A 57,058-nucleotide genomic window follows, 5' to 3' on the forward strand; every position below is an offset into this window, starting at 1 on the left:
TTGAACAATAACAAACCATCTATAGCAGTTCAAATATTCCAAAATATGTCAGAGGAAAAAGACGCTTTAAAAGACTTCATTAAAAAGTTTTAAAAATGCGTATAAATCAGTTGGTGTCCATTTAGCTCTGTTTCTTACTGTAAGAGAGAGCAGTGGAGGAATTTATAATATGCATCGTCAGCATCATGCAAACTGCCAAGTAATCACTGCCAGCTCATCAAGAAGGTAAATGTTAATTGATTATCTTTTTAATATGGAGTTTAATCCAATAATCACGACAGCTCTAAAGTTAAGAAATGATTTCTAGCAGTAATCTGCTATTTGTGAAAATTGTCGTACAGCATTTCCTCCTGTGTTTGTCTCTGTAGTGTCTGATGGGATGGACACTGTCCCTGTCACTGTTGAGAGTGTTCCACCACTGTGCAGCAGTGTCTTCCCTGCTTTGCACACCTTCAAAGCTAGTTATCAAGCCCTGCATAAGGTGAATCAGCTTTATATTTATGTATAAGTATGTATATGCATATTAGACTTGTTTTCATTGTTAACATATTACTGTGTATCATTTGTTTTATTAGAATGCGTCAGATATTCAGTGTAGGTCTGAAACCTTAAAGCTTTGTTGTGATGAACATGCAGTAAATGGCTGTTGTATTTGGTAGGTATGTTTCTTGCGGTTTAGTTTTTAAACCGCACAAGAGTGGATCAGGTGCCGCTTCCTCAAGACAAATGGCAGCATGCAATTAGTTGACTGTCACATAAATCTTCACTCTATCTTTCTATCTGTGAGTGTGTGTGTGTGTGTGAGAGAGAGAAAAAGAGAACGTGCTTGAGTGTGTGTGTGTGTGTGTGTGTGTGTGTGTGTGTGTAACTGCACTGCAATTTAACTTGAAAGATGAGCGGTTTGAACGGTATCTTTGAAAATTCCCTAGAAATAAGCAAAAGTTGGCCTTATCCAGCCCATTTCTTTTGCTCTTTTATTATCAGCTCTTACATCTCATAGATGTTCAGAAAGTGCCAACAGTGTGTGCAACTTTGGCCCTCTATATCTCCACACTAAAGTACAACAGATCTTTCGAATTTTGGTATTTATTACTCATATCATGGTGCCCCTTTACCAATTAGGTTTAGGTCCCAAAGTAATAAAGGTTTCTGATTTATGAGCCATTTAAAATGAAAACAGTCACATTTCAAAGGCACGTTGCTCATGTCTGACATAATTTATACTGTTGGGAAAGAGCACATTTCAATTAACAGATGTACCAAGTGCAAAGCTGGTATCTGCTTTTTGTATCCCTCTTTTATTATCAGATCTCGCAGATATTCAGTAAGTACCCTCAGTACAACCCTGAAGTAAGGCCTTCTGTTAGGACATCATAGGGGTATCTTCTTAGATCAGGCCTGGGATTCATAAAGTGTTTCGGAAAGCCTGCTGATCTAGGAGCTATTTATGGGACTGGGTTCACAGATAAAACGGAGGAAGACCCTGATCCTAGATTAGTGCTCCTACTGTGAGATTCTTTATGAATATGGATCCTGAAGCACCGTTTATCCCTCCTGCCCTTGCGTTGCCCCTAAGATCAGTGAAGTAGCATATGACTCATATCTCTTCAAAGCACTCCTAACGGCCACTTATAAATCAGCGTATCGCGGAGTTGATCAACAGAGGCAAACTGCCAAAGTCACTTTGGCCTATAGTGTCTGCACGGGCCCTGGCGGAGCCTACCTGCTCTTGGCTCTTATCTGTCCATCAGCCCCATCAGGCTGACAGCTAATCCCTCAGAGCTCTTCAGCGGCCCGCATGAACCCTTGTCACGGCCATGACCCGTGAAAACGTCTCAGGGTGAATAGCAAGGCCGGCGCTCTCCGTCAAAAGCCCAAGGATTCACACGCCATGCGGATCGTCTGAATCGGAGCACGCCTTGGTTCGGTCTCCTCTTGGCCTGCTCATGTGGAAAATTGCTGAAAGAGAGAGAGAGAGAGGAGAAAGAGGGAGAGTGAGAGAAAGAGGGGGGAGAGTCATAGAAAGACCTTCCCCTGAAGTAAATAGATTAAGTCAGTTTTACATGGAAAGTCATTTTAAAGATTTTTCAAAATTTCTGCATAATTGAGTCATTAAGATGTAAACAAAGTCATTCAGAATGCTTTGATATGAAACACTCTTTTCTAGAGAAACTTGCCAAGTCAGAATTGTGGTGACAGAAAACAGACATCTGAAGCAAACAATATCCCTAAAAGCTACCACACAGAAAGATATTGCAGATGTGTGCAACATTGTTTTACGATTGTTTTGAGAAAAGATTTTGGCCTAACAGTTTTTTTTACTAAAATGACAGATCACTGCATTCAGCTAAACTGTAAAGTTTTATGCATTTTCTTCATCAAAGAACATCTGGATGCAGTTTGGGTGGGTTGAGAGAAGTTTTGAGGATGTCTTAATGAAAAAGATTTGGGTGACTATTGACTTCTAGTGTTAGCAACATTAGCCTCATAGCTCCAGCGCTAAACTAAAGAAGCAAACTTTGGACACTAAACATGTCTTTGCTGATCGACTACATCTGGGGTAAAGTTTGGTAAGATTGCTTGATGTCTGAAGTTTCCTTCATTAGTTTTGCACACTGGAGCTAAGAGGCTAATGTAGCTAATAGGTAATGGAAGCTTATAGCCACTTTTTAACACTGTCAGATAGTGTCAGAAATTCATCTCTGAAATTACTTAAAACTTTAGTTTTCTACTAGATCTGTGAGGTTAATGCTAAAACATGATGGAAGCCAATCTTAGCTGATCAACATATCCATGCAGCAGCATTTTAAACTGTAGCCATGCAAAGGAAGACTGACTGAGGCCCATATATTGTGAATTATAGTCATCCAAGAGAGATGACACCTGTGAGATGACACCCTTGTCAAAAGTAATTGCGTAATGTCTAGAGAGGCGCATTAGGCCTCAGGACGTGCTTGGCAGCGAATCTGCCAGCCCCTGCGTCTCTCCGTCGGTGGTAGATTGTGTAGTTGCACTCTCGCAGTGCCGCATTCTTGCGAACAAAAGCAAGCCTCCGCAGAAACGCTCCAGGAACGGAGGTGCAGCTTTGTTGCCCACCGGGTGCTTATGGAAGGTTGGGGAGGCCTAAATGCTCCTTTTATTAGTTTCATTAGCAAAAGGGTCTGTCCCATGAAAAACAACTGCATAAACAGTTCACAGTTTGGGACCTGAAATCATATTTTGGTAATAAAATTGTTAAACCCATGATGCACACAAATCCAGGCAAAAAAATGTCCAGTGTATAATTTAGAACCAGAACCAATTAAGAAGACATGATGCATAATTGGAGCAAAACTAATTAGGCATGTAATCAAAATAACTTCATAAGATACATATGTTATAAACTGTGCTGGGGAAAACAAGACTGTTCTTTAAAAGAAACTTAATAATTGAATGCCAGAGGTGGTACAGCTAAAAGTAGTTTATGACAGAAGACAAAATTACAGGCAAAATTTGAGTTGGCTGACATTGCTGTTTTTACTATACATTTGCCATTGTCCATTATAATAGGTAGGTTAATCTATCATTATGATGTTATATTGAACGACATCTGTGAAGTTATAACACTACTGACAGTAACACCAGTGACAAAATTACTTAAATCAGAGAAAATTACAACAATTGATCCATTTTGTTATTTGATTTCAATTAACAAGTAACACCACTGACATGATGTTTTGTGAATTTATCAGAAATATAAAAAAGAGATTTCACTAACTGTGGACTTTTGATCAGTCTTTCTTTCTTTGAGATATCCAAACAATACACTATTTAAAAAGACCTTCCTGTTTTGTTTTGTTCTAATGAAGTGTTATGTTTCTGTAACACCGCTGACACTGACAAAATCTTAGGACTTCAGATGCGGAAATATCTTTATATATTTTAAATAATTTTAACATAGGACAGACAATTTTAATGCATTTTTGCAATTTAAACTGAAACCCAAACATCACATTTTTTGTTTCATATAAAAATTAATACTTCAGTATATGTAAAGTCGCTGTTGTGACATGCCGTTTTGTTTAGGCACAACATGACTAAAAACACTAAAATAAAATAGAATAAAGAATAGACAGACATCAACTTTCAGAGGTTTAGTTCTGCTTTGAGCTTATTTTCATGACTTCCAATTTTGCAGGAAACCATTTATCACTGCAATGGTGGAATGACCCAGATAACAGTATGTCAGACAGTGTCACCGTGTCAGAAACCACACGGCCAAGTCTGTTTGAGATTGCTTACTACTTGATGTATGTATATTCGAGGAATGTGACAGATGATTTAGGCCTGTGGTTTGCACAATGCTAAACTATTAGGTTCTAATGCTTGTCAGCTACATAAGCATTGTAGCTTCAGTGCAGCACTAAAGAAGCAACCACCGAACATGACTTAGATGGTCTCTTCATCTCAAGAACTGAAGCCCACTTCCAATACCAAGTCTCATGCCCTCAAAACGGAGTCCCTGGAGGACGCCGGAATGTTTTCGTGAACCAACAAATTTAACACGAGACACTTCAGCTTGTATACATGACAGAGAAGTCATGACCCAGCAGGAAGGAGAGGAGTGCTGTTTCGGGGCACCGCCACCCGGGCCCCTGATCTGGCCCAAGGGAGAGAGAGCGTCTCCTGCTGGGCCTGACAGTCTGCGCGAGAGCCTGTGGGACTGCAGGACGTCCCAACGAGCTGTAGATTGATGTGGGGGGGACACGGGGCCACCGCCTGTTAATGTATCTGTCGAGGCTAAATGCCTCTTTCGGAAAGTGATTTTTACGCTGTTGGCAGGGCGCCGGGGCGTTCGTCCTGTCACTAGGAATGTGGATGGCTCTTGAGCGAGATAAATCTTATCAATGAGGCGCTGGTCAGCTCAAGCCGGCCTGACGTTTTGAGTTTCTGTCACAGAGGGGCTGCTCAGCTTGTTCATACTAGTAGCAATGTAACAATGTTTCAGGCAAAACTTAACACAAAGGTATCAATCGGCCAAGACATATTTAGCATCTGAAGTTTGCTTCTTCAGTTTCGCACTGGAGCTGCGAGGCTAATGTGGCTAACAAGTAGTAGAAACAAATGAACAAAAGGCACTAATTAGTGTTGTGCAAACTGGAATGTCTAAATCATCACAGACTTGGGTCAAACAAGTCAAGTTGTTAATCTAAAATAGACTTTCTTGGGTGGTTTCTGACACTACATGTTTTTGAATGGAAAGAAACTAAAGCAGGAAAAAAGGAAGGAAGGAAGGAAGAAAGAAAGGAGGGAAGGAAGCAAAAAAGAAATGAAAAAGAAAAGAAAGTATGAAAGGAGAAAGAAAAGGAAAGAAGAAAAAGAATGAATTGTGGGAGAAACAGAAAGAAATTGAGAATTTAAAGAAGAAAGAAAGAAAAATACAATAAAGGAATAAAAGAATGACTTTCTGGTGATGAAAAATGAAGAGCAATCAGCCTATGGCATGAGGTTTAGAAAACTTCAGATAAGTTAAAATTTATTAAATAACGAAAACAATTCAAATCAACTGCTTTCAGTGCGAAGATGGAGGAATAAAAACACGAGGAATGAACAGCGAAGTGAGGAGCTAAAAAAAACACAAAAAGACAGCCAATCAGCTCCAAGGCCATTATGACATTATCAATGGCAGTTCAGCTCTGTGGCAGTTCGGACCAGCGATTTGTTTATAGGAGATGAACTGAAGCTGATAAGCACAAGAACACGCTACCTACAGTCCAACGTGGTGGTAGATCCACAATGTTGTGGGCTGCTTTGCTGCCTCAGGTACTGGAGGCCTCAACCAGACTGAAGGAATGATGAAATCAGAAGATTGCAAAGGCATTTTAGAGTGAAATGTGCTGCCTAGTGTGAGGAAGCTATGTACCAGCAGACAGCTGCAAGAAGCTTGTAGATGGCTACCAAAACAACTGGATGATGTCACTGCTGCTAAAGAGTGTGCAGCAAAATCTTAGGAAAGGGTGCCATTAACACTGTCCATGTCATATTTTGTTTCTTTTCTTTAAAATCACTTTCTACAAGGAGAATACTTTTAGATTACTTACCCACTAAATTTAAAAAATATATACCATATTTCAAAGAAACACCATCACTGCTTGTTAAGTAACTATTTTAAAATCAGCACACATCATGTAAACACTTACTCTAAAGAACAACTCAAAAAATGGCTTCTTTACAAACACTGAAGTTCCTGCTAAAGCCTGAGTGGACAGATAAATCACTGTGATTAGCCAGTTATTAATCTAAGTGTCAGTAAACTACTAGAGATGACTGGAATGAATAGTGGACATGTTCTCGAGGAATAAGCTTAGCTTTGGCATTGTACTGGACTTCTGCGGCAAGTTACATACCTATCATCACCTGAAAATCACATGCACTCTTAAAAAAGATGGTTCTTCAAGGGTTCTTTAGTAAAGGCAATGGTTCTATTTAGACCCATAAGTTCTATACAGAACCATTTCAAGCTCAAATGATTCTTTGCATGGTGAAATGGTTCTTCAGATTGATGGAGAATGTGTTGTACATGGTTCTATATTGCACTAAAAAGGGTTCTTCTGTTGTTACAAGCTTGGCATCATACCAATAGCAGAACCAATGTTGGGGCTATACAGAACAATACCGCATTAAGAACCCGCATTAAGAACCTAAATTCTCATATACTATAGGTCATGTTCTAAAGTAATCTTAAACAGACTTGCTGATGTAGTTTCTGACACTGATGACATACATGATAGTTGAATTGTTAACTTGTGATGCTAAGTTAACACAAGACTGTTCTTATTAATCAGTTTTGTTTCATACATAAGAATGGAAAGAAAAGGGTGTCATTCATCATTTCAGAGGTTTATTTTTGCACTGTATGCGGGTTCTTAATACGGTAAAACCGTACAGCTGCTAACGGGAGTGTTTTAAATTTTGCATGAATATGTATGAATTATTTGGATAAGGTCGTGAGGAGCTTGCAGAATCTGTCTTTAATCCCCCAGTGTCCCATGTGGTGTTGGTGACAGGGGCTCTTCCAGTACAAGAGAGAATTGAGGCTGGATAATTAATCTTGCTCAGGGCTTACTGTCCTTACCTGTGTTTCCTTACTACTGTTTTGTGTCAAAGTGAATGACAAAATGGAGCATTAGAGAAAAAAATTAAATCACAAGCTCCTAAATTCACCACCAGATACAGTCCATTCTTCCTCACAACAGTACCCTTTTCAGTGTTATTAAATCATAATAGTTCTCCTTTAGTTTATTAGCTAGCTGATGTGATATTAAATAGCTACTATATTTTTTGTTCTTACTATTTTATTTTTATTTAGTTGTTTTAAAACAGTACAGCAGCTCTTTATTTATCATAAAGCTATTACATATACCACCTTCTTGTATCTACACTCATTGTCCATTTTATCAGCTCCACTTACCATATAAGAGCACTTTGTAGTTCTACAGTTACAGACTGTAGCGAGATGACTTTGTTAGCTACCTTTTACCCTGTTCTTTAATGGTCAGGACCCCCACAGGACCACCACAGAGCAGGTATTATTTGGGTGGTGGATCATTCACAGCAGTGCCGCTGGAGTTTTAAACACTGTGTCCACTCACTGTCCACTCTATTAGACACTCCTACCTTGTCAGTCCACCTTGTAGATGTAAAGTCAGAGACGATAGCTCATCTGTTGCTGCACAGTTTGTGTTGGTCATCCTCTAGTCCTTCATCTGTGGTCACAGGACGCTGCCCACAGGACATTGCAGGCTGGATATTTTTGGTTGGTGGACTATTCTCAGTCCAGCAGTGACAATGAGGTGTTTAAAAACTGATCTGATCCACTCGTACCAGCGCAACACACACTAACACACCACCACGACGTCAGTGTCACTGCAGTGCTGAGAATGATCCACCACCCAAATAATACCTGCTTTGTGGTGGTCCTGTGGGGGTCCTGACCATTGAAGAACAGGACAAAAGGGGGCGAACAAAGTATACAGAGAAACAGATGGACTACAGTGTGTAACTGTAAAACTACAAACTGCACCTATATAGTAAGTGGAGCTGATAAAATGGACAATGAGCATAGAAACAAGCGATATTTAATTGATATGTGCAACAGACTGAAAACCACAAGTGATTTACAACAAGCATAGCCAAATTTCTTAGCAATGCTAACAATCGCAACAACAGTGCCGCGTGTGTACCTCTCTGCCACTAATGGACATAAAAAATACTTTTAGGCCAAAATCTACTCTCAAAACTATTGAAGAACAATGTCTTGGGCTTCAGGCAGTGCATTCATTACCATTTCATGTAAAATCTTTCTGCTAGGAAGCTTTTTAACGCATTAACCTCATCAGACATCTGGTTCCTATCACTACCACTGTGAACAATGCTGACTTTTTCTAGTGTTGTAGAAAAACAGCATTCTTCTAATTCAAAAATAAAACTTCACCAAATACAAAACAGAAAACAATTAAACACCATGAAAAGAAAGAGAAAAGGTTCAATATTTTAATAAAGATTAAGGCCCCACAAATACAAGCGTTAACCTGAGTTGCTCCAGGCTGCAACAGACCAACCCCACAAAAACCCACAGTTATATCTCCAATATGTCATGGTCACCTTGAACACCCTGATTTCCAAACCCTAGATCGATTCTGTACATCGCTTTACACATCATTATTCACGTCATTATTAACGTCATCCTTTTTCTTATCAAAATTTCTTCCTATATTTCCAAGCCAAGAAGTGATGTATTAAATAATAATAGGCCAAGGCCACACTCAGACCTAGGTCTTTGAGCTTTATGAACTTTATCTATTAATTTAAACTTATGTGGTTTCAGTTAAGTCTCTGCTGTGTATGTGCTTTTCCTTTTCAAAGAGATTTTTAATATTTTTCATGGTACAAACAGAATCTCACTGTGTGTGTGCATTTCCGGGCCACAGACTTTGATGAGGCCTTTTCGGCACACGCCAAAACACCTCGTTGCCCCATACTCAAGGTCACTCACAGACACACACAGCGAGAGCTGCCCATACACAGATAGAGCCATACAGTACAATATGAGTAATGATGAGTAAAATCTATTACTTGAACAAACTGAACAAAAAAACTTTCACATTATCAAAAAATGTCTCTCTCTACAACGTGGCATTACACATCAAACCACTCTGAATGACTCTGTTTACATCTTCATTACGCAGAAAAGCAGAAAAAGCAGTGAAATTCACCCTTAAGTAGTGATGCTCTCTACTCTTTCCACCCTTAGATGTTTGCCTTTAGAGCTCCTTTCCTTTCTCCTCTGACCAAGTCTTGTACCAGCCTGTAGGTTTACGACTCTGATTAATTTGGCTCCTAGTGAAGAAAATCTTTATTCATAACACACAGCAAGACATTACAAGCCTTCCTTACTGAGAGTAGGCCCCCCTGTAATTACTCCAATAGCTCATTTTTGTGGAGCTACATATACAGTCACTGGCCACTTTATTAGAAACCCCCACCTTGTAGCTCTTGCTGGTGTACAGAGTTAGACACAATGGTCTCATTGGATCATTTTCTATGCGCAGTTTGTGTCTGTCATCCTCTCGCCCTTCATCAGTGACCACGTCACTGCTTTTGGCTGGACATTTTTGGCCTAGCCCTGTAAAAACCCCAGCAACACTATCCTGTTACCATGTCAGTGTCACTGCTATTTTGAGAACGCTCCACCACCCAAACAATATTTGGTCAACGTCCTGTGGTCAGACGCTGACCAGTGATGAATGACTGGCCGTGATATGGCAAAATGTAATATCACAATACTTCATGATGCACAATGTGTCATGATATTTATTTTTTCTGACATCTGATAAGTTAGAACAGACAAAGTAGCGGCGCATTTTAAAAATACCATCAAAAACTATGAACCCAATTACTTGTATTCAACATTGCCAAATAAAACAGAACTAATTAGGGTCTTTTTAATTAAACATCCAGTTGGGAAGTGATTTTAAGTACTCACAATATCCACAACATGCTCAGAAAACCATCGTGACATATCGTGATGTAATTTATTATGATGACGATAAATACTGTCATATTGCCCAGCCCTAGGCTGCAGGCTGTGCGGACCTGCACCTCATAAAGTGGCCAGTGAGCGGAAGGTGTTTCTAATAAAGTGGACAGTGACTGTTCCCTCGCTCCTCGCGGACTGTGCCTGTAGCGTTGCTATAAAGAACAGAGTGGCACATTTAGATCCAGGCCCCTCACCAGCGTCTTCCGCACTCAACTAACTGCTCTCATGGTAGTCACGCTTTAGCCCGGAGCTTTCATAAGGAACACGAGGCGCTTTATCAATATTTCATTCTCGTCATTTTGCAGCGAGGCCGTGTTAATACTTAGGCGAGCGCGCGCAGCTGCGCTCCGCGAGACGGGAGTGAAATTTTAATGCGCGTGCTTAAATATCAGCGCTAATGAAGGCGGAGACGGGCGCGCGCGCCGGCAAGAGCGTGACGGACGGGCGGGCGCGCGCGGTCTGCGGCAGCCGCCGAATCATTTATTAACGAGAACGTAGCAGGAGGAGATTTACTAACCAATTACATTCACTCATATCCCCGTGTCTGAAGGGGAATTCCACCCGCTTTTCCAAATTTCTGCATAGTAGCTGAGGTGTAAAGAGAGGTGTTTGATGTGAAATGGGTCGCCATGTCTACAACACAAATACAGTCATTACATTTACTAACCAAAACCACCGGTGAACCGACACGTGTCCTCTGAGTTTTTACATGTAATACTGATGATGGTAATTATGGTAAATCTGACAAAATAATTTTTCTAAGGACTACTTTGCCTCACAACGCCTTGCACGAACCCCTCCGCCATGAATAGAGTCTAAAAATATCGTGACGCCAGCAAGAAAGACCCGAAACATGGCGCTTTAAAGGCTGATGCTCTTTCATTCAACAGGCAGTATTGAAGAACCGCCGCTCAGGCTGGAACGGTCGAGATAGCAGGCAGGTCACTTGTACCCAAACATTTCTGCTCTGTGAAAGAGAGTAAACTCACATAAACCTCCCCACAGCCCAACACAGAACAGCACAAATAGCACGTGCACATCTTTGACTGAACCACAGCAACTTATCACAAGGAATGTCTCTCCCACTGCAGCCATGTTGGGCTATTTCATGTAAAAAACGTTCTGTGAGGGAGCTTTTAGAGCAGATTGGCAACCAAAATGTTAGAAAGAGCCATTTGTCCTTCCCAGATAGCATGCGGGGCCACCTCTGGCAGAGATATGGCACTGCTGGCCCATGGTCGGCACTGGCTAACTACATGTGAGCCAAAAGTGGCCCACATATTAAAATGCTCGGATGGCCCACATGCCTCAAAACAGATCTGGGCCACTTCTGGCAAACATTGCCATTGCTGACATGAGCTACATGATAATCATTTATATTTTAAACAGGGATTAACAGGACTGTGAGGGAGCATAGTTTACGTTCAGATCTTGGCTATATATGGCACAGTACACTGTAAAAAACCCAACCTAAAATGTTTTAGCTTTTGTGACATTTTATTTCTTATTTCAACAAAGAGAAATGCTGGGTTAAAATGCTAATTTTAGGTAATTCAACACAATCTGCCTACTAGGAACACTACTACATATCAGTTTGCAGTTTAATTCAGATTTAGTTTACAATGATTTGTGGCTACTTAAAATTATTTATTTTAAATTAAGCACATCTTTTTTACAGTGTAGTAAACATGTAGGACATGTAGGCTTGTAAAAGGAAGTAGCTGGGTAGTGCAATGGGATAAACACTTGTTCCTTCCTCAAAAAATCATGAGTTCAAATCTCATTAACACCATAGCCATCTGCAGCTGGTAGTCCAAGAGTGGGAAACACCCCCTTTTTCTGAGCCTCATGGCACTGTGCAGCATTCCCACCCAAGAGGGCAGTTGTTGTAATGACCTGGTTTTTGTACTAATGGTTTTAAGTGGTGGGTCAGTTCTGGCACTGGTGGTTTTTGGGTGGCTGAGATGTGGCCCTGTAATGGCAGTAAACAGGCTGGGTTCTGGCAACCGCATCTGGCCCACTTCTGTGCCGTCATTCCATGTGGTATGTGGGCCGCATCTAAATGCCGGATGTGGTCCGGGTTTGTTCTGTGTCCAGGAAGTGAATGTATTCTTTTATCTTAGAAATGTTTAAGCATTTACAAACTATGATTTTGCTCAAATGCTCCATCTTACCCCTTTCATTTTGGACTTGCTCTGGAGCGCCTTCTAGCGTTTGAGAAACTCAGAAGACATTACAGAGTGGTAAGTTCTCTGCCAGTACCTCTGACTTTTAAACTATCATTTTAGGTTTTACAGTAGCGGACTTTCCCTTCATTGAGAGTTGACTTAATTAACTTATTTTTGCTGTTTCACAGAAGTCAGTATATTGTTTTGTCCCATTTGCTAATATTTGTGACAGCGACTGGTTAGCTTCACAGCAGCAATTGTAGCAACACTTTGCTAATGCACACCCCAGCTAATATTAATTACAATACTTGCTGTGTGGTTGTTCACTCTAACATTATATCATGGTATTTGTCCGTACAATTTGTCCGGGTTTTAAAGGCCAGACCTAAAAATAAGTTTGCCAGCCCAGTAACTTTCGCCTAGCCTTGACAATGCTCGTCCAATTTGGGGGGCGGAGCTTCTGAAGGGAGTGGTGTAGTTGTTTTGCTATTGAGTTCAAATATAAACAATCATTCTCTAGAACCGAATACTGCGCCTTTAAGTGGTTAGGAATACACTGCATGATGTCTGAGACATTGTTTTATGATAGTTTTGAGCTTTTGGCCTAAAGAATGTGGATTTATTACTATTAGTCCCAAACGAAAACATTTTTGTCTGATTTTCCACTATTTTACCATCATAAAAGACTCAGAAGACATGGGTTCACTGGTGGCTTTGGATAGTAAATAAAATGGCTATATATACATGGAAGACATTGTGACCTCTGGTTCCTATGACCACTACTGTCTGGAACTCTTATATTGCAGATAAAACTCTGGCTACTTTGATTTGATTCATAATTGCATTGGAATAGCAACTTTTACTACTCACCAAAAGCAAGAAAATGGAAATTAATACAATATGGATTTTGACATTGACAGTACCACTGTGCCATGTGGTTAAACATTAGTTCCAACCCTAATCTAGCAATCCCAAAGGCCTTAATTAGCAGTACTGGATGAGTTACAAGTGGAGCTATGGGCCAGTCAATGTCCATGCAAAGTGTTCCTGATGTGCACCCTAGCATTGAATGCTTCTCCAAATCCCCAGGCATTCTGCCAGGCCATAGAAATATGATCAGTGTATTAGAACACTGAGTGCTGCTGCTTTTGCGCATCTGATTCAGTTCTTCAAGCAGGTCAGCTGGCCTAACCAAAGCCAAACTACGATCAGCTGAAGGTGAATTGTGCAGTGCTGTGATAGGCTCTGCTTGGCACTGGAATTGGACATTCCAGCGTTACATGACTGGTCTGGTTGTCTAGGAATCTCCCCAACCCCCACGTTCTCTCGACCCCATCACTGTGTTCATCATTAAGGAGAGACTGCAGTAAATGCTCCCTGTCCACACGCACAGTAAATCAGAGCTACTAACCCGGGCAGAAACCATCCATAATCCCCTCTGAAACCCCGCAGAGCCAGACTGCTCTTTACCCTGCATTCGTTTATCTAGTTTTCTAACACATTTCTGCTGAACATCATAGCTGATGCTCCAGTAGGATATCAGTTTATACAAAGCCACACTATTTAAAAAAGAGAAGTGCCACAAATGGTTCTTTGAACGTTGCTGTTGAAGAACCGCTTTAAGTTCCTTAAAGAACCATATGTGAAAATGAGTCTTGTGTGTGAAGAACCTCACAAATTTGTTAGTGTGAAGAACGTTTACTTAATGTAAAGATCCTTCAGATTCGGAGGTCCACACTGTGGACTCTCCTCTTCAGCTCATGCCTCAGGTTTTCTATAGAGTTTAGGTCTAACCTTCTGACCACAACTGTTATAGATGGTTTTGGATTGTGGTTTGGGAGACGCTGTGACCCCAAGACCTAACTAATCTCTGCAGTTCCCCATTTGTGATCCCTGGAGATTCTTTGTGCACTTGAACCAGCCTCCTCACTGTGCATGGGGTCAGTAGAGACATACGTCCTCTTCACGGCAGATTCTTAACATCTCCAGTTGTTTTGAATTTCTTAATTATTGCTCTGATAGTGGAAATGCACATTTTCAACTCTTTTGCTATTTTCTTGTAGCCATTTCCTGATTTGTGCCACTGCTACTCAACAACTTTTGTCACACATCACTGCTGTACTCTCTGGTCTTTCTCATAGTGATGGGTGACTGAGGGCATTTGGCCTGTGTTTCATCTCATACATATTCCCCAGTGAATTAGGAAGTCATGGCTGACCATTTAAGTGTTCCTAATCGCTCAGGTGAACTTAAAAACATAAAATATGAGTGGAAATATACTTCAGTTAGATTTTACTCATAGGAATTTCTTGTGACACCTATAGATTTAATAAAAATCTTCATTTCATAACATTGTTGTAGATGCTTTTTAGATATTTCCTTTCAATTTTTTCATTATAAAATGAAATAAAGGCTAGATTTTGCTAATATTTTGAATGAAAGATCAAAAGAATAAGTAAATAAAAATATTTTTTACAGCTTATTTTGCTCATAATTACCAGGGGTGCCAATATTTATGGAAGGTACTGTACATAAAGGGGTCCTTTGAGTGATGCCATAAAGGAACCACTTCAGGTTCCTTAAAGAACCATGCTTGAAAAGGAGATTTGTGAGTATGAATAACCTTTCAAAGGTTTAAAGAACATTTCTGTAATGCACATTCATAGACCAATTTGAAGGTTCTTCCTAGAACCTTAACAATATGTAAAGGGTTCTTCGCTCACACATCTCATTTACAAAAATTTCCTAAAAACTTTTAATGGGTGTTTTTAGGGAAGCTTTTTATGAATGTCATGTGTGAGTGTGAAGAACCTTTTTGAAGAACCAAATTTTTTCTTTTTAAGTATCCAAAAGTGCTTCTTCTATCAGGCACCTTTATTTTAAAGAGTGAAACTGTGAGTTTAGGAAAGCCTAAAGCTAGATGTAAAAGACATTCTAAAAGGTGATTCACCACTGACACTGGAATTTAGTCCAAGACTGGGAAATCCATGTCCGGGAAAGCGGCCCTTCACTGTTCCAGCGATCAGTAGTTAAAAATCTACCTAGTCCACATTAGCGGTGTGCAATATGACGATATGTAATCATTGTCATGATAAATTACACCAGTACGCGTTTCTGAGTTTACTGTTGGTACTGCCAGTCCTTCTACAGCACTCAACAACTGCATGGATCAAGTCCAACTTAGATGCTGCAGTTAAGCCAGCCGCCTTTTGGATACCAATGGGGTCGAGCCACGGCTAACTAGCCAAAAACGGTTGAGGACAAACTAACCATGAGGTGGAGAAAAGAGAGCTGGAATACCGTTTCTCCCATTTTTGCTAGCCTGCTAAAGGATTCAGTTAGTAGTATAATTTTTAGAATCTCCTGTGAGCCACTTACTTTACTTTTATTCATGTTACACACCTGTAGCTAGTTCTCTCAAGCTATTAGCTGAAAAGTTTGTTTACGTTTTGTCAAAATGTATTTTAATCAGTTTATTTTTCATACATCCATGGCGGATGGATACATGAAGGGTGTTCTAAGGCACAATAATCCCCAACATCATCAACATTATACATATTAACTCAGAAGAAACATGAAGGTTCAGTGGTGGTTTTGGATTGTAAATAAAATGGCTATATTTGCATTGTAGCTAGACATGGCGACCCCTGGTTCATATCAGCACCACTGTAAAGAAATCTGAGTCAGTACGTCTCTATAAATGAACCGTTTTTTCACAATAAAAGTATGTACAACTCAACCACTGAATTAAGCAGAAATTGTGAAAAATCACTGGAATTCCCCTTTAACGTTTCCAGTGTAGACTTTCTGAGGGCTTCGCATTGCGTAGTTGATTGGGTATCAGCCCATTATGGCATCATCTGGTCTTATTACTATTTCCACCAGCAGATTCTTATTACAATTCCTTATTAGTCATTTTCACATATGTTGAATTAAAACATATTGTAATGCATACTGTGTATCATGAAAAGGTATTAAAGAATTGTGACGTTATGTTTGCCATCTCACCCACTCTAGTTCACCTTAACGTGGTCAGAAGCTTGGAGATGGAGACATGACTTCACTAAGTAGTGCAGTGCCCTCCGCTGGCTTGCGCAGCCTTGAAATAACCTCATTACCCTCTTGTCATTACGAACAACGCCGGACCCTAAGATGCTTCTCACGGCCACTGCAGTGGGTCAGCTGGGCGTGTCGTAAGCGCTGTAATAGCCAACAAATCATCGCAAACTCATGACACCCTTTTTAGAGGTTAAAAAGCCAAACATTTGCAGTCGGTACTTTTGATACAATTAGACTTTGCCACAAGAATTGGGCACGAGGTGCCACCTGGTGGCAGTACACAGTACAGCATGTCAACAAAAACTACATAGGCCTATGTATGACCTTCTGTCTTCAAATGCTAACAGAGGCAAAAGAAAGCAAATGTTTCTTGTAAAAGAAATCAATTTATTGGTGTTTGAGGCCCTATATCTCCATTCACTACATGTCTAGCTGGGTAAGAAAGTTTAGTGTGCATGTTTGAGCATGATAAAAAATACAAACCAAAAAAATAATAGTAATGGTTCCAAAAAATACTTTCTTCTCTCTTTTAACAATCACAATACAGTATACATTTTGAGGAACTGAACTTCATGCAAACCTACTTATTACAAAAGGGGGCAGGACTATCGAGACTACCAGTTTAAACACCTGCAGCAGCCTAAAAACTATAACTACAGAAAATGTCTTGGAAAATGCAAAAATAAAAAAATATATTAACTTAATAATTCAGCAGATGAAAACTGCATGTAGTCTGTGTTCTCAAAGTCTGTAATAGGTTCAGATATAAAAAATGACTATGACTAAGTGTTAAAAGCACATACTGTTTGGCCCAAATCGATCCAGTGTTTTTGAGTCCAATTACAGTTCTTAAGACGCACTGTCAGAAATACAAGACCTAGTAAAAACTGATCCAGTCACTGAATGATCCATTTCCAACCTGGATCTGACTTGTTTATAAGACAAGTAGTATCCATAAACGAACAGTTCATAAGCACATAAAAATTGCAAAGGATAAACACAAATGCCTTTCATGACCTTTTCAATGAATGTATGACCTGCACCAGTATGTATTAATTTCCTAGATGTACCCTAGAAGGTAGAAAAGTCCCTCAAACAACATAAGCATTATTGCAATCTGACTTTTTGTTTGCTTCTCATCTGATAGCATTTGTATGAATCAGTGGCTTTCAAACTGCTAGGGCTACAAAAGTGTTGATCATAACTGATTCATCATTCGCTGGACCAGACAGGATCTTGTAACGAGAACGTCCGGGGACAGCCATGAGAAATCTTGGGCTAAATGTGGATGGAAATATAGGCTTATTATGGTGCGAACAAACAGAGTGCGAAATTTGTAAACTAATCCAACTCCTCGTAAAGGTGGAGGTCAAAGTAGGTGGGCTCGTCAGCACTATTTGACAAACAAGCCTGTCGTTATTCCATGGACGTCAACATAAGCATGGCTGAAAAATCCCCTCAAAAACTCCAATTATGCATGTAGACGAGTGCATGGCAAACACATTACATGCTGTAAAAATAAACAGTTTCTCTAGCTAGTTTGTTTTGCTGGTATTATTGCTTATACTTGACGTTAAATGAGCAGTGACTAGAGGAATTTGGGGGCAGGTTTTAGAGGGGCTGTCCCCTAGCTCCAAAAGTTTGACAGTTGTCCCCAGACATGTGTTCTCATTTCCAGATCACATCTGTCCATGCAGTCTCGTACTCTTGTAGCTGGATGCAAAACTCTTGCCACTTACACTGTTAAAAGGAATGGTTGACTGAAAATCTAATGGACACCAATTTCCACTTACCATGTCAGACGAGACATGTTTAGTGTCCAAATTTTCCTTCTTTAGTTTAGCGCTGGAGCTACGGGGCTAACACTGCTAAACACCAGAAGTCATTAATCACCCAAATCTTTTTCCGTAATTACATCCCTAAAACTTCTAACTCGCTCAAACTGCATCTAGGTCTTCATTAAGGCTGTGCAGATTGTTAAAGTAGTTTAGGACAACGTAAAACTTCAACCTCATATTTATAATTTACAGCAAGTCACGTGCGCAACCTTAATGAAAATCTCAATGAGGTTTGAGAGGGTTGAGACATGCTCTGGGGATGTATTTACGGAAAAGATTTGGGTGACTACTGACTTCTAGTGTTTGCTAGCAACACAGCCACAGAGCTAAACTAATGCAGCAAAACTTGGACGCCACAGTGGAAAACTGTGTAAATTTGAATTTTCACTGAACCACATCTTTAAGGGCCAGGTTGTCCAAATCTGTTTGCACTGGTTTGGAAAAATTCAAATGATCAGAATGGATAACAACCCTTCAGCTGTTGTATTAGTTAGTTTTACACTGGTTAGCACCTCCTTGCACTACTGGTTATCTTGCTGCAGACATGTGCCACAAAAGGTTGGAGCAAGTTTTAGTTCTGACAATTTCAAGGCCACATGTGACGATGGCTGAAGCCCCCGAACCTGTTCAAAGATATTATTCTTGTGACATCCCAAATGCAATTCAACACATTTAACTGGCTGTGTTATGTGTGTCAATCATTCTCTATCCTGTCACTTGAACTATCAAAGGATGTAGTAGTAATAACCCCATCTCACTGATCCTCTACTTGCTAACTGAACTCATTATTGCCTGTGCAGTATAACAAACTACTCCAACCCTTCCAGGGTCAGTACCATCTACTTTAAAAAGAACAATACAAAAAGATCCCCCTCCGCCCAAGTCAAAACAATACAAAAAAACACTTCCACCGTCTGTGGCTGAATATTGACCTGGTTGGAGCGGGGCTGGAGATGGAGTCTTTGCCAGAAACTCTGGGATCAGTCTGGCACAGTAGAGCGCCCCCAGGTGGCTGCATTGAGTCCACTCCTCTCCGACTGAGCTGGCTGACCAGAGGCTTCCATCAGAGCACAGAGCTTCACACAGCCAGCCTGCTGTTGCTGCTGTTGGCCTGTAGGGGGCTCCAGGATGCTGTGTGCTGAGGGGGGTCCTGTGAGTAAGAGCGGCCCTCACAGCACGACTGGTTCTCCTCCTTAGCAATGCCTACAGCACACAGCCGCCGGTGCCGCAACAACCGGTCCGTCCTAGAGAAGTTCTGTGGGTGGGAGAGAAGGAGGACGAGTGACAGAGAAAGAGAAAGAAAGAAAGACGAACACTGGTTATTTGAAGCAGAAGACTACAGTCTGATCAGAGCTAGACGAGGAGTCTGTCCAGGTCTCACTTTTGGCTACAACACTAGCACTAACTCTTTAAAATACTATTTCATCAGGATGTCCCATTCTGGTTTGAAAGACTAGTATTAGAGGTGTAATAATGCATCATGACATTGTGACAGTGAGATGCAAAAATGTGGCAGTGTGCATTGTGACGATGGATTAATTTTGCCATTTCATGCATTTTCACTGGTCGATAGCTTCTGCCCCCCAGTTCAAATGTTATTAATAAGTTGTGCAACAACAAGACTAATACTCATAATTCTTCATTTGAATTTTGTTCAAAATATTGTGAAAATATCAAATCATGAACCCAGTACGGAAAATCGAATCTATTCATGGGCTGAGTGTGTTGTTACACTTCTAATTAGTATTGGAGCCAGGTCCAGTCTGAAAGCTTGATCTAATTTCAATGCCTTGTTCAGGCTATTTTACCCCAATGTGCTGTGTTTATGCCGCTGTCATAGAGGTGACATAAACAGACATTTTCCACAACCTGTAGCACTGAGGTACATTTTCAGAAGCTAACAAGCAGTTGAAATGTTTGCAGTGTGGAACTATTTTGAAGTAGAAAATGTAAACTTGCCAGTGTTTTGACTGCGGTTAGGCTAGATGCCTTTAGTAAAAACAAAGCTAAACCAACTGCATGTAAAATTAGAGTGCATGTCTACAGCACTGAGAAAAGCAGTAGTTTGCTCATGTTAGAGCAGCTGAAAGTAAACACATAAAACAGTAAAGAATTAGTCAGATTTACACAGATTTGAGTGTGCAGATGCTTTTTCACATAAAAAAAAAAAACAGTCCCAAAAAAGTATCAGTTAAGTATCACACTATGGACAATCTAAAAACCAACTGATTTTAATAAGGAGTCACAATGATTTTGGAGTCATATTGTTACAGGCAGATTAGACATGTGTTTAGGTTTTAAACTGATATTTGATGATGATGTATTCATTGTGTTCAGGTGGCGCTGGGCTACTGTGCTAAATGTTATATGTCTCTGCACTGTTAGTCTATGTCAGAGGTGTTCAATCTTATCAAAGTCGGTGTGGTTGCATGTTTTCATTCCAACCTGGTCTAGGTGGATCTCGTCCCAATGTCTACATTCCATAAATGTTTATGTATCTGCATCGGTATCAGCGGTACCGGGCAGATATGTGCATCATTTCTGCTGAACTGGTTCAAAGAGTTCAAAACCCGTTTCGGACTTTTAACTGACTATAATCCTTTTGCTTTGAGTGACCTAATACCTTACTAATACCTTAGTTATTTTTATTTTAAGAAAATAAATGACTGAAAATTCCATTTTGTCACTGACAAAAACAACGCTACCAACACTTTACCAAATGTTCCAGTGGTGACTGTTTTAGTAATGACAATTCTTTTGAATATCTATTTTTTTTATTTTAAAATGAAACTCATGGTAAACTTAAATGTTTCTACTTTACTTTAAAAGCAATCAATAAATCTTTAAAAATGAATAAAAATATAAATGAATGGATGAATGAATGAATGAATAAATGCATTTTTTTACAAGTTGAATTTTAGGGGTTAGGGTTTGGGACAGCCATCTCCAAATGGAAAGCACCTTATAAATTATGATTTTGTATATATTTGGCTCATTATTATCTCAATTAATGTCTTGAGTTTAAATAGATTAAATAGATCATAACATAATCCTTGTAAATATCTAAGGACTGAATACTTAAATACTGTTTTTTTAAAAGTTGTTTTTTTTTTTACTCTGCGGAATGGTCCATATACATAAAAATGTGATAGCATTTTAAAATAACAAGCAGCACAGCTGCTATCTTACTGAAATTGTTTTTAATAATGTTATTCCACCTGAACTGTGCACTGTGTGGCTGTATTAGCTGTGAAAAAATAAATACTGGACCAGGACTGGGGCAATTTTAATCAACTCTAATCAGGACTGGGGTAACAATCTATACAAGTTTATAAAACTTTTCTGGACATTCTTACTATTTGATGATTACAATGATTACAGTCAGTTCTCTCAGTGTACGCCAGGAGATTGGTATCTTGTGTGCGAGTTACTGACCTGCTGACAGCGGTCACACTGATAAGGCTTCTCTCCACTGTGTACACGCTTGTGTCTCTCCAGGTGATAGCGCTGAATAAACCGCATGTCGCACATATCACACCCAAAAGGCTTCTCTCCTACATACAAAACATAAATTTATACAGTGAGGCATAATAAAAACAAGAGACAACTGTACCCCCTGATACTTTTAAGATTACATTGTGGTCTGTGTAAGGAGCTGGAGAATGAACTGCTGGCTGTGCAGCAAGTGAGCGGAGCTTGTTACATTGACAAGTTCTTCCACACCAAACTCACCCAACCATGCCTTAATGGACCTTGCTTTGTGCACTGGGGCTCAGTCATGCTGGAAAAAAACTGTTCCCACAAACTGTTCCCACAAAGTTGAAAGCATAGAATTGTCCAAAAGGTCTTGGTCTGCTGAAGCATTAAGATTTCCTTTCACTGGAACTAAGGGGTTTAGGCCAACCCCTGAAAAACAACTTCATAGCATTATCCCTCTTCCACAAACTTTACAGTTGGCACAATGAAGTCAGGCATGTAATGTTCTCCTGGCATTTGCCAAACCCCCAAGGTTATGCGCTTAATTTTATACACCTGTTAGCAATGGGTATAGCTGTAACACCTGAACTCAATAATAAGGAGGTCTGTCCCAATACTTTTGTCTATATAGTGTATATGTATATGTGCACTTTTTGATGTAGGACACTGTCTGAACACCTGTGACCTTAGCAAGGTCATCTGAATTAATTCAGCTAATTTAAGGTACACCCATGACTGATACAGGTGTTCCACTGCACAGCATGTATAATTTCTATTGAAAAGAATAGGATGGGCTGCTCCACATGAGCTTTGGGGTGCATTTCCCCAGCACTGTGGTGTGGAGAAGTGGAACTGGGTTCTCTGGAGTGATGGCACTCCATCCAATACCTTTGTGATGAGTTGGAGTGACAACTTCAGTACCTGACCTCGCTAATGTTCTTGTGGCTGAATACAATCAAATCCTCACAACAATGTTCCAACATCTACTGTAAAGCCCTCTCAGAAGAGTAGAGACTTACTGCAGCAAAAAGGGGACAAACACCTTATTAATACCACTACTTTTAGAAGAAATGCTGGATTCAAGCAGCTTTGGCTCTCAGCGCAGGTGCTTGCCTTTTAACTTTTCTGCTTTTACATCTGAATTTGTGCTGCATGAAAGCAGGAGTCTGTTAACGTTGAAAAGCACACCTGTATGGGTGAGAATGTGCCGTTTCAGGTGGTAACTACTCCGGAATGCTCCATAGCAGTGCTCACAGATGAAGTTCTTTTGGACTTGGGAGTTGAGGGAGCTGTCATCGCTGGGATCGGGCATCTCCACCTGTATACATACAAACACAAAAACATAAAATTCAAAAAGGAAGAAACATACACACACTTGACAATGGAACTTCGAATAAATTCATGCAAAGAAGCATGCAATCACGCAGACAGGCTGGTTACTTGCCTGTGCTTTTTCTCTCACTTTGGTAGGCGTTCCTGTCTTTCTGTTCTTCTTCTTTGGCTGCAGGTTCTGGCTGGACTGCATGTCCTTCTCCTCCAGCAGCCTGGAAGAGTGGAACTCTCCATCCTTATTAATGAGCTGCAAGCACGAACAAATGAAATCTATTAGATTCTTCTGAAACTTCTGAGTTTTATATGTTATGGTAATAACAGCGCAATGGGAGTAAATCTGGGAGGAAAGTTTATGACAAGACTTCCATTTTTGTCGATGGCTAAATTACAAGGAGAAAGAATCTCCAAAATACCTATAGAAGGCAATGCAATTTCTATTTTGTTGGGTGGTGTTACTGTATGGAAGTGTGCCACGTGTTGCATAACACTGACAGGAATCTCTCTGTGGTAATGTTTTGATACAGTCTGTTTGGGGAAATTACACAGATCCTTTATCCAGTACAAATGGGCCAGTCAAATTAAGCGCAGATTACATTACCGGACCTCCTCTGGCAAATTCCATAAAATCCTCTGTGATTCCATGAAAATGGTGGCAACAGAGCCAAGCTTACCATTGGTGGGCAGCTGACTCCAGAGGGCAGGACCATGTGGCTGTGGTGACTATGGGCATCCTGGCTGTGGTTCTGGTTGTGGTTTTGGTTCTGGTTGTGGTTGTGGTTATGCCCGTGGCTGTGGCTGTGGTTGTCTCTCTGACCCTGGCCCAATGGAGTGGCCATCTTTTTATGGCTGGGTGTGGAACTGGCCTGCATCAAAGCCATACTGGAGAGCACTGCCTCACAGCCCAGCAACCCAGCCTGCATACACAAACACAAGTGTTAAAGTAATCTGAGCCATCGACATTTCCTAATTTCCCTTTTTTTTCTGACCACTGCTAATATTGATTTGTCAGGTTGAACAGAATTGATTTTGCTGACTTCCAGTTGGGGGGTTGTTTAAGTCAGAGGTTAAGGGTGAATTTGAGAATGTATGCAGAGGTCACAAACAGATTAGGAGCGGATGTGAACATGAAGCACATTTTGGCACCACAGGACTAGCAGTGGAAGCATGTGACAGGAACAAAAGACTTAAGCTCTGAACGCAAAGATATGAAACTGAAACAAATGCAAATAAGGGGGAAAACAAACACTGACCCATTTCATGTGCTCTCGGACTGAGTTGCTGGAAAGTTGTGACATCGCAGGGATGAGAGTGTGTGCGTGTGTTGGGGGACAGAGAGCTTCACACTGGGTAGAGAGAATGAACAGATACCACACAAGCCACAATCATCAGGGGCGCAAGCCTAAAAACAGAGGGGGGGGTGATGTAAGGCCAAGAAAATGTCCACCCATATTAGTCTAAGAAGCCCCCAGAAGCTCAGCTTTAGACAACAAATCAAAACATTTACATGCTAGAATCAGGCATTTGCTCTTTCTCCCACAGTCCCTCATAGAAAGGCATCTTTAGATTTAGGCCTGACGATTTCAGGGTCTTCTGTATCAAAGTTCTCAAAGCAAGTGTGTTCAAGGATCACTTCTGGTTCTAATAAACTTACTTTGAGATGCCTTCATGGTAGGGGTGGGAAAAAAATCGATTCTTAGATGCATCATAATTTTCTCTTGAAAGATTCCGAATTGATTTACTAAACATTATAATTGGACTTTTTGTTTTATAAGGAATTCCATTGATTTTTTAACATTTCTGCTTAATTAAAGTGTCAAGATGTAAACAGTCAAACATAGTGGTTTGATGTGAAATGGTACAAACAGGGCATTGTAAAGCAAACAGTACACAAAGAAAATGTACTTTTTCAGGTTTAACACTATTTTAGCATTATTAGCATTACATATTAAAACGCATAAGATACATGTAGGCTCTCTGGTCATTCTGAATAGTAAATAAAATAGTAAAAAAAAATTTGTTGTAGACATTGCAAGACTCTGGTTTCTGTTACCCCCACTGTAAAAAAAAAAAAAGTCAGTAAAACAGCCAGTAATTTTCTCTATAATAAACCATTTCGCATCAAAAATTCTCAGCATTTTAAGTAAATTGCAGCTTAAGTATCCCGGTGGCCCAGCTGAGTTGTAAATTTATGAAAATATAGTACTTTATGTTTTTCCACAGCCATCTACAGCTGAATTTTAGAGCAGTCCTAAAGCAATGGAAAATACCTAGTACTCGCTCATTTACATGAGTACAGCTCATGAAGCATTCTGAAGTTTCTTATAGGTTATAAGCATGTAAGTCACGCTTCATTTGAAGAACAAGCAGGGAAACAGCTGTCAAAAAGCGGCCTCATTATTATAGTATTTACTATGTGCTTTTCAAGAAAAATGTAAATAAATTAATGTGAAGAAAGTGCGTAAGCCAAAAATTTAATATAAAGTAGTTCTAAGCTGCAGCAAAGCCTATTGATGACAAATCATGAGCTGCATCAAGATGCATAAAGAATCGTTTTCTAATCACACCCTAAATTGAAATCGAAAAAAATCCAATTGCAAGGTGCCTGAAGATGCCCACCCCTACTTCATAGATACCAATCCCGCTAAACCTGCTGTATTGTAATGACAGAAAGCAATGAGGAAAGCCACAATTAACAGCAGCCATCCAACAAAGTCAAATACAGCAGCCACACAGTGTAGAAATAATCAGATGAAGCATGATTAAATAAAAAATAAACAAATAAGACTCAATGGAGGGAACTGTTCAACACAAAAATTCAAAAGCAATGAAATGTGTACAGGTGATTAAAAATGACAGTCACAATTGGTAAGCGCTTATAAAAGTGTGTCGAGCTACTTGGCTACAAATACGTAGATAAAGTTTTTACTGAGAAAAATGTTTTACTTTTCAGCAAATGGTGTATTTAAAACTATGACAAAATATGTTGTATTGATATACTTGAACGCAGTGTTTGCTCTATTTCAAACTGTGCGGACACTCTTCAACGTATGAAAGGTGTTATATAGTGCTGGGTTATATATCATCTATACCAGTATAATGTGATATTTACATATCACAATGCTGCTATTGCTTCTCAGTTTTATCAACGTGTTTATCAGTATATTTGATAGATAATGAGCATCATGTTCATGACATAAAAAGTGATGTTCAAGTCACGTGGTTTGTTTCGGTTTTGTGTACTTTACATATCCAGAACCTGGTAGTTAAACGAGAACTCCAATGATAAAAAAATACTGTATAATTAAACCTTTACGATGTACACAAAGTGACAGAGTGATTTGATGTGAAATGTGCCATTCTAGATTAACGTCCAGTCAGAATTGTTCAGAGTGGCAGTGAAAGGACCCTAAAAAACCTTTTTTTCCCCCAGATTTAGCACTATTTTATCATCAACACTACAAATTAAACTTTTTGTAAGGTGGCTATATATTTAGGAATTATATAAAGCATAAATCATTTATCATTTATGCTTTAGGCTTTTAAAATTGTCTAGTTGGATAGCAAATAAAATGGCTATATATGCGCTGTGGACATTGCTATCACCACCACTGTAAGTCGGTAAGCTTCTCTTCAAGTGAACCATTTCATGTCAAATCACTCTCAATGAATCTGTTTACACCTCAATGACTGAATTATGCAGAAATGTTGAAAAATCAGTGGAATTCTCCTATTACTACAAAGCATATCGTTCCATAAAAATAAAAAATAGCATGTTTTCTTTCTGGAAATGTGCAGTCCAATAAAAACAATTAAAAGCATTGTCAGTTTTTTCTTTTAGAGTGCTACAGCACTACTCAGAAAGCCCTTAACTTTATTAATGAAAGCTTAAATGCTGTTTAATACAGTGATATATTCACAAAATACTGTGGTACTGAGTTTGATCAATATCGCCCAGCACTAGTTATGTGAATACGTAAAGAGGAATTCTACCACTTTTTCAGAATTTCTGAACAATCCAGTTCTTGAGATGGTAAACTGAGTCATTCACAGTGGTTTGATGTGAAATGTTTCATTGTAGAGAATCTTACCGACTCAGATTTCTTTACAGCGGTGCTGATAGGAACCAGAGGTCCCAATGTCTACAACACAAATACAGGCATTTTATATACTATCCAAAACCTCCAGAGAACATACCTGAGTCTTGTGAGCTTTTAGATGTAATGTTGATAAAGGCAAAATGGTCATAAAACTGAAAAACTTTTCTTTGGGAACTATTTTGCCTTACAATGCCTTGGATGCACCCCTCGGCCATGTATAGATTAAAATAAATGATTCAAAATATATATTAAGCCAAAAGTTTATCACAAAACTGTCCAATTCTGTGTCACGGCATCAGGCAGCATATTCATAACCATTTCATGTAATAGCTTTCTGTGAGGGAGCTTTGAGAGGGACACACTCTTCAGACGTCTGGTTCCTATCACCAACACTGTGAACAATTCTGACTATGTAAGTTTCTCTAGAACAGAGCATTTCACACCAGACCACTCTGAATGACTTTGTTTACATCTTAAATAAATGTGAAGACATCGGTGGAGTTCCTCTCTATATATTATGGTTAATAGTATTACTATGCACTTTGCCTCTTCAGGTTTCTGGCACGCTGAAATAATGAAACCCAACAGAACTGTGTGCTCAGTATAGAAGATTCAGCCAAGCATCGCTGGATACACTAACGTTAAAGTGCTGTAGAGCTCGTTAGCCTGATGCTAAGCTAAACTCCATTCACCATCTGTTCAATCAACACAGCAGCAGGACGAGGCTGAGTTCAGCGCCTTGTTCTCCAGATTCTTGTTCGAATTTCCCCGTTCCACCTTAAATGGAGCAGCAGTTACACTCGGACGCCTCATGCGTTATAATGATAACTGCTGCACCATTTAAGGTGGAACGGGAAAAACCGAAAAAGCAGCCGACTTGAGCCTCGGAGCCGCAGCGGGGCGGTGCGCTTCACTCCAGCGGCCCGTATTAAACAGCCCTCAGTCGCGTGTTTACCGACTGGGCTTCAGGTTAAATAACTCAGTCTCACTCAGCTCCGTAAAGACCCGCTCGGCCCGCTTTACCTTCTCTTCTCTTTCTGCGCGATTTCTCTCCTCGGACTCCCAATTTTTTTTCCCCAGTTTACAAACACAGGAAACGCTACCGGAAGTGCTCTCAGGGGAGAGCAAAGCACGTGACCTGGAGACGGCGAGTGACTCGTTTCCTCCGGTCCGGCAGGGGGCGCTGACCAGTAAAACCAGTATAATTTAACCAGTTTAATTAACACTTTATCAGAGAACTTGTAGAGAGGAGAATTACCAATGTCTTCCGGTTTTCTCAAACGCTAGAGGGCGCTCCCTCCCAAAATGTATGTATGTATACATATATATGTATGTATACATATCTGTGTGCTTTCAGCTTTTAAAACCTTCTGGTTTGTCTTTATATATTTGTTATTTTTCAGCTTTGAGTCGTACAAGGTGATAACAGTTCAGGGAACCTTCATTTTGACAGAATCATTCTGCTCTGCTATGGGAGGACTGTGTTTGACCTGTGTGTGTAGGTGTGTGTTTGACCCGTGTGTTTGTGTGCAGGTGTGTGTTTGACTTGTGTGTGTGACATATAGATCAAATAACGTTCGTGCAGCTCAAACGCTTCACATTTAATGTGAGCATCCCACCGAATTTGTAGTGAGGAGAATTGCCACTCAATAGTGTAACGCTAGATGGCGCTCCTGGGCGATTTTAAAATGAATGGGTTACTATGGAGCATTTGAGTTTATAAATGCTAAAAACGTTTTTATATGGAAAATTTATTCATTTCCTGAACACGGAGCAGCATAAAACATGTTAACACCGCTGTTATGTTTTTGGGCGGTTATGAACTCCAGTTATAGGACTTTATAACGGTGTCTCATGTCATGACATCAGTGAGCCCGAAACACTTCACTCAGCCAATGAGCTGCTCCGTTTGACAAATCAGCACTCAGTAGCAGTAATGCTAACAAATGAGCACTGAGTAGCAGTAATGTTAGCATCCTACTGCCCAGAAACTGTTTGCTGTAAGAAGGAAATATATGGGTAAGTTTTCTTTTGTTTTTTAAGAAAATACATCCTTTTACTTTCTAAAATTAAAGGAAGGCCCCACACAAATGGTTAGAAACAAGTTTATTTTTCGTTTTTAGCCATTTAGCCATTCAACCCCGTTCATTGAGGACTCACCCCCAGTGCCCTCTGGTGTTTAGCTGTCATATGAAAAGGCCAGGCTCCCCTTAAACTGGCTCTGGTAACAACATTTCTATGGGAGACCGATCACGTTAAGATTTCTATGATGTATACGATTACATTTCGGCAACACTATACCATCAAACCAAACAATATCTGTCTGAAATAATCTGATAAGAGCTTTAATGTCTTAAAATCTGTTTAGTAGCTCCAAACCACGTTCAAGTTGGAATGTGTACCACACATACAACCATAATATTCTCTGTTAGTAGGCCTTCATTCCTGCCTTTTAAAAGTTGTTCCAGGCTACAAACACCCAGTACACACAGCAAAGAGCCCAAAAAACATATGATGGATTTACAAATGATTTTATTGTCAGTATGACATGTTGACAGCAGTAATTACAATGCATTAAAAATGAAAAGTGACAAATTACCTTATCCACAGGCATGATATCTCAGCCTAAACAATTCAGTAGCATTTTGTGCCCATTGTGCTTCTCACTAAGACAACTGTATCTGTGATTTACACTGTAAGAATTAAAGTAGCCTGGATGACAGTTAAGTAAATTTAAAATGGAAGGACTCAGTTATCAAGGATGCATTTTTATATATCAAAATCTCATGTTTATAAGACACCATCTTGGACATATATAACACTTTATAGTGGGTTTAAAGTTCTAGCAGCTAGAATCTATTTTGTTAAGTCCTAGCAGATCCATAAAAACTAAAGTGATCAGTTCAAGCCTTCTCTAATCTAAACAAGTACTAATGAATGCTTCTTCATTAAGACTGGCCAGTGCAACACTAGCATGATCAAGCACAACTTTAATTTTGCTGACCAAACAGCATTTTTGTCATTACTGTTGCACAGTGAGCTATAATGACAAAGAAAAGCTTCACTTTATCCTTCTGAAGCAAAGTCTTAGAAAATTAATATAAACTTACCTGCTACATTTTATTTTTGTAAGACCTATAGTAATGGACAGATGAAATAAGATAAAATGCAAAAAGAGTATGGATGGAAAAAAGGACACATTGGAGAATGATTGATATAGGCCTAAAAGCAAGTCTAGTCTAAACCTGCACATCACATAATGTGGATTTAACCAGAATATGGCAGAAACTGGCTGAAAAAAAAAACAATAACAAAATTAAATATGCAGAGCAGTACAGAAAATTAGTATAGACTCAAAAGATAGAGACACAGACTGGAAAATACTTGCACAGAAAGAAATGAGGGTTGAACATAGAAGGGGATCAGTGAAAGGAGCACCAGCATTCTTCTGTAGCAACACAGCCTTCATTTAGGTGTTCTCAGTGGTCCCCGATCTTATCGACAAAAGGACAGTGTGGGTCCAAGCATTTGTTCCACCAAGCAGTAACACACATAAATCAACTACATGACATACATATATAGCGCAGCATTAATGGATGTTGAAGAGCGAATGACCAGCAGCACCCACGGCGCAGTTATAGGTCATTGCCGAGCCTCTCTAACTCATCGAGAAAGAAATCCAAGTCACTGTGGTTCAGCTGGGGTGAAAGGATGACCATGCGGAAAAAGTTGACCCGACTATCCAGAGGCTGGTAACCCACCATCATAGAGCCCTTCTTCACCATGCGTTCCTTAAGGATTGGAGCCACCTGGTGGTGAAGAATTGGCATAACATGAGACTTGGTATTTTTTTTATCCAAAAGAAATGTTACTTCTGTTAGTCAGATTTATTAAGCTATGTAAACTCATGTGGCTTCATTGATTTAATACTGGACAAATGTAGTGGACAAACCTTTGCCAATTTCTCCTTGTAATCTGCACTGTTCTCCTTCCCTCTCAGGCTGGGTGGTATAAACCAAAAGCATACGTTCACAAACTGAGGCTGTGGGGGAGTCCAAAAAGGAAGCATATCAATACAACATTCAAATATGAATGAACATGTTTGTTGCCATCTGAGTGGGAGTGATATCTTCAATATGTCACCTCAGAGACAAGCTGAAAACCTTCTCTTTTCTTCAGCTTCTCAACAAAATACCTGCAACAGACAGGAAGGAAAGAGTATAAAATAAATTGACAATTTCACAATGTAATAGTGTAGTTTAGCCTGAAGTACTATGACTGATTATGTTTACAGTTAGCAAGACAGGCCCCACTAGCACATAGCTGCATACCTACTTAGCTATGTAACTATTTATGTAGTTAGCTACATAAACACTTGTAACCCATTAATTTTACATTGATTATTTTAATTCACATACAGTCATGAATGTATGACTCTAAAGCCTAGCGTTTTTTACTTTAATATCTTGATATTTATTTTGGGACAAATTTAATTATGACCTACAAAGCTAAGTAAAGAAGCAGAACTAAGTTGCACTCAATGGGAAAGAGCTTTTCTCTACAGATCTTTCATGTTGTAAGGGACATTTTCATAGTATAAGGGACATCAATATTCTGGTCATTGACTACATTTGTTTAAAGAAATATTCCTACCCTAACTTGTAATTGTAGAACACCTTAATGCTTTGCTTTCCAATCGTTAGAAGTGAGGGTTTTGTCAGTGGCTGTTCAGAATTGGGTTTTGTTGCTTTTAATAATTTTACTTTTCTTTCTTTGGGCAAAATTTCACATACAGTGGTAGTAACTGCCAAGTACATACCTTTGTGCAATTTTAAATGAGCAAACACAATTATTGGTGGCTTACTAATTGCAGCTAATCATTAATTGCAACTAATCAATAAGTGTCTTCCTGCATATGTGGACCTCACATCTGGTACTATGTCTATAAGAGGAATTTTCCAGAGAAGCAAATGGAGTTTTGTTTGTTGGTGCACAAGTAACACATTATCTACCTTGTACTGTCAAAAGCCCTGTCAACACGGTTGGCTAGGCCCTGAGCACCTATTGCCTTCCACATGAGCCACAGTTTCAGACAGTCCACTTTGCGTCCACACTGGATGGACTTGTCCCCGGTGTCCAGGCTCATATCATAGAACTTGTCTTGCTGGAACAAGTATGTAGCATTGGCACAGTGACAGCGCATCAGCAGGTTCTGGTGTGAGAAAAGGGATATATAAGAGTTTTGAAAAAATTCTCTGGACATACACTGTATAGACACAATTATTGAGACACCTCTTAATCATTGAATTCAGTTTTTTTTTCTTTCAGTCCCATTGCCACAGGTGTGTAAAATCAAGCACCTAGCCATGCAGTCTGCCTTTACACACATTGTAAAAGAATGGGTCATTCTAAAGAGCTTACTGAAATTGAGCGTGGTCCTGTAATAGGATGCCACCATCGCAACAAGTCCACAATCAACTGTGAGTGGTACACTATATGTACAAAAGTACTGGGACACCTACAGAAGCTTTTACCACATCCCATTCTAAATCCATAAGCATTAATATGAAGTTGGTCCCCCCTTTGCAGCTACAACAGCTTCCACTCTACTGGGAAGCTTTCTACTGATTTTGGAGTGTGCTTGTGGGAATTTTTGCTCATTCATCCAGAAGACTATTGAGGTCAGATACTGACGTTGACGAGAGGGCCTGGCTCACAATCTCCGTTCTAGTTCATCCCGAAGGTGTTTGATGGGGATGAGGTCAGGGCTCTGTGAGGGCCAGTCAAGTTGTCCCACACAAAACTCACCCAGCCATGCCTTTATGGACCTTGCTTTGTGCACTGGGGCTCAGTCATGCTGGAACAGAAAAGGTTCTTCCCCAAACGGTTCCCACAAAGTTGGAAGCACACAATTGTCCAAAATGTCTTGGTCTGCTGAAGCATTAAGACTTCCCTACACTGGATCTAAGGGGTTTAGGCCAACCCCTGAAAAACAACCCCATAACAGTATCCCTCCTCCACCAAACTTTACAGTTGGCATAATGTAGTCAGGCAGGTAACGTTCTCCTGGCATTCACCGAACCCGGACTTGTCCATCAGACTGCCAGATAGAGAAGCATGTAAAGGTACTTGACTGGCCCACACAGAGCCCTGACCTCAACCCTATCGTACTTTTGTCCATATAGTGTACCTTGAAATGTGTAAATGCCAGTTCTATCAGGCGAGTTAATGTATGCTCACTGCAAATCTCTACAGTTAATATACACCTCCAGAGGAAAATCTGATAATGTTTAACTCTGTAAGAGTTATAGGAACCCTGGACTTTATGTAATATCTTCACAATCAGTAACCATACTGTAATATTGTACATTTAATATTGATCAGAAATGACAATGAAAAACAATGAAATAACTGTTTTGATAGCATGGGCCACAGGCCCGTACCGTTGTGTCTCTCATCAGAATAACAGAGCACTGAAGCCCAGTCATCAGCATTTTATGTGGATTCCAGGTGAAAGAGTTTGCCCTGAAGATGCGAGAAAAAAGAAAACAGGGTTAAAGCTGGCTCTTGTTTTACGTCCATCGCTGTCAGAAATCATGCTTTAGCACAGCTAACTTAAACCTTTCATTTTCTCAGGCAGGGACTTTTTGGTCAGTTCTGTTCTTAATATCTACTTTATTACAAGCACCTACAATGTTCAACCACTCAGCTACTGAGCTCCACGTTATAAGGGCAAACTTGTTTGTTAATTTTATAGGTGTACAGTTACACTGTTCTGATCTGTTGTCATGCAAAATAGGTCAGGCTTCCTTTACCCCATTCATCACAGGTTAATTTCTGACCACAGGGCCACTGGTGACCAAATATTATTTGGGGGGCCCATTCTCAACATAGCAGTGACTAAAGCTTTATTTGGGACTTAAGTATTCATCTGAACCAGAAAACATCCCAAGAATTGTCTCTCTGATTCAGCCCAACACACAATAGCACATTTTGAGTCCAAACCCAACCCAAGCCTGACAAAATTTTGTCCGAACCCGACTTGAGCCGAACTACCAAAAGTTTTGAGTCCGAAACTGACCAGAGTATAGCAAAACTCTGACCAAAACTGACCCAAACTGGGTCCAAAAATGCAGAGTAAAACCTGAATAGCACCAGTTCTAGTTACCGTGTAGTGACAATAATATCTGTCATTAGGTCATGAATTAATAAAATACAAGACAATATAAAGGGATGTGTTATAATAAAATAATGACCCAGCCAAATTTAAGTTTAAATCCTGCTGTAACTTGACGGATTCGTCATTCTTTTGAACAACATCCTAAAGTTTTTTAGTCTGGATAAACTTTTCATAATGTGCTTTTCTTACGCTGTGTGGCGCAGATATAGCCTTCATTTGTTTAATCCTAAAACTCCTATGTAAAGAAATAGAGTTGACTTTGTTTAGCTAAGAAGAATGTTTCATATGTTCAATAAATTATATATAAAGAACATGTATAATATAACGAACATATATAACTTTTTTCTTTTTAGCCAAAGTAAACGTCCTTGCACTAAACTTTACTTTCCTGAAACGATTTGCTGCAACAACACAAGTATGTGACTCCAGCATTGAAGCCAGATTAAAAACTGTTTTAAGGTAATGATAGTAGAAGAATGAAGTAGGGAAAAAAACTAAAGCAGGGAGAAATGCAGTGTAAACTCTGTCAAACCCGAACATGAAATATGAACCTGAGTCTGACACATATTTGGAAAATTATGTCCAAACCTCATGTAGGTTTGTTAGTAATGGGTTGAAATGACGTCCTCAGGTATAAGTTTTGTCAGAACGGTTATACCAGTATCTAACATGCTGTTCTATGGCTTATTGCCACAACAAGCCGTAGAACAGCTGGTACAGATAGCACAAATGACTGTTATATTTTCTAAATTCCAGCACTGTCTAATGGTCAGAGGGGCGATATGGGATGCATGTATGAAACAAATGACTTGAAAATTTTGATAAAGTTGGCTTCTTCTTCAAATTTCTCGTTCCACCTTAAATAGTGTTGCAGTTACATTTTGGCACCTCTATACATCCTAGAATATAACTGTTACTCTATTTAAGGGTTCACAGAAAATTCAATCATAAAGCTGCCAAACAAGAGCCAGACATAGGTTTATGTCGCTGCTATCGGAACAAAACCTTGTATGTCCATTTTTGCAGTTTTTCAGTTTTTGACATCATTTAAAAATGCCTGTTGCCCTTTACATTGTGTGTCAATTTCACAATGAATGAACCAAAGAAAATGGCCCAAAATTACTTGGAAAAAAGTCTGCTTCCTCTGACTTATATTAAAAGTAAAATATATTTTTTTCTTCTCCTGTAAAGTTGTCATTTTAGAGATACAAGGTTTTGTTCTGACAGCAGCAATATACATATTGTTTTTACTATTTTGCACAATAAAACTATGTCAGATTTACTTTGGTTGTTAAAAATGTTTCTTATTAAAACAGGAAGGGACATCCCTGAATAGTAAGCCACTGTTAACCTACAAAAAAGGTTTTCTTAAGCATCTAAAATGGTTATATTTAAAAACATATACTGTGTTACGTACTAAAACCATCAGACATTTTAGTTGATATATTTGATATAGTTCATTTTAGGGATATAAATTACTACTAGTTCGGATCAATATTTTAAGCTCAAACAGTGACATGGACATGGTAGGTTGGCCCTACCATGTGGCCCTTAAGTGTGGTCCAACCTAAAATATCCAGCCAAGTGTGACAATTCAACGAGAGGCCAGAGGATAGAAAACACAAACTGTGCATAAAATAAAGATGAGCTGATGAGCTAAAGTAATCAGCAAGGTGGGCCTACAAGTTAGATGTGTGGCCAGTGTACGTGCATATGTGATCTAGATACCTTTCAATTCCTGCAATCAGATGCTTGTGTTTCTTGGAAAACACCACACTTCCTCCCCAAGCGGCCTGTGGAACAGATTGAGAAGAAGACAACTATCAGGACAAGGCTGGCTTATCTGATAAAGATCTTTCTAGGAATTTGACTTCTGCTCCAGGCCAGTTCAGACAGGCAATGGAATCAATACGCTGAGCTTACATAAGAATATATCTGTAACAAGGAAGTTATGTCAATTCAAGGTACTATATATTCAGTGACATTACTTCACACTAGTGCCCATGCACGTCTTGTTCTTTTGTTCCAGGTCTTTTTACGTAACATGACTTCCTTTGAAGTCATAAATAAGTGCTCAGGCACTTACATCCACATGCATCCACATTCCGTTCCTCTCGCTGATGTCAGCTATTCGGTCCAGGGGGTCAAAGGCTCCCTGCACAGTGGTACCAGCCGTGGCATTGACAAAGAATGGCACTGCACCCTGCAGGACAAAGAGAAGGTCCAGTCAGAAGCTAACATCCCAGACATACACCAGACATTACAAAAATGTGGAACATAACAAAACTAGCTAAAATATTAAAGTTTTAGTTTTTAGTGTTTCTCAGTTCCAGATTTTCATGCTAAATTCTAAAGCGTGAATCAAATGCGTGAATGTGTCACAAAGAAGTCTGTTGGAAGGATAATGCATATACTTGTGATTTGGCATGAACAATTTTAGCTTCAAGGTCCTCTGGGATCATTCTGCCACTGTGGGTACAGAGAGGTTAGAGAAGGATGAAGTGAAGGCTACAGGTGACGTGGGCATATGCAGACATGACCAGCAAAGGCCTTGCTGAGGCTATTGTACCTTTCATCCACTTTCACATGGTAAATGTTTTCTGTCCCAATGCCAAGGAACGCAGCAGACTTTTTCATCGAGTAGTGACTCTGAAAGTAAAAGTAGATTGCAACTTTATTTGCTCCATAATTTGACTTCTTATTAAAGCAATAGTTTGGCAAAATATCAAATTTACACAATTTTCCCCTTACCCTAAATGTATTGGAGAAGTTGGACAGCAGCTATGAGGCTAATATATCTAAAAAGTCCCACCAATGAGTCTAATGCAAACTGCATGCCTAAATCATAAGATACTTCATACATATTGATGTGGTTTCTCCCGCTATGTGACGTCCTGTTATCAAAAAAATGACAAAAATGGACAGTGGCAGCCACTTTGAAGTCTGAATTTCGTCCACATGTTTATTTATTTTTATACTTTTTATAGTTCTGTTTGATGTGGTTTAAGATGAGCATTAGCGGCACTAGACCTGCCGTTTTGGATGCACATGAGAAATTGCTGGTGGGCCAAATTTTGAATTTCACTCCCACAACCGAAATGCAACAAAGCACTAACCATAGCTATAAGGCGTTAGTTAAGTAACCTAAGAAAAAGAAAAACTAAAACTGAAATACATAAAACTTTTAACTAGGCAAAAATCTAAACTTGCTGTGCACAAAGAAGCAGCATATCCAACATGTATATAAAAGTTTGAGCACCCCTGGCCATTTCACAAATTTTGTTGATTCGTGAGGTGAAAAGAAGAAAACACAACACAACATTAATGTTAATGCACAGATACTTTCCATTTGATTAACTTAAAAGAAACATAAACAATAGTGATTGTGAGATGTGCAAAAGTCTGGACACCATAGCAAGTTAGCACACCCTTTGGCAGATTTCACAGAGGTCTTTCTCTTTGTGTTTTAGAAATTTTATTCATTCTTCCGCAGAACACTTCTAGTTCTGTGATATTTTTGAGCCGTTTTGTGTGTGCAGCATGTTTAAAATCTACTCACAGATTTTCAGATTCAGGCAACTGTGAAAGACATTCTAGAAGCTTAGCTTGCACTTCTTGAAGTGGTTCATGTTGGATTTTGAAGTACGTTTTGGATCACTGTCCTGTTGTTGAAGCGACACTTTTTAGTTTCAGTTTCTTGACTGAATGTGTCACATTTGCTTTCAGAATTTGCTGATACTTAGTAGACTCCATTGTTTTTCCACAGTTTTTCTGGTCATCCAGATCTTGCTTTCCACTTTCTTCCACTTAACCCCTTACATGGACAGGGCCCTCCAGCAGTCCCGCAGTATTATTATACACTTCTATAACCTAAGAATAGCTCAGCCAGTTTGCACTGAAGTCCCTGTAGTTCCTGAATAACAAACCTTAGTATGTAATAAGACTGGGAATATAAGGGGTTAACTGCCATTTCTTAATGACATTCCAAACAGTGGAAAATGTGAGCACTTTGAAAGCCTTCCCCTACTTTGAAAGCATCAATTAGTTTCATTTTCAGATAACCAGCTGCTTAGAAGAGCCAAGGGTTTTTGGGTGTAAGAACAAGGTATGAAGAGTCAGAGAATTTATCTCGCTCTGGAATTGTCATCAGCTGACAATTCCTTACAACAATTCTGATAGTCCAAAATTGGATTTTTTTTAAAAAAGGTCTAACATTTTTAAGTTAATCAACCATAAAGTAACTGTCTAGTAATATTGTCAAAAAAGAAGTATTTTTTAGTTTTGTTTGCTGCAGAGATTGTGTTGTACTTTTTTCCACTTCAAAAATCAAACAAAATATGTAGTTTGGCCAGTGGTGCCCAAAATTCCAACTCCAACTTTTTTTGCGATTTCTTTCTATTGTTCTGACACTTATGTGTTTAGATTTATTGAGCCACTTTCAAAGTTGCACAACTAGTTGTATTTATGTAATATTTCATATATAATGTAATATGGTGTATGGTTTATTTATCAATGAGATTTTCATGTTAAAAGTACATTTGAGTGGTCATTTTGGGAGGCCAAGTGACAAAAGTGAGTGAAATATGTATAACACTGCCACTGGTGACAACTTAGTCATGCAGTTTGCATGATGCTAAAAGGTGGGTAAAGCTTCCTTTACTTGTGAACAAGTAACTTCGTTAACCTTGTAGCTAAACTAAAGAAGTACAAAAAACTGAAGAAGCAAACTTTGGACACCAAACATGTATTGGATGATCAACTAGATTTAAGGTAAGGGAAAAATGTAATTAATTTTTTTGCTTAACTGTCAAATAATTAAAATAAAATTGATCTGAATTGAAACTTGGTGCTAATTTTAAGAACGTTCTTGTCAACAGAAACAATGTTTTTATTTTTACCTCCTGTGAAGTGAACACAGCCAGACGCGGGACAGTCCACAGGCCCTGTGTTTTGACCTGCGGGAAAGCCCAGTAGCGGGCCACATTCATGGCATACATGTTAGATACAGAACCTCCAGGGCAGAAGATGCCATCCCCCTCTGACCAGCCCACCAAGGAGCGCAGTTTGCGGAGAACTACATCCTCCATTAGCACAAACACTGGAGCCACTTCATAGGTGTACCTGCAGGTGATTTGTACAGGATGAATCTGAATGTGGCTACATTGCAAAGAATGTAAGATAGCCATTAGCCAATGGAACACAGTTTTGGGCAAAAGTCTTGGCCAGCCAAGAAAATTGTGTAATTGTTTTTTTGTTTTCAGTGATGTTAGTTTGTTGTTATCCAGTTCCTCTACTTGTTACAGTTTTAATCATTGCATGGATTTGTTCAGTTCCACCATAAGCATAGTAAGCATGATTAACCGTGGTTAAGCACGGTTAAGTCAACACAAGGTAGCACATGGTTAATTATGGTTAAGAAAACACACTGATTTTTCAAAATTTCAGAATTTCTGCATAATTAAATCATTAAGATGTAAACAAAGTCATTCAGAGTGGTTTGATGTGAAATGCTTCTTAGAAATTTACAGAGTCAGAATTGTTCATAGTGGTGGTCATGGGAACCAGACCTGAAGTATTTATTTCCTCTAAAAGCTACATCACAGAACGTTATTGCATGAAATGATTGCCAATGTGTTGCCTGTTACCTGATATATTGTTTTGAGAACAGTTTTGAGAAGGCTTTGGCCTGAAACTTTTAAAACTGTTTTTTATTCATTCATGGTGGAAAGGAACATGCAGGGCGTTGTTAGGCAAAATGTATTTTTCAGATTTCGTATTTTTTACCATCATCAACATTACATATAAAAACTCAGAAGACACGTGTAGGTTCACTGGTCTTTAGATACGAAATAAAATGCTGTATTTGTGTTGCAGACACCGCAATCACCGGTTCATATCACCACCACTGTGAAGAAATCTTGAGTCGATAATTTTCTACACAGTGCAGCATTTCACATCAAATTCTTCTGAATGAATGTGTCAACAACTGAAATGGGCAGAAACTGCATTGCTGGAATTCACGTTTAAGAGTTTTTCTCTGAAAAAGTATAACTTTCATTATAATTTTCTCAGCTGGCCAAAGACGTTTGCACAGTACTGTAAATAAACTTGCTTGTGTGTAAATGAATAATGTAATAAACATGCTGTTAAACATGAGTTATCTCTAAGAATCCAGCTTTACAGCTTTCCCAGACAGGGATGGACAGACTTGCTTTGAAGTAATATTCCACCCTGGACTATTAGGCAGTGACCCTTGGAGTCGCATCTTGGCAATGGTGCTACACATGTATGCAATGAAATTCTCAAAAGTTTATCTTTAAAATTATGTTCTCTCAGTTTAAATGATGTTTATCTCTGAATCTCAGAATGTACATTTTGGGTATGTTCCAGTATCATGACTAAATACATCTACTTTAGCATGGCACAAGTGTTTCAAGTGTTTCAGGTATGTGAGGCCAGTTTTGAATGATGTCACATGAGCGTATTTGATAACCTTGAGGCAGTGCACTGATCTGACAATCATTGATACAAGGTTTAATGGAAAATTTCTGAGCTACATTGCAGATAGACAACAACTTCATGCCACATTTTGGTGATTCTACACCATATAAGAACTGAACCTCAATGAAAGTTTGGAATACAATGAAAATTAGCCTGTGCATCTATATTTATTAATGCACAGATTATTTTTAATGCATATATTATTCTTTCTTTATTTCTAGGGTACAATTTCTAAAAAAAAAAAGCTTAACTTTATAAAAAATGTCCTAGTACAGTTTGGAATAAATAACATTAACTCAGAATAAAGGCTTCTTCATAAAACAAAGCCTGGTTTCTTAAAAGCGTCACAGCATTGAGAAATAGTGCAAAATGACTTGTCCTTATTGTGCTGTTTTGGAGAATCAGAGGTCAGACTGATTGTTGTTTATGTAACAGGGCAGTCGCTGGGTTAAACCAGCACTCAGACTGGGAGGCGCATCATAAAAGATCCTCTACTTCAGGCCTACAGGGTGTATCTGCCTCTGAGGCTGCTGGTAACAATGTTTTTATCTTTCTTGTGTACTGTGCCAACTATGCCACACTTACTGGCTGGTGTTGAGTGTCTCCGTGAGGAGGCGCCCGGTCAGGGCGTAGTAATCCACTCCAGAAAACAGCTGATTGAAGAAGCGAGGGTGATCTGTGGAGGAGGAAAAAGCTGTCGATTTCAGCCGAATACCAAATGGCTCCTTATTAGACAGGCATCTCAATAGTCAGTGCTGGGGCTAACATGATACAAAGTAATGAGTTTCAGTAATTTAATTACTTTTTTAGCGTAACACGTTATAGTTGAAACTTTTTTAATAACATTGCAGTTACTGACGTAATAAGAATTTTGTTTTGCATGTTATACACATGTCTATAAGGCAGCAATAGCAAATTTGGATTTAAATCCATAATAGGTACATTTAAATGTGTAATTTGGGCACACTGTGTTACCTGTGCCAGCTGACTGTGCAACTTTATTGTATCTAATCCTGCTAATATTAAGCTGATGGATAAATGATTGACTGTAATTTCTTTCTAAATTAATAATAAGTTTTTTGCTTGTTCTTTCCAGGTGGTGCAGATTTGCATGGGTTTTATAGAGAATTGTAGATGTAATGAGTAGTTAGATTACTTTTGCTGGAAGTAATACATAAAGTAATCCTAATACAGTTTGAGGGATGTTTTTGAGTAACCATATAGCGCATTCCACAGGAAGAAGTTAGACATTTGAGATTTGGTTCTTCAAAGTGATCTGGCCTGTCTTGAAGGCCACTTACTTGTTTTGACACTGTATCTGGCAACATCGCGGACTCTCTGCAGCAGCTGCTGGTGAGATTCTCCATGCTCTCCCAGCTCCAGGTCCATCAGAGCCCTCAGCTCCTCTGGATCCTTCCAGTCACACACCTGTAAACGCAGATGCACCCATATCTCATCATTTTGTCCAACATTTTGCATCCCGTTTACCAAAAAACAACATAATAACTGAAAGCCACAGCATGCAATATGGTACCTTCTCCTTCACATCTGTGGCCTTGTGAACTGCCTCCTCCAAGATTATTTTGAAAGCCTCGGAGACGAACAGCTCACCCTCCGAACGGTCCACCTCAGTTTCACCATAATGACCATTCACCCCATTATTCATCCTGCACTCTAAGAGATTTGGAGAATGAATAAATCCATAAATAAATGTTTAAAAATAATTTTATTCTTTAGTCACAGATAAATAAGCAGCCAACAGAATTACATTAAAACAAGCTAGAACATCCCTACATCCAAAGCTGCCCTTTTCCCCACTGATCTGAGATCAGTTTTCAGTGCATTCTCTCTTTAGCAGTGGTCAACCTCAGGGCAGCTGATCCAGGACCAGCCTTAAAATGGGCCACATCAGCTCTGAGGCGGGACCTCCACAAGATCCCAACTATCCATAAAAGATTATGGAGCCTTTGGGCCTCTGCCCCCTTCATCCTGGCCCCTCCCCCATTCACTTTCTCCGTTCATTATGCGCCCCTCTTCACCAGAGCCACCCGATATGGGGCGGAACCGCCACGTTGAGAAAAGCCCGCACGGAGCTCCCTGCAACTTATACAGCGTTTTACAAACTAACGTGGCTGTTTTAGTCGACGTGAAACGTTTTCCATTAAAAAATCTTCCCATAAAAACCTCAGCACGGACAGCGTCTGCATCCCGCGGCGCTACCGCGGAGGGTTACTAGGTTCACTTGACATCGTGCTGTTCCAGTTAGCAGCTCTGCTGTGTCTGGAAATGTAGTTCCTTCTTCTCCGCCCTACTTTTTTACAGTCGCGGCTAAAGTCAACCCACATATAAAGGCTAAAGCTATTCACCGCTGTATTAGTTACAACGCATTTTACCAGACAAAAAAAAGTTTCCACCTTTTTCTGCCGCATCACTCTGGAAAATATCCGCATGTCCCACAGTAGCACTTATCAAAGCCAGCCAGGCTGTTTCTCACCTTTGGTAACAGTTGTGCTCATTGCTGTGCTCCACTGTGTAGCCTGCTAACTTCACAGAGCCCATACGTAACCTGATATTTTGGAGTCTGATTTAAGGCGATCCGCGGGCCAATCAGAAGTGAGGAGCGTGGACGCACCAGCGTGTGATTGGACGAGAGAGGCTGGAGTGTGACAGCCGCCGAGCTATAGCTCAGAAAGGCAGTTGTCTAAACATAGCACTGAATTAGGATTGCGGGCAAATTATAGCCCATCTTAACAATGTGAACCGTGGAAAGTGCAGAAATGCGCTGTAGCGGGAGACGCTACTTCTCTGTGATGGGATCTTTAACATTTGTTTCCACGCTATAGTTATATAAGCCTGTTTGCAACGCTAACATTTCTCAACAGTCAGGATAGTTTTATCTTACAGTGAAAAAACTTTACTTACTTAATTACATACATATAAATATCCTCTCTGTCAGGGCAAAATCTCGTATCTCCACAAAGGTATGCTATTAGAAAGAATGGCTCTCCAAGGGTTCTTTAGTAATAGCAACCACGAGGTCTATTTAGAACCGAACCATTTCATGCTTACATGTTCTCCAGTTAGTTTGATGGAAAATGTGTTTGGCTCTATATAGAACCCTTTTGAAAATGGTTCTATATAGCACCAAAAAGGCTTCTTTTCTGGTTACAACACTCTCAAAAAGGTGGTTCCTCAAAGGTTCTTTAGTAAAGAAAATGGTTCTATATAGAACCATTGACACTCAAAGAACCTTTTGCATGACCAAAGGGTTTTCTGCATCATGAAAGCATTCTTCAGACTGATGGAGAATATGTTGTCTATGGTTTTACATAGAACCTTTTTGAAAAGGGTTCTATACAGCATCAAAAAGGGTTCTTCTATTGTTACAAGTTTGACATTGTAATAGTAGAAGAACCCTTTTCAAAAATCTACAGCACATTCTCCATCAATCTGAAGAACTATTACATCATGTAAAGAACTATCTAAGAATAAACAGTTCTAAATAGAACCATTCCTAAAGAACCCTTAAATAACCATCTTTGTATAACTTTACAGGAGAAGCAATAAACGTTCTAATACTTCGACACGAGTTAATACAATTTGATTTTATGTGAAATCATTTCTATTGATTATGAAGTTTTGACACAGTATAAAGAACAGCTGGTATTTTTTAACTGATAGCAAATGAATCAAAAATGGACATACAAGCTTCTGTACCAACAGCAATGAATTGCCAGAAGTGTTGCATTCTTCAAATGAGCTCTATGTGAGGGTCTGTCTAGGACTGTCACTATCAGTGGCTCATGTCTCATGGAGAGCTTTCTGGGAAAACTGATAGGTCTATTCAGACTGTATTGGCATGTTTTGTTTCCCTGTACACACTGAGGTGTGATCTGAAATGGTTTGAGATAGTGGTTAATTGATTCAGGATAGGTTGATAAACTGCTAAAGTCAAAATCAAATCAATGGCTATTAGCATTTTTGTAAACCATTAACTATAAATGAGTAAGGAGTTAAAATGATGATTTTAGGCAAATGATTCAGCTATTACTTAAATCTGATTTGTATCCTGTTATGGTAACATTTTGAAGAAATCATTAACTTTTCTGTGATAGTTGATTATCAATGATTATTTGTATGAAGCATGTGGCATTAATGTTTTATGAATCAACCATCCAATAACTTCTAATGTATGGTTAACTAGCTGGTGATATCTATATTTGATTATACTGATCATATTTGAATGTTTTGAAGTGTATTCTGACTGAACAGTTTAAAGAGTCGAGAGTTTTGAGTTCCGAATTTTGAGACAGTCCCAGATGCTCTAACTTCTCTTATCTGATCAAATTTGAACTTTTATTCTGGGCCCTGTTTCAACCTTACATTTGATTCTGCCAAATGTCAGCGTTAATTTCGCCTGTAAGTATAAAACTAAAAGCTTCCACAAGGCATCAGTTCCAATTACTTTGATAGCCAACCAGGCTTCAGTTAGTTCAAAAACGCATTTTATCTGCAGACCAGTGATGTAACCCCTTTTAATCACATTTTTAGTTGATTACTATTTTCATGAGGCCCTTAAAATGCACTGTAAATTGCCCTGATCTTCAGATCTTTGGTCTCATGCCTTGATCTATAACTTCTTTCTGTTGTTCTCTGTCACTAAAGTCACTAAAAACTAATTTATAACACACCCTGTCTGGCTGTTTGGGGTTTTACTGGTTTTGGTTCATCATTGATTGTCCCATTAGATGGAATTGCACCGATTTTTTAAACTTCCTGCATATTTCAGTGGTTAAGATATAAACTATATCATTCAGGGTGGTTTGGTGTAAAAGGTTTATTGTAGAGAAATGTATTGACAGTTTTAGTGATAGTAACCACGTATAACCATGAGTTTTTATATGCAATGCTAATGATGATAAAATGGTAGTAAATCTACTATTTAAAATCTAATAGGGGGACTACTTTGCCTTACAGTGGCCTGGATGTACTGTTACACCATGCATGGATATACAAAAACATGTTTTGTGCTAAAAACCTGATCTCAGAACTATCAAAAAAAAAGTCTTAGGCATCAGGCAGCGTAATTGTCATCACTTTGTGTAATAATTTTCTGTGAGGGAGCGTTTAGAGGCATTAAATGCTTGAGACATCTGGTTCCTATCACCACCACTGTGAACAAGTCTGATTTGGAAAATTTCTCAAGAACAGAGCATTTCACACCAAACCACTCTGAATGACTGTGTTTACATTTAATAAGTGAATTGTACAGAAATTTTGAAGAATCATCGGAATTCCCCTTTAAGGAAACATTTCAGTGTGAAACAATTCCCTACTAATTTTACTAAGGCAGGGTTTTGCAATATTCACAACGAATGAGTCCATCATATTGGACTGAATCTTCATGCAAGGATCAAAACAACAATGCCATACACTGTAAAAAGTGGCTCGTCAGATCTACGTAAAAAATTACTTAAAGTGGTAACAAGCAATTGAACTAGTTTTATTCAACTTAAAAAACTACACTGATTGAAAGAATCATTCAAGTATTTATTTAGGTTGAATAAAACTAGTTAATTAACTTGTTACCATATGAAGTAATTTTTTAAGTAGATCTGACGAGCCACTTTTTATAGTGTAATATGCTTTGTATAGCAATAAATGAAATATTTAATGGGGTGTAAAAACAACAATATAAGCTCTAAGGCATTTTTGCCAGTGAAGGTTTTCTATACACAATCTGGTGAGAAGAGTCACATTTAAGTCATATATTAAGCTATAGCAAATACATATAAAGCCTCAAAAGTCTCAACACATAACTACTTTAAAAAGAACTCAAGCCCAGGCGAATAATATTCCTTATTTTAGAGGAAATTATGCTTCAAGTAGAGGCTACAGTTGTTAAAGCATCAGCTCATAAACTAATAAATACAATATTGTAAATCTGACAAAAATCTAAATTATGTTGTAAAATCTGATAAAACTGTTACTGGTTAACTTCCAGTCCTTTTCACCACTATGACAATAATTAACCAAAATGCTTTTTTTCCTATTGACTTAAAACCGACCCAAGGCCAAAAAAAGAGAAAAATAAATAAAGAAACAAGTAGGGGGAAATCAATAAGTGAGAAGAAACGATGAATGTGAAAAATGATAACTCAAAATGGAAGTAACTGATGTTAATGGCAAGTTTCTACCCACAGAAGCTCGACGAGAAGGAAAAAGCATGTTAAACAGCCTTGGAATGAAAATATTCCATGCTGTCAGGCAGCGCTAGCAAGTTGATGACGGTGCAACGGAATAGTACAAAACCCCTCCTCCCAGCTGATTACTTGGCTCACAGTACAAGGGTGAACAAGGGTGAAACACCAGGGTGAAAATGCATCAGGGTGAAACAACGTGATACTTGCCGAGAGAACAAAGGTCACCATAGAACCACTAGATAACTGTTTAAGTTGGAACATAAAAGCCATCCCTTTAAACCCTCCCCGTTTCTCACGCCAGGGCTTCTCTGAGAAAAAGCTTAGCTGTTACAGCTAAGTCTCCCAGTTGTAAAGCAAGAGGAGTTTTAATTGGACAAATACCACAATCAAAGCAGTTTTAATTAGACAGCCTCCAACATTACTGCAGAAAATGCCTTAATCCGCATGTGGGAAACCAACCCTAGCCACACTGTTAAAAAAAAACAAAAAAAAAAACACATTAAATCTAGTTTTATCTTTATATTAACATTACTTACAGATAGTAACTGGAATGCTGTGATTGTTCTCCATGCTCCAAAAAATGAAAAAAATCTAGTTACAGTATAATATAGTGCAAAAACAGGCTTAGTTTGCATTTGGAAATGTGCCAAACTCCTCAGAGTAAGCTGCTTTAAGAAGTTTTGGTATTTCCTCTCTTTACGAATAAAAACCAAATCATAAGATGATCATGAATCTATTTTGCTTCTTTTTTTTTTTTTAAATAAATGGACCGCATTAGAATTCCATTGATTTGAGAAAATAAGCACATGCTTTCCATACCAAGAATATTGCTTTAAAGAGATGAACACACTTAATACAAAAAGAGATTAACACAATTAATACACAATCTTTTGAACAGCAAGTAAAAATGTTCTTATAGATATAAAAATACACAAAGTGCATTACAGAATGTAGCGAAACCCACATGAAAAGTTATGCAGAGCAGACAAAATATTCCTGGTAGGAATAAAGAAAAATTCCAGCTAACAGTGCACTCTTCTAAACTCTAAAAGATCCTTCAGTGCTCTTATACCACTGAGGCAACTGTAGACATGTTTACCACATAGTTTACCCATGCAGATATAAAACAGATAAAACAAAAACAGATAAAAACAACAGATACAAAAAATTCCCAGACTTTGTTTCCCATTCTCTAAGACTGATTTAATGCACAAAAGTCCCTGAGGGGGATTTCATGAGGCAGGATTTGGTGTGTTGGGCATCTAATAGAAATGTCTATTCTTTTTTCTATTTGGCTTAAATTTTATGGTTAACTGATTGTTGGTTTTCTGAGTGAAAATAAGTAGTGTATGTATATATAAATATATATAAATATATAGCACTATCAAAATAATCTAATTGAATCCCACAGTGGTGATTCATGATTTCATAATTCACTGAATCATTTCTTAAAGAATCATCTTCAAACTGAATATAAATGATGCAATTTGAGAGTTTTTATGACACACTGAATCGCCTTCTAAAGAAAAACAGTTAAACTGAATGGTGCTGAAGTTTAAGATGCATTGAATCATTTCCTAGAGCATCAAAGTTGAACCGAAACAAAGTGAACTTTGAGTTTTTATGACACACTGAATCATTTCCTAAAGAAGCATACTGAATACTAATGAAATAAGAGAATTTTTGATGCATTGAATCACTTCTTAAAGAGCTGTAGTCAAACCCGTATAGCGGTTAAAAAAAAAAAAAAGAAAAAATTCACAAATGCACTGCACCATTTCATAAAGAATCATACTTAAATTGAGATGAAATTTAAGGCTACATTCACATTACCAGGTTGAAGTGGCACAAATCGGATTTTTTTGCTCTAATGTGATTCAGATCTGATGTTTTCAGGGCTGTGTGGAGTCGCAAATCTGATCTTTTCAAATCCGACCTCAGCCACTTTCATATGTGGTCTTAGATCGGATACGTATCTGATTTGTGGCCATGCGACCTTAATGTGAACGTTCAGATTGGAATTCATGTGCATTTTTTCCACTGCGCGTGTGCCATCATTCAGCGTCACCATGGCAGCAGCACTGAACAGAAGTTAAAGCCTGTAAAGGGTGGAAAAGCAGCACATCTCACCTTTTCCGCCTTCATCTTGCCCTAATAATGAACAGCTGAGAGCTTTTCAGAGTTAACTGTCTTCACAGCGAAGGCTCATTCTGCTCGTTAGTTTGTTTGCTCATGATGCTCGTGATTTATTCACGTGACATTACTGAGTAGGATGTGCGCATGGGGATCATTTCAGGACGCCGGTCCTAAATTAAATTAAATTAAATGACCTCCGCATTTTGACCCATCCATGCAGTGAAACACTATACACTAGTGAACACGCACACACACTAGGGGGCGCCGAGCACACTTGCCCGGAGCAGTGGGCAGCCCTGTCCGTAGCGCCCAGGGAGCAGTTGGGGGTTAGGTGCCTTGCTCAAGGGCACTTCAGTCACATACTGTCGGCACAGGGGACCGAACCGGCGACCTTCTGGTCACAAGGCTGGTTTCTCCAGCCCATGACTGCCCCCTCCGTTCACATTAACGACAGATTTAAATCACTTACCTAAACGAGTGTAAACCATTGTGTCAGAGAGATCGGATTTGAGCAATGAAGCTTGTAATGTGAATGTAGCCTAAGTTTATGATGCACTGAATCGTTTCTAAGGAATCACAGACAAACCGAACAGTGCTGAAATCTGAGAGTTCACTGAAGGCACTGAATCGTTTTCTAAAGATTTACAACCCAGAACACTAACCCATGCAGCACCCTTACTTTCCTCCTATCCTGATCTAGCTGATCTGGGAGTGGCATGGCAGCTCAGTTGCCTTCCAGCAGGAAGTCTATGCTCCCAGGGACCACTGCGTTCTCTTCCTGAGTGAGAAGGGAGTGAAGGCGGTCCGCTGTGGCCTTCTCCCTCTCACGCATGGTCCAGTCTCGCAGCATGGTGAACACACATTCTCTGAGGTTGCGGGGGTTTTCCTCCATAATCTGCTCCAGTCTGGTGGTGGAGATCTCTAGGACCGCCCTGCCCACCTCCTTCCAACTGCTGCCGATGTGGCGAGCCACCAGCATCAGCTGCTTCTCCGTCACCATTCCACTGCCTGAGGGAAAGAACACCATGTTACAGAGACTGCAAACATCTCTGTTCAAATATTTGGAAAGCTTTCAACGAAATAAAACCAAATGTGGATGCAGATTAACTAAAGTTCAAAGGTTTGGAATTGAATACAATTAATTGATGTTTTTTCATATACAATGATAACTTATGCAATGTAGATTTAAATGTTTTGAACTAGACACCAATAGGTAGTTTTAGATTTCATATATTTTGGGATCAACAAGAAAGTATTAAATGAAACCCACCTTTTTTGAAAAATTTGACATTCTGAACTTACACAACTTTCTCACTTATAGTCGACAAATCTGTTTATCATTTTGGACACATCTACATTTTTTTCCTACAGCTTCGTAGCATCCAATAGATTATTTGAAATTTGTGATGTTGCACAGAACTGACTTATTAGAACCATTTACAACTTTTTCCTGCAACAAAATTGGTCTTATTTAATTGAAAATGTTGATGTTGATGTTGATAGAAGCATCCAAAATGATGATCAGTGCTATAGATTAATTTAAAATGACCATATAGCATCAAAAATGAAGTTATAATAAAATTAATATATGAAATCCAGAATTTGTTCCCAAAATGCATGAAATAATGAATAACACATCTGGAATATTAATACAAATACTAAAAATACATTTGGGGTCTAGTTTATTACATATAAATCTATATTCAATAAGTTATAACTGTAAGAATATAACAAAAATTGTTAACATGACAACTGATTTCAAATTTGAACGACAGTGTACATCTCACAGAAAGATCTATAGCAAGTAGCAAGAATATTTTTTATTATCCAAAATCCAGAAAGTCTAGTTTTGAACTAATGGGGATTTTCTTTTAAAAAGTAAATCTTGTACTCGAAAACTGGTTCTCACTGGTTTTGCGTGGCTGCTTTAGTGGCACTTCTTCTGCTGGCAGATTTCCTTTTCTTTTTGTCTTCTTCTTCTCTGAAAGTCAAACATATTTAAAATCGTTTAAATTTATTTTACATTTCACTATTCCTTTTGGAATTCTTTTTTGAGGCTTCACATGACAATGGTTGATGTGGTTACCTGCAGTCTGTGGTTTGCTCTGAGGCAGCTTTTTGAGGAAGCCCAGTTTTTGAAACGTCTCTTGCATTTCATTCTTCTTTAAGAGATCCAGGAAGCTCTGAACACATTTGCTGTTTTTTGTCATCACAAAATCCAGGATGTCCCGCACTTTCTCAGACGGGACAGCAGTGGCTTTGACGTGCTCATACTCTCTCTTGGACAGTAAGCGGAGCGAATGGCAATGCTGGAGCACAAAGTCTGCATCTCCACACAGAGCATCTATGAGCTGAGGCTTAAACTTCTGTATGATCCTAGTGCCACCTGCTGGATCTTCATCCATCGTTCCTTATGTTCTTTTGGAATGGTCAGGAGATGCGTTTCTCCAGCTCACCTGTTAAAAAGCAGAAACATAAAGAACAGTTTACACTATTTATCATTTTTAAAGGTACTTTAACATTTTACAAATCTGTGACACTTGGTTTGTAGGGATGAAAATCTCTGACCTCAAAACATTTTGATTTCAGTTTTAGGAAACGATTCATCGCATTGTGAAACAACAATATAACGGGATGAACTACTTACACAATGCAGACAAAAATCAGTGCATACTGTTGAATATTCCAATCAATTAAAATTGATTCTAACATTCTGAAATCAATGCATCACCACTATTGGGTAGTCAAAGTTAGTTTATTTGTTTAAAGGTGAAGTCCACCATTTTTTAAAAATATCTGCATCATTAAATTGTTTAGATGTAAATAAAGTCATTCAGAGTGGTTTGATGTGAAACACTCCTGGTCTGATGTGGCTCTGAGGTGGTTAACTGATCCAGTTATAGGTTGATTGATTGCTAAAGTTTAGATCAAATCAATGGGTATTAATCGTGTTTTCTGTAAATCGTTAACTATAAAAGAACTATGAGTCAAAATGATTTTAAGGGATATGATTCGGATATTAGTCAGATCTGATTTGAATCCTATGTATGTTTGATCATTTTGATCATATTTGTACAGGTCACTTTGGAATGAGATCCAGATGCTTGCACTTCTCTATATGAACAAATTTAGCCCTAGTTTTCTAAGGCTATCTGGAACTGCTTCTATATATATGAATTGTACTGCTTGTCAGCATTTAACCTTTTGCATGTAAACACAAGCTCAAATTTTCTAGAAGATTTGATGCCATTTACAGTATTAGATCCAACAATTATGTTATAGATGGCCAATCATTTTTCAGCATGTTCCAATTCTTAGTTTGTCTAGAGACCAGTGACGTAACCCCTTCCAATTACATTTTTAGTCAATTATTACATTATCCAATGATCTTTGTACCATCCTACTGTGTTATGAGATCCTTAAAAAGCTGTGTACACTTTCCGTATCTTCAGATCTCTGATCTTCTTAATTGATTTATAACTTCTTTTTATTATTGTTTGTTTTTTTCCACTTCCTAACTCTGGTCAGTACTTATTGAAAACAGATCTTGAACATTCCTGCACCAGCTCCATTCCAGAGAAACATAAAGTGTCAGAATTGTTCACAGTGGTGATAATAGGAACCAGATGTCCAAAAGGTTTAATGCGTCTAAAAGCAGCCTCACTCATTGCCTGATGCCTGAGATGTGGTTTTACCACATTTTCATGATTGGCCTAAATCATATTTTTAAAACTTATTAATGGCAGAGAGGTACATGCAGAGCATTGAAAGGCAAAAATATTACCCAAAGGTAACTAATTTTTTGCAATTTACTTCAATTTTACCCTAATTAACATTACATATAAAAACTCATAAGACACAAATAGGTTTTGGATAATGGTAATTAAAATGGCTATATTTGTGTCATAGACATTGCAACCCCTCATTTCTATCACCCCGTATTGTAAAGACATCTGGGTTGGTTTCAGTGCATCATTTCACATCAAACACTCTTAATGACTGTTTACATCTCAATGATTGAATTCTGAATTCAGAAATTTTGAAAAATCTGTGAAATTCCCCTTCAGCAAGGAAGACTGGCCTTTGATGAGGATTCTAGTTCATGGGGAAAAAGAAGGATTTTTCAGTTAGCCAGACAACCTAGCCTAAAAGTCAAGCTTTTTGGAGGAGAGCTAACCTAGTGTATAGTACTAGAACTACTGACTGTCCAGTAGGACAGTCCTCATCTTTGGGCTCAAGTTATCTGGCTAACTCAGAAGTCCTTGTGAAATACTCTAATAGTCATCTCCAGTTTGTATTCAAATTATCTAAGTGATGTTTTTGTTAATCATATCTAACACACAACCTACTCATTTTCCCATCTTTGTGCATAATGATGTATGGGGCAAGTACTACTGCATTCCAACATTTGTTGTTTCTTTGTATAGAGGCACAGAATGCAGGACATTAGTGCACATGTATGACAAAAGATTGCAGTATTTAAAAAGCACCTTAAAAATATTCTGTGTGCGCTGCGAGGATCTTGAGCCACTGATGGTCTAAAGGGGAAATCCATCTATTTTTCTAAATTTCTGTGTAATTCAATTACTGAAATGAAAACAAAGTCAAGAGCAGTTTGAAGTGAACTGATACATTTTAGAGAAACCAGCTCTGATTTCTTTACAGTGGTGGTGACAGGAACCAAGGGTTGTGATGTCTACAACGTAAATATACCTATTATATTTGCTGTCTATAATGACCAATGAGCCTCCACTTGTCCTCTAAGTTTTTACATGTTATGTTGACAACAGGACAATAGTAGTAAGTCTGTGAAAAAGAGGACTATTTTGCCTAACAACACCCTGCATGTACCTCTCCACCTTTAATGTATTTTTAAAAGTGGGTTTAGGCCAAAACCTTTCATAAAACAATGTCTCAGGAATCAGGCCACGTATTTGTAGCCATTTTATGAAATAACTTTCTGCTAGAGAGCTTTTAGAGGAATTATTAAACCCTTCAGACGTGTGCTTCCACCACTATGAACAATTTTCAGTAGATTTCCTTATATATATATATATATATATATATATATATATATATATATATATATACCGATCAAGCATAACATTATGACCACCTCCTTGTTTCTACGCTCATTGTCCATTTTATCAGCTCCACTTACTATATAGGTGCACTTTGTAGTTCTACAATTACAGACTGTAGTCCATCTGCTTCTCTGAATACTTTGTTAGCCCCCTTTTACCCTGTTCTTCAGTGGTCAGGACCCCTATGGACCCTCACAGAGCAGGTACTATCCATCTTTTAAAAACAGTGTTTACTGTAATATGTAAATAAACGGAAGCTAACCTAGTTTACCTCCGCAGAACATAATATGTTGTAGCCCAAACGGTTTCACGGAGCTACAACTGCTGATCTTTAGATCATTATTTTGAGAATATATGTAACGTCTGGACATACGATTGTTTAAATATGTACATACAATTCAGCGACGACTTCAAGTGACTAAACTGCTGCTGCGATCTGTACGAAGGGCGCTTTTCGTTTGTTTTGGTTTTTCCTCTTCTGATGACGTGCAATGTGACTGGCCTGCTAGCTCTCTGCTGCCACCAACAGGACGGAGGATAGGCTCCATAGATTGAACCAAAACCTTTATTTTATGTGAAACAAACGTGTACAAGAGTTCAACTATATCATATGTAAACTATATTAAAATAAAGACTGATTCTGACTAAAACAGTTCATTGGGGATATGGATGCCACGCCACTTTGAGTGCCTCATTTTGTCCCCACCACTTGCTGAGCATATAAAAATACAGTTTGTTGCAAATGTTCTGGAAAATAGCAGAAACATAACAAACATAGGTGAAACAGCACTAGGGCTACGCAGTAGGGAAGGGCAATAGCACTAATTGCAAAAATCACGATACCAGTGGCTCACTGATACTTTTAAAAGTGTTCTTGTGCACATAAAATGGGCATTTCACTGTGACTTCTGCAAGGAAAACCAGTATGTGGACATAAAAACCTAATATTATTAAGTAAATTGCCACATTAACTGACCTCTTTACTGGGGTGAACTCTGAAACAGATCTGTCTGAGCTCGTGTTTGTCGGCAGCAGAGCGAGAAAGGGCGGAAGGAAAAGTAGTTCCAATTCTACACATTTATTTACTTTTTTTCACATTTTCAGCAAAGATACATTCAGTTTAATAAAAAAGATTTACATTTAGCTTACTGCACAAAGAAAACACCGTCGTTATTGTTATGTGAGGACTGACTTTTTTAAAAAGGAAACATTGGAATCGGAAGTATTAATGCGCCGGACTCTTCCACCACAGAGGAGAAGCGTATCCAGCCGGTCCTTCATCACGATTAAAACAATGTTTAATTGTAAAGGTCAGAGTAGTAGGTCAGTTCACTAAACACACAGTTTAAACGTATTCCCTCAGTAGAGTATGTATGATTTTTTCCCTGATGCTGGTTAATGTATCAACGATTAATCCATTTGCTCTGCACCCCTCGCGCACCATCACACTAACTAGTTTCAAATTTAAAACTCAACGGAAAGTCATCAGGTCAGCACGAGCTCAGTTCAACGACCGTTTCAGTCAGTACAGGTGAAGAAAATATTCCGAGGTATATTAGTGTTTATTAATAGACTTATAATTATGTATATCTGTATAACCTTAGTTTATGTTTTTTAACGTGCGTATGTGGTATGTTGTGTTGTTCCTTAATGAGGTGACGTTAGGATAGCACTGACGACGATAGCTATTATTTTTCTTTAGGTGTTTTAAGCAGAGTGATCTGATAGCGAGCAAATCTCGACAGCGAATGACGGTCTACCTTTGCTTGGTAACATCTAATTTAGCCAACAAGCAGTAAGTTAGCATGTTAGCGTTGGTCCACTGAGATGACCCAGCTGACCCCTGCCCAGCTGGTCCGCCCTGACGTCATACCATCTAGTATATGCCATTAATTTCCTGTTTAGCTACTGCAGCTGTGACATTTAAGTAACGTTATATCATCAGCTCATTATTTAAGACCGTATTTAGTGGAAGCGGCTAGTTAGCTATTCAGCTTTTGGTGTTTAACTAGCTTGTTAGCTAGATAACGTACTCCCGTGAAATCCCCTCTTTGTGAGGGAGGTTAAATCTTACTAATGATGCGGGAACAGTGGCTGCAAGTAACGTTTACCTGTATGTAATATCAAGTAGGTTAATGGTGGATACAGGCTCTTTGGTTAGCTAACTTTCATCCTAACTATACCTTATTCAGAAGGTCCCCCTTGAAATTAAGCAGCCCTGGGAGTGCCCCAGTCTTCGTATCAATTAGTGTTGGCCAGCTAGATATGTGCTGCTATTTAAAGGGGAACTCCACCGATTTTTCATAATTTCTGCATAATTAAAAGGTTAACGTCAAGAAAATCATCCAGAGTGGTTTGGTATGAAAAGCTCCGTTCTAGCTAAACTTTCAGAGCTAGTATTGTTCACAGTGGTGGTATTAGGAACCAGACCTCCACCTCTAAAAGCTCACTCACAGGAAATTATTATTTTAAATGGTTAGGAATACGCTCTGATGTCTGAGACATTGTTCAACAGTAGTTTTTTTTCTATTTTTTGGTTTAAAATGTATTTTAATCAGTTTATTTTAATCCATTCATGGTAGAATGATATGAGTGTTCTAAGGTAAAATAATCCCCAAAGAAAGAAAACTTGTTTTCAGATTGACCACTATTTTCCCTTGTGGAATAATTTGTCAAACCATTTCATCTGTGATATTCGTATAATCGACGTAGGGAACGACGCGGGTGATTTCAGCCAATGGAGCAGCACCTTTGACGCAAGGCGGACCAGCCCAGCAGGGGGAGCACTACGGTCACCACACTGGTGCCGTAACATTAGGTAAACCAGCATGTAAAGTCCATGCAGTTTAGGATCAGCTGCACACTGATTTCTAACATTTAATATTTTGCTACATAGTTGTTGCTG

General features: G+C 38.8%; 3 protein-coding genes across 9 annotated transcripts; all 3 read right to left on the reverse strand.

Annotated features, from left to right (window-relative positions):
* Positions 1–16,683: 16,683 nt before the first annotated feature.
* On the reverse strand, positions 16,684–28,167 carry znf740b (zinc finger protein 740b). 4 transcript variants are annotated; one of them, XM_036591892.1, is made up of 7 exons: positions 28,073–28,167; positions 24,203–24,351; positions 23,624–23,866; positions 23,065–23,199; positions 22,809–22,938; positions 21,579–21,697; positions 16,684–19,398 (listed from the first exon to the last, which is right to left on the reverse strand). In XM_036591892.1, exons 2-7 carry the CDS (start codon positions 24,245–24,247, stop codon positions 19,222–19,224), a joined length of 849 nt encoding a protein of 282 aa, XP_036447785.1. In that variant the 5' UTR covers positions 24,248–24,351; positions 28,073–28,167; the 3' UTR covers positions 16,684–19,221. The 4 variants fall into 4 exon arrangements, with proteins under 4 accessions (XP_036447785.1, XP_036447787.1, XP_036447786.1 ...); XM_036591894.1 differs by having other exon boundaries at positions 19,222–19,398; positions 23,083–23,199; XM_036591893.1 differs by having other exon boundaries at positions 19,222–19,398; positions 24,203–24,295; positions 28,073–28,163.
* Positions 28,168–29,564: 1,397 nt separating this feature from the next.
* On the reverse strand, positions 29,565–43,351 carry csad (cysteine sulfinic acid decarboxylase). 3 transcript variants are annotated; one of them, XM_036590848.1, is made up of 14 exons: positions 43,225–43,351; positions 42,265–42,404; positions 42,032–42,158; positions 41,316–41,406; positions 39,128–39,350; positions 36,799–36,878; positions 36,644–36,698; positions 36,316–36,432; positions 35,958–36,022; positions 33,493–33,574; positions 32,062–32,261; positions 31,193–31,244; positions 31,002–31,091; positions 29,565–30,858 (listed from the first exon to the last, which is right to left on the reverse strand). In XM_036590848.1, exons 1-14 carry the CDS (start codon positions 43,244–43,246, stop codon positions 30,685–30,687), a joined length of 1,518 nt encoding a protein of 505 aa, XP_036446741.1. In that variant the 5' UTR covers positions 43,247–43,351; the 3' UTR covers positions 29,565–30,684. The 3 variants fall into 3 exon arrangements, with proteins under 3 accessions (XP_036446741.1, XP_036446743.1, XP_036446744.1); XM_036590850.1 differs by lacking the exon at positions 43,225–43,351 and adding an exon at positions 43,145–43,166; XM_036590851.1 differs by lacking the exon at positions 43,225–43,351 and adding an exon at positions 42,525–42,547.
* A 6,069-nt stretch (positions 43,352–49,420) lies between these two features.
* Positions 49,421–54,627, reverse strand: zgc:174906 (uncharacterized protein LOC571548 homolog). 2 transcript variants are annotated; one of them, XM_036591722.1, is made up of 4 exons: positions 54,549–54,627; positions 51,156–51,525; positions 50,979–51,050; positions 49,421–50,077 (listed from the first exon to the last, which is right to left on the reverse strand). In XM_036591722.1, the coding sequence occupies exons 2-4, from the start codon at positions 51,472–51,474 to the stop codon at positions 49,794–49,796; spliced, it is 675 nt and encodes a 224-aa protein (XP_036447615.1). In that variant the 5' UTR covers positions 51,475–51,525; positions 54,549–54,627; the 3' UTR covers positions 49,421–49,793. The 2 variants fall into 2 exon arrangements, with proteins under 2 accessions (XP_036447615.1, XP_036447616.1); XM_036591723.1 differs by lacking the exon at positions 54,549–54,627 and adding an exon at positions 54,231–54,275.
* Between the last annotated feature and the right edge of the window lie 2,431 nt (positions 54,628–57,058).

This window comes from Colossoma macropomum, unplaced genomic scaffold, assembly GCF_904425465.1.
Source record: "Colossoma macropomum unplaced genomic scaffold, Colossoma_macropomum, whole genome shotgun sequence".
NCBI classification, from domain to species: Eukaryota; Metazoa; Chordata; class Actinopteri; order Characiformes; family Serrasalmidae; genus Colossoma; species Colossoma macropomum.

Bases quoted from the DNA above. Each gene is read 5' to 3' on its own strand.
- znf740b (XM_036591892.1), bottom strand. From the start codon at position 24,247: ATGTCACAACTTTCCAGCAACTCAGTCCGAGAGCACATGAAATGG. The intron at 23,200-23,623 runs GTAAGCTTGGCT...TCGTGCTTGCAG, and splicing joins GAGTCAGCTGCCCACCAATG to CTCATTAATAAGGATGGAGA. The intron at 21,698-22,808 runs GTGTGCTTTTCA...TTTTGTATGTAG, and splicing joins GCACATTCTCACCCATACAG to GAGAGAAGCCTTTTGGGTGT.
- csad (XM_036590848.1), bottom strand. From the start codon at position 43,246: ATGAGCACAACTGTTACCAAAG. The intron at 41,407-42,031 runs GTAAGTGGCCTT...CCTCCTCCACAG, and splicing joins CAGATACAGTGTCAAAACAA to ATCACCCTCGCTTCTTCAAT. The intron at 36,023-36,315 runs GTAAGTGCCTGA...TCTGTTCCACAG, and splicing joins GAATGTGGATGCATGTGGAT to GCCGCTTGGGGAGGAAGTGT.
- zgc:174906 (XM_036591722.1), bottom strand. From the start codon at position 51,474: ATGGATGAAGATCCAGCAGGTGGCACTAGGATCATACAGAAGTTTAAG. The intron at 51,051-51,155 runs GTAACCACATCA...TTTGACTTTCAG, and splicing joins GAGCAAACCACAGACTGCAG to AGAAGAAGAAGACAAAAAGA. The intron at 50,078-50,978 runs GTGAGAACCAGT...TCTTTCCCTCAG, and splicing joins AAAGCAGCCACGCAAAACCA to GCAGTGGAATGGTGACGGAG.